At 33.0% G+C, this 72,089-nt stretch overlaps 3 protein-coding genes across 4 annotated transcripts; all 3 read right to left on the bottom strand.

The window, feature by feature from the left end:
* Nucleotides 1-3,899: 3,899 nt before the first annotated feature.
* Nucleotides 3,900-11,260, bottom strand: LOC148272300 (hexosaminidase D-like). The gene is made up of 4 exons (XM_088240227.1): nucleotides 10,864-11,260; nucleotides 8,484-8,675; nucleotides 5,815-5,927; nucleotides 3,900-5,042 (listed from the first exon to the last, which is right to left on the bottom strand). Exons 1-4 carry the CDS (start codon nucleotides 11,194-11,196, stop codon nucleotides 4,001-4,003), a joined length of 1,680 nt encoding a protein of 559 aa, XP_088096353.1. The 5' UTR covers nucleotides 11,197-11,260; the 3' UTR covers nucleotides 3,900-4,000.
* A 14,534-nt stretch (nucleotides 11,261-25,794) lies between these two features.
* On the bottom strand, nucleotides 25,795-53,217 carry LOC148272299 (succinyl-CoA:acetate/propanoyl-CoA:succinate CoA transferase). The gene is made up of 9 exons (XM_088240232.1): nucleotides 52,874-53,217; nucleotides 36,205-36,367; nucleotides 34,571-34,709; nucleotides 33,810-33,900; nucleotides 31,583-31,771; nucleotides 31,000-31,215; nucleotides 30,250-30,369; nucleotides 28,448-28,594; nucleotides 25,795-27,520 (listed from the first exon to the last, which is right to left on the bottom strand). Exons 1-9 carry the CDS (start codon nucleotides 53,064-53,066, stop codon nucleotides 27,336-27,338), a joined length of 1,443 nt encoding a protein of 480 aa, XP_088096358.1. The 5' UTR covers nucleotides 53,067-53,217; the 3' UTR covers nucleotides 25,795-27,335.
* Nucleotides 53,218-55,699: 2,482 nt separating this feature from the next.
* LOC148272298 (uncharacterized) lies at nucleotides 55,700-67,726 on the bottom strand. Of its 2 annotated transcripts, XR_015824881.1 has the most exons (7): nucleotides 67,253-67,726; nucleotides 66,675-66,737; nucleotides 66,362-66,451; nucleotides 61,462-65,392; nucleotides 61,279-61,345; nucleotides 60,155-61,199; nucleotides 55,700-59,264 (listed from the first exon to the last, which is right to left on the bottom strand). XR_015824881.1 is itself a non-coding variant. In XM_088240226.1 (4 exons), exons 1-4 carry the CDS (start codon nucleotides 61,520-61,522, stop codon nucleotides 58,953-58,955), a joined length of 1,485 nt encoding a protein of 494 aa, XP_088096352.1. In that variant the 5' UTR covers nucleotides 61,523-61,690; the 3' UTR covers nucleotides 55,700-58,952. The 2 variants fall into 2 exon arrangements, 1 of the variants encoding a protein (XP_088096352.1); XM_088240226.1 differs by lacking the exons at nucleotides 66,362-66,451; nucleotides 66,675-66,737; nucleotides 67,253-67,726 and having other exon boundaries at nucleotides 61,462-61,690.
* Nucleotides 67,727-72,089: the final 4,363 nt, after the last annotated feature.

The raw sequence follows: 72,089 nt of genomic DNA, 5'->3' as shown, positions 1-72,089 counted from the left end.
ATGAAAAAAAATATGTTTCTTTATAAAAAAAAAAATATTTTTACATTATAAATTTAAGTTGTTTCTATTCACTCATATCAAACACACACTCACCCTGTCCTAAACCTACCATTCCATAAACCTACCCTCACAACTATATACAATCACACACATATTCACATACCTACCAAAACCACACTCCACTTTTTTACACACGCATCCTCACACAAAAAAAACTCGCAAACATGCACTTCTATGAATTAATATCTAACTGAACTGGATTCTTATAATTGTATTTATGTGGAAAACTGATTAGGCTTTATTTTATGTTTTTTTTATGATGTTGTGTATATTTTTTTGTATTGCTGTTGTTTTTATGAATAAACAAAAAATAAAAACTAAATTAAATTACACTAGCCTAGACACTTCAGAGATGTCAGAAGCAAAACGAAAAAGTAGGTTGGTATAAAAATGTTTTTTTGTACTTCGAATCAGCGTCGACGCATCGCCACCGCGCGGCATTCGGAACATGTAACGTCACGTCGGTTACATAAAAATATCGATTGAACTAATCAAGAAGAACCGTGATTTTCCACGATCCGGTCCATCACCTACGGTTTATGACTGTATATATTATATACAGTACATAAAGACAACACCCAAGGTTTCCACCAAATAACTGGTTAATCGACTATACATAACATGCATATTATGTTATATGCATTGAAAATTATTTTCTCTTATTTTTGTGGTTTTAACCAAACTGGCTATTGAATCAGGTTGTCTGAATAATATTTCGTAAGTTTCAAGCAACGCGTTTTCATTATATGCACTATCTTATTTTTACGCCGCATAAGGACAGCAAGTTTATAGTATGTGGACAGCCCTCCAAACCATAACGGTTGCTAAACATTTTTTTATTTAAATAACGAATTTGACAGCAAGATTTGCAAAAAACGTTTATATTTGGGAGTAGTGAAAGAGGGAAAATATAGAGCAGGTGTAGGAGTTTTTCTCGACGTTAAGCTACCTAAACCACAAAAAAATCTTAGTCTGCCTATCATATTTTTTATCATTCTGCCATAAACGATACTTACAGGGGTCAGGGGTGCTATTATGGAACTTATCGCGTGAGTAGGGTGGAAATAAATTAGGGAATTTTTATTTTTTGCATCCGAATAAACTTTGCTCCGTATATGGCCACAATGATGAGTAAACGTCAAATGATGTATAAAACTGTTTAAACAAACTAATGCGGTTTGGTCAATTTAACCTAATTACTTGTTTTGGGTAATATTTAAGGTCACAATAATGTTCTAAATGAAAATCATCATGTTTGATTTCACGTGTTCATAATTATACGACGTTTAATTAACAGTGTGGTCATATATGAAGCAAAATGTAAACGCATACGAAAAATAAAAGCCCCAAATTATCACTCCCTAGACTCAAGAGAATTAAGATTCAGAATAGCGCCCCGACGCTGGTATTATAAACGCATTTAAAGCGCGGTATAGCGCGTATTCACGTACTGAAAACGCGCTTTACCGCTATAAACGCATTCATTTTTTTTTTATTTATTTATTTATTTTTTTTATTTGAAAATTTATTTATAAACCCTTACGGATTATTACATTCATATGACATAAAATAATATATACATTTTTCATTTATACTCTGTTGTTCAAGATAATATTTTTTACATCTTTTGAAAAGTTTGTCTGAGTCTTTTGTTTAGTTTTGTCTGGTAGTTTATTATATAATTTCAGTCCCTGGTTCATTAGTCTTGATTGTCCTTGTCTTGTTTTAAAAAGTTGTGTATGGTATTTGTCTGATATTCTCGTATTATGTCCATGTTGACTACAATTTTTTACTAGTTTTAGTTCTTCGTCTACAATTACATTAGTGGCTAATTTATGGATAAATTTTAATGATTCTAGTTGAAAGAGTTCAGTTATATTTAATTGCTTAGTTTGTTTAAAAAGTTCTCTAGTTGCAGTTAAATAGGGAAGGTCATACACTAACTTTAATATTTTATTTTGTTGTCTTTGTAGTCTGTTTATGTCATTTTGATATCCTGCTCCCCATAATAGTTGCGTATAACATATTTTAGTTTTTACATAGGCTTCATACATTAGAATTTTTTCCGTTTTTGGAATAAAATTTTTGATTTTTAAAAAAAGACTCGATAATGTCGCCACTTTGCTAATTAAATTGTTGATATGAATTGTCCATGTTAGTTGTCTGTCTATTGTTAGTCCTAAGTATTTAACATGTTCAATTCATAAACCAGCCCAGCAGCTCAATAACAAATAACTATCGACGTGCTCATAAGCGACGTGATAACAATTTCTCACCACGGCTGTGTATCGTATTCGCGATCACAATGCAACATCCGTGAACACCTAATATTAAATGTCAAAATATTTACGTTTCGTGACGTATAATCCTGCTGCGCAATCACATATTTTAAATTCACCGGTGTAAATATCGTGGGTATACTGGCAAAAAGCTTTAACTGTCAAATCCTTGATTTGAGAAATCAAGCATTTAAGTTTTGTTCCAATTTTACTCTTTTATATCTTATTCAAATATAGTACGATGTTAAGTGCTCATTTAAGAAAATGTTTTTAATTTTCCCGGTCCTTAATTTTATATTAAGTAAAAATTTAGTCATTTAAAGCTTTTAGCCTGAATAAAATACCAGTATACGAATTAACCTAAAATTTATTTCTAAAACTTTAGATACCTATATGAAATTTAATCTAATTTAGTGTATTTTGCCAGATTGTAGAGAGTTAAAAACTTTACAAAACTGCATCATTAAGTCAAATCCGCATATTTTCGAGTTGACGTTTTTTGCCAGTATACCCACGATATGGAAAATATTCCAAAACAGCTATTTTTATTTATTTATTCTCATGCTATTTATTGCATTTAGACGGTGGTTGGCAAGCCAAATGTCAAGAAAAGCAGTCGCCATAGTAATTGTGATTTAATTTTCACTTTTTTCTAATTGATACTTCTTACTATTTTGCACATGCAATATATTGTATTATTTGTTTATAGTAATCGCCGATTTTTCGCCAATGAACTGTATTTATTTACGAGGAAAACAAAAAACAAACCGACACGAGCGTAGACTTAAAGATTACACGCCCGTTGACTTATGACTGCGATAACTTAAGCATGCTCATTATTTTTCATTGTGATCGCTCAAATGCTAACCATATTTTTAAGCACGTTATTTATATACGGATAGTTGATTTGACAAATATGTTTTACATTATAATTAGGGGGGGGTTTGCTAATTAGTTAATGTATATTACAAATGACTAAATAATTTTAGTCTCGTGCTACATGCCTTATACCCGTATGCAGAGACAAACCTTAAGGTGGGGAAAGTACATTCTATTGTCTTCACCTTCGGGTTATTCTCTGCATTTGAAATTAGAATGTACTTGCCTTACCTTAAGTTTTGTCTCTGCATACGGGCATTAGAGTTAGCACTATCCGCCTCACAAAAAATTCGCGAAAATTCTTACCTTTTTGGAAGAGAAATTAAAAATTGGTGAAATTGTCAGACATATTGGATTTGACGAAAGCTCTGTGAGGGCTTTCATAAAAAATATGTTGACTCACATGCTCCACAAATGCGTATGTTATGTTTGTGTTCTTTTGTTGTGCGTTTTGTATTATAAATAATATACATGTACACAAATTTATTATAAACTTAAATACGTAGTTTTTAAAACTGTCTGAACATTTCGTTAATTATCTCTGTTTATTAAGTCTTCTTTGTTTATTCTCAAATGTAAAAATATTTTTTAAGTATATTGTTAAGTATATTGTTAAGTGTTCTCGGCACGGGCAACTCCAGTGAGGTCACATTATTTTTATTATTAATCATAGTCTATAATGGAAAAAAATATGATTCAATAAATAAATGAAATAACACATAAGTACAAAATATTTTATTGGATTTAATGCTAACCTACCGCCTACAATGAATGACCCCCTACTACAATTGTACTTTACTGTATTGATTAGATTTGTAAGTTAAGCGTCCGTATGGCCTCCGCGGCCACACTTTCCTTCTAGAAGGATCGTGATACGCGTCTATCACTCGGTTGAAGATGGCTTTCAGCGGATCCACCTTAAGTTCCAAGAACTCATCGGAAGCGCTTTCGTCGAAGTATAATGGAAATGTATTCCAAATGCACCTTGTGATGAGATCAATGTTTTCCATCTGCATCTCCGCAATACTGACTAAACTCTTGTCATCAGGGAGCATGTTGTGATCAATATTATACTGCGTATAACCATTTTCCTTCGCGAGGCTTTGTCTGTTGTATATTTCGCCGTCGGTTTCAATTGTTTTCAATGTCGTTATACACCTGTAAATGATACTTCCAGGGAACTTGCAATACTCTACGTCTTTTTGCATTTTAATTAAGTAAGCATCCCGAGGAGTCGAAATGTTTTTCGAGGAATCGTTGGCGCAACCAATTAACAACGTCCAAGATTTGAAGACGTCCAATTCGAGAGCATCAATAGTGCTGGAAGGTCTTCTAGTCAAGTATTTGTTGATCAATATCAAATTGAGTAAGAGGCTCGGAATGGAAACTGGAAGGACCTCGCATAAACCGCTGAAGTGTGAATATCTGGACCATCCTGTCAACATAATCCCACGGAACTTGAATGGCTCGTTCGTTTCCGACGTGTGGGTTGTGGAAAATCGGAGCCACCAAAGGTTGTTCTCGTAATGCCGCGTCAAGTTTGGTAAAGTCTCCGCTGATCCGAAGGCTCCTTTGAACGCGGACGCTATCCAGATATTCTTGAAGAGTTTGGTGTATTGGTACCAGAGAGCCGTCTGTATGTGTTTGGTCCGTTCGTCCGTGTAATCCCACACGACCAACTCTACCCATTTCTCCAGATTTAGTCTCCAGAATCGAGCCATGTTGAACTCGCGCAGCATATCGTCCCATATTAGGACGGATGTGTTGGAGCTTAAGGACTTGATATATGACGCTATTGCTTTCACGTGGTTAGCGAAGATGGTTCTGCAAAATTAAAATCACACAAAATATATACTGACGCTGAAAAGCGTTACGATACCATATTATCATGTAACCGATGACTGAAATACGCTACATTTGATTTACAAATGCAGTGCCCCATCCACCACTGGGTATGGAAAGTAGAATGACGACCTAATCCACCCGGCCCGGTAGTTTTCCGGGTACACCCTACAAAAGGTGACACGTTTTGTATGCGTTTGTAGGATGTACCCGGTAAAATTACTGGGCCGGTTGGATTGACGTGGCAAGTGTGAAAAGGGCCATTGTGTTTTCTTTTACGTTACATGTATTATTATATTTCATTACAAGCCTTTAAACGAGACGTAAATGAGTATTCTAGACACGGATTTTCGAATAAAGCTGATCGCGATATTAGCAGTGTACGGCAATTATTGACTAATTTGTTGTAAAATAATGAAGGAGAATACATTATTGACTAATTTGTATTAATTTTTTTTTGTCTCCTCTTTTGTTAACACCCAATACACCCGTCTTTGTCATATTGTTAACTCAAGACAAGATTGGGACATTTCTGGTTTAAGTTTACAACTATTTAAACGAGCACTAAATAAATAGTCCAGATCTTGTCTCGATATCCCTTATGTTTGTCAATGCTTCTTTTCTTCTTTTTTAATGTTTTTAAAAGTTCTTATATTGTTATATATTCCTATGAATTGATAAAATGGACAATGTCCGTTGGCAAAAAAAAAGTAAAACTTTTTCAACTAAATAAAAAAATAAGTATTATTCTTACGCTCCATCCATTTTCTTCTTGCTACAATGGGGACACTTATTGATATGGTAGACTTCATCACAGCCAATATGCATCCATTTTACCACAGCCACTTTAGAATGAAATTCCATCACCTAAAAAAGTTATTTTTTCTTCAGACTTCCTACACAGAAACGCTGGTAGTAAATTATATCTGGGGATTTAAGCTGGCAGATTTTGGTCAAAATGAATAAAGCTTCTGGGCCCCGATTACAATGGGAAGATAAATACGTCATACCTTCACCTTGTCTCTCTAGCGATTACGAAGATACACTACCGATCCTTCACCTTCAAGTTTTGGGTAGGTACATCGATATGAAACAAGGGGAAGCGTACGTCACGGTACACATATCTACGCACTAAAATGACATAGCTTCAGTTTGACGTCATAGTTGAAGATAAAATTCTCCCGACCGATTACGAAGATACACTACCGATCCCCCCGCCATTAAGTTTTGATGTAATTATATCGGTTTGTACCGACGGGTTTAGAACCTCTCGATACGTTTATCTACGCATTAAAAGTGATTAAAAATTTGTTCCACCGAGCAATTCGTCCTTTGATTACGATTGATTGAAATGTTCAATCATTGTGAGTTTGGCTTTTTTTTTCTTAAAAGCCTATTAAAAATATGAAATAGAAATAAGTCAATTTTGAAGTCGAATTAAATTCTGAGATAACTGTCAGTTTTCTAAACTAGCGGCTAGATGCAAAAAATAATGTCACTAGATTCTGGCGTTAGAAAGTTGCCACTGTAAAAATAAATGTAGTTATTATATTGTTTCTATCTGTTTTACTATCTTACTGGGAGAACGTATCCAGAGTCGGCCTTATAATTAATCGCTCAGTAAATAAATACCAACTATCGTTAAGCATATTGTCTTGGCAATAATTGCCAAAAGTCATATAAAAATCTTGTTGAGGCGAACATTTTTTGCTTGAATTGGGATTTATTGTAGTTTCTAATCGCTTTGATGTGGGCACTTTCTATCACAGAATCCTATTTTAAATATAAATAAGAAATATTTTTAATGTTAATGAAGTAAGGAACGCGGACTAATTTTTGCGGTCAATTATTGGTTTGTTCTTATCGTATGATGTGAAAGCAGTAATTGTAAATTAAAAAATCCTTTAAAAATTTGAAAAAGCGGCCACAAGATCTTTAAAACTAAACATTATAAAATGAGTTAGGTACCTGAAGAAATAGGACACGGTATTACTTGAAATATTTATGTCGATTAAAAAAATACGTCTGATACATTTTTATCTAAAACATAATATTAACATATTACAACAGATATAAAGAACATTTTAGAGAAGGTGATATAGATGTCGGCCTTATAGTGTAATGGTCAGTGCGTGTGCCTACTATGCAAAAGGTCTAGGGTTCGATTCCCGACATGGTTGATTTGAAATATTTATTTTAAAAGAGTGTTTTCACGTTAAAATATTTCATAGACCCTGGACTGGTACCTAAAGCGTAGGACTGATCATCTAACCTTCATGTTACAAAAAAATAATCAAGATACGCTGCGATTGGTTTACCAATGCAGTGCCCTATGCACCATAAGGTGCGGAAAGGAAATGATGATGAATATAGAAGTCTAGGCATCTACGGGGTTTATGTCCTGTTATTGACTGGTTTAGGTGACCACTTTACACACTGTGTAACATTAAATAGAGTATGAATGAAAAATGTATATATTATTTTATGTAAAATGAATGTAATAATCCGTAAGGGTTTATAAATAAATTTTCAAATAAATAAAAAAAAACATTCTTCACAAATTTGCGTATTTTATTTCTTCAATTCTTCTATTTGTTAATGTTTGTGAAGTTGAATTGAATGAAGAAATTTTTAAAAAAATACATTTTCACGCGTTGCCTAGTATGTAGGTGAAATAATTAAATTAGATGAATCTCACCCACAAAATAAAAGTATCAGCTTTTTTTCACACCCAACCTTGTTTCTTATTTTTAATTTATTTTATTTATTTGACACTTTATATACATTTACAATATATATACATATAAGGGCGGGCATATTGCCTTAAGGCAATTTCTTTCTACCCACCCAAACCGTTCAAAAAATTACAAGTACATGGACATATTGAATCTTATAATTTTATACCTAATTAAAAACAAAGATTAACAAATAAAAAATATTAAAAATTACACTACACCATGAATATTAATACAAACATTCTGCAATCGTCCTAAGGTAACAAGTAATTCAGAGTTAGCATCTGGAAAACATACACCCGCATAGTCAAGGAGTGGAAGAAGTAAGCTCTGGACTAATGTTTGCTTAACATTAATTGGCAAGAAATTCTGTAATCTTTTAAGTGAGTGCAAACTGCTATAAAGTTTACGACTAACTTCGTTAACCTAATCATGCCACCCTAAATGCCAATGAATGAAAATACCTAAGTTTTTGACTGAAGTCGTGAATGGAATTTCCGTACCATCTATTTTTTTGTGAAACGAAAAGAGGAAGTGCGTTTGTGTGGAAGGAAGAAAGGGGAAGAAGTTTCTTCAGCGACTTGTTAATTTTTATAACTCCACAAGAGTTGGATTCTAGCCATTGTTTACAAACATTCGAACATGCTTGAATTACTGCTAAAATAACAATGTAAAATTCCGACAGAACCTGTTGTATCATCTCCTTGAGTAATTCCGTGGACTGGTTTTTAGAAGGGCAGATCGAGTCGGGATATTCGTCTATCTCTCTCAGGTGGCGGTGCTCTTCCAACTTCAGCGCGAACTGAAGATGGCCGAACGTCTGGAGTAGAGGAATCACGTCCATCCCGATGTCCCTCGCGGCTGACAGGTAATGCAAAAGCTGCAAATATTATTTTCTCATTTATTTTCATCTATAGATGGGCGTTTCGTTTTACAAATAAAACTGCTATTTAAAACGAGTTCTAAATAACAGTTTAAACCACGTTAGCAAAAAAAAATACACAATAACTTTTATTCATTATTCCCTTTCCATGGTGCATAGGGCACTGCATCGGTACACCAATCGCATCGTATCTTGATCATTTTTGTTACATGAAGGTAAGATGATCAGTCTTAAGCTTCAGGTACCAGTCCAGGGACTATGAAATATTCTAGTGTGAAAACACCATTTAAAATAAATATTCCAACACCATTTTAAATAAATATTTCATATCAACCATGTCGAGAATCGAACCCGAGACCTCTTGCATGGTAGGCAAACTCGCTGACCATTACACCACGAGGCCGACAAACACGAAAACAGTTAACAGTTACCATTTCACAAATTAAACCTCTTGTTGAAACGTTTTCTAAAAGACAGTTTACATCGGCGTTAGCAAAAAAATATATACAAGCAGCTACTGAATCGGTTTTACAAAAATAAATGAAACTGATTCTTGTAACGAAAAACTAGTCTAGATATATCCATTTCATCCGTTTCATTCGTTTCATTCGTTTCATTATTTTCATTCGTTTCATTCGTTTTATTCGTTTTATTCGTTTTATTAGTTTTATTCGTTTTATTCGTTTTATTCGTTTTATTTATTTTATCTATTCATTTTTTCCATTATAAACCAAGATTAATAATAAAATAATGTGACCTCACCGATAACCACATTATCCGTGCAGAGGATACTTAACAATATACTTTTAAAAAATATTTTTACATGTGAGAATATACAAAGAAAAACAGAGATACTTAGCAATATACAAAGATACTAAAGTTTTAAACACTACGTACTTAAATTCACATTTAATTTATGCACACTATATTATTTTTATTATAGAACACAAACTATACATGTGTGGAGCATTTGTTTCTTAAATAAGAGTTTAATGCATTGGTGTGTACGATGGTGTATAAGGCACTGCATTGTTACACTAAATGCAGCTTATATCATCATCTGTTACATGAAGATAGGTGATCAGCCTTACCTTACAAATTCAGGAGCCAGTCCAGGAATATGAAATATTACAGTGTAGAACTGCCCTTCTAATCAATATTTAATGTCGACCTTTCCAGGAATCAAACCCGGGACCTAAAACGTGGTAAGCATCGGAGTGGTGTTTTTAAAAAAAATATTTTACCGGTCGAAAAATACAAAAATTTATAAGAAAAGTTATATGAAAAAAAACGTCTACTTTTCCCACTGTTCAATTATTTTTTAAAAAATAAGGTTTTAAATATAAAATTGCCATATAAAAATATTTGTTTGCTTCAAATACATAAAGACAAAATAAATAGTAGTGTTTCTAGGTCACAAAACGTAAGTACGCGACTAAAAATAAACAAATACTTGGTACTAGACTGAATTAAGGTTACTGACTGACTACGACCTTGTCGTGAATCGAACCCGAGACATTTTACACGGTAAGCGAACACTCCAACGAGCTTTACTACGAGGCGGACTTATCTATTTATTTCCTCTATCAGGATTTTTACCTGGTTCTATTTCACACACGTTAACCCTCCCTCCCCGGCGATGTGTAGCCAGTACACATTGCGTCTAATAACTATAATATCTTTGTAAATATAATAAATATTGGGTTTAGATTTTCAGTATTTCTCCATTACACATTTACGCATCGACTGAAATAATTTGTAATTGAATAATAAGTACTTGTTAGGCACTAAAAAAGCATTTTATCGGAAATAGGGGATAAATTACAAATATCATCAAAAGTATACTCTCAGTCAGTCACGTAGTCCAGTACTATATAGCTACTTAGTAGATCTCGGGAAGTTGGCGCGGGTGCACGTTTCGCCCGAGTCGTTAGCGATACCCAATGGTTTTTTCATGTTTTCAGCAGTTAGATTTGAAATATTATCATCTTTGAATTGAATTATGGTTAATTAAAGCCATTCCCGATAAATATTTCATTTTTCACTTTTTAAATCTCTTATTTTATTAATGTGTAGTGACTACACAGCACCGTAACTCGCGGGTGTTTTTAGGACAGTAGGGAAAGGTTAATGTGTTCTTCATCCGCCTGAATACACAAAATAAAAATAACAATCAAAGCCTTACTTCAGTTTTGTTGTATGCATTCAGCGCTGATATTCCTTCTAGACTTCCTTCAAAGGGAAACATGTCTTCGTATTCGAGCAAGATCCCCGTGGCTCCGGCAGACTTTATGAGAGGTAATAATTCTTCGAGATATTTCAATTTCGGTGGCGCGCCTTTCAAATCCAGGTGAACTATTTTGTGCTGAAGATTGTCATCCGCATTTGAAGTCGCCCGAAAAGTCGTTTTTTTCAACGCGGATGTTGCCTGGGCTTTTGGTTCCGGTCTAGTTATCAAATAGTACTTGAGCGTACGAAATTTTCCAGTACTTTCGTTGCTGGTTTTTGAGATTTTCATATAAAACAAAAACGCAAAAACCAAGAAAATTAAAATGACACATTTTACAAGCACGTGGCGCAACCCCCGCATTTTGACAATAGAACACACTGCGCTGAAACAAAATTGTGGTAAAAATTTAAATAGTGAATTAGTCAAATCTCGCGTTTGAAAATTAAGTACTCCAACTATCCGAACTCCGACTATCTGAATCGCTGATTATTCGAATTGCTTTTAAAATTTCAGTTTCAATTTCAGGCAATTTATTAGAAAAATTGCGTACAAACTAGGAATCACAAGAAATAACTATACCGACATGGAACTTTTCTTGAATACATCCAGTCTCTCACAACGTCGATTTAATGCAGATATAATTTGCATGATTTCCCGACCATTCTCCAACAAATATATCTTAATGTTCCTTTACGTAGACTCAGAAATAATTAAATTCTGTTCCTCGGTCATCATAAGACTAATTATGGTTTCAATGCGCCTCTACCCAGATTGCTTAGATTTGTAAATGAAAATCAAGATTTTAATTATTTTGATTGTAAATTGAGTTTTTTTTACAAATAAACTGAAAAAAAAATTCCCAATAAATTGACTGTATATTTATAGAAATCGCCTGGATTCCATAATGCCTGTCTAATGTATTAACTTGTCATTGTTTTCCATTATTGTATTGCTTCTTTTATTTGTTGCTGTATTATTATTGTTTTTCGTTTTATGATTTGTTTAAATTGGACGTTGTTCGTAAATTTTTAGATATATAAATAAATAAATAAATAAAATAAAAAATATCGAAACCTACTGCGATTCGCAAAATAACGATTTGGCTGCCCGGAAACGGATGATGACAGTCCAACAGCTTACTTTTAACGAAATGTTCAACAAGCAATGACTTTCGTTTACAATACGGTACGTACAGACTGTACTGGTGGTTTAATTTAAGCTGGCGCGTTCAGAAAACTCACACTAACGCATTTTAAATCTACAGGATGTTGATTAAAAAAACGTTGTATTAAATTTTAACCAAATGTAACATCTTTTTTAAAAATTCGGTGTTGGAATAGAGGGTTGGGTATGTGAAAAAAAAATACAATGTGTTAAGAAAATGTAATATTAATTTACTAAAATACTTTGTTTCATTATTTAATATTTTTCAAATCATTTTTCAAAATGTCGCATTTTACTAGTTATAGTCCTTCCAAGAACATGAGGCAATTTAAATTTGAAAATTGTATTTTTTTATGGTCAATTACTATAGAAATAGAATGAGAAGCTGTGTAGATTGTGTTAAGTATATAAATAACAAGCTTTATTGTTTATCAATAAGTGTGTTTACATATTTTTCCGATATAATTTGTACTAAGCATTTTAATTACACTCTATTAATTATTATTGGAATGAACATAAAATGTTAAATAAAAAACATGCTTGTTTAAAAATAAATACCCGTAAATATATGAAATTTTCTTAAGTACATCAAGATCTTTTAAATCAGTGTTCAGTACATTAAAAATGTTTTTGTGTAAGTTTTGCGAAAGCGCCATCACTGCATAATCGACCTATTCATGGTTTGATTAAATTAAAATACCTACATATTTATAAACCAGTGTTTTTAATCCATAACTTAATACTCGTACGTATTATTATATTTTTACTATGAAGAATCGCAGTGAAATTCAGACAAACGCAGAAGAATCCTGTGTATATTGTATATCATTAGCATTAGCAACTAATAAAGCAATATTTTCTATGTCACGCTCATAAGCGCGTCTGAGCGCGAGAGAAAGAGATTATTTTCATAATGCGTATGGCGTGCGGTGTCATACCATGGGCTTATTCACGGATACTACACAATGCGTATGTGTAAGTATAGCGCACTCGCCAGCTTATAAAAATCCACCAATACTAATTAATATACAGCACTTGCAACTACGCTTAACATGTAAAAGTGTTGCGTTTTCATTTAATTAATTAAAAGCTTATTTTTTATTTTCAATCATTCATTTTCATTTTCAACATACAAAACAGTAATGAATTAAAAGAGACCCTTTTTCTAAAAAAATCAAATTATCTAATTTTTTTATTATCTGAATGGCGTCCGGTCCCAATTGCCTCGGATAGTTGGAGTTCTACTGTACTTACTTACTTGCCTAAATAATACATTTTTTAAAGTATTACATTACAAATATTATCAATATTCCCTGAATAGGTTAAAAGTAGGATGAAGTATATTCTATTACGTATATTGTATCGTGTGCTGAAAATTTAAAAGAGAAGAATAGCTATATAATAGATATATAATATATAATAGATACAAGGTGTTCATGTAACCCTGTCACATCCGAAAACACGATGATCAGTATATTTCACTTAAAGATTCTTCTCATCGTTTCTTCGAATCCCTTAAAATAAATATGTGTATATTTATGTTTTTCCTTTTTTTTTTTTAAATGTTATTACTATTTTATTTTATTTTTACTTCGAGCATGTTTTTCATTATTTATTTCAATTCTTAATTTTTAATTACTCCTACAAATTTTCTTTATCTTTAATATTATTTCCATTTGAAAATACTCACTACAAACTTTAAAATATCTTTTTTTCACTTAAATTTTAATTTTTAAACAACTTTCATTTATGTTTTTCTTTTTCCTTCTCTTTTTTATACTTTCATAATTAACCTTACATATAATTTCTTTATAATATGGAAACTTCACTGGTCCATTAGAATTAAGTGTAAAATAGTGTAAAATATTAAACTTTGTAACTGTACTGTATGTTTCCTGAATAAAAGAAAATAAAAAATAAATTAAAATAAAAAAATAAAATAAGGAAGAAGACATATTGGCATGGAAAATATGAATATTACATTTTTTTCTAAAAACAAGCTATAGGATTTAAATATTAACAACTAACATATTACAACAGAGATAAAGAACATTTCAGAGAAGGTAATATAGAAGTCTAGGCATCTACAGGGCTTCTACCTGTCAATGGCTGGTTTAAGTGGCCACTTTACACACTGTGTAACATTCACCATTCTGTCCATATTCGAACATCTATATTCCTTCAATTCTTTCATCTGTTGGTGTTTGTGAAGTTAAAGAGCTGAAATGAAAATGAAAATCGGTGTCTTAACGAAGAGACGGGTACGTCTCGAAACCGGTAGACATATGAAAGTCGGTAAGTCGTTATATACAAATATTTAATAACCTTTAGTAAAGTATTTTATTTTTTATATTTTTTAAAAGATTATTGAAGGCATACTTTAACCTAGAATCTTAGAAAAATACCACAAAATTTATGGGATTTAAAATGCTTCTTTATATTTCTTTAAAAAAAAACTTTAATAAACATCCTGTTCGATTCATTATCTTCAAACAATTAAAACAAATTTTACTTAAATACTTTTAAGTCTGGCGTAATCTGCCAGTCGAAAAGTTTTTGTGATATTAAAACTTTAAATATGTTGTTTAATCATAAATGATTATTTAATTTAAATAAACATTACTTTTTAATAGCGTGATTTTGAGAAAAAAGGGTGTTTTAAAATAGCAAAATCATATTATTTGCTTTCTTTTTAATCGGCTAGAGTTTTAATCAGTAAAAAATGATTATGGTGTTGACCACCGACCAATAAATTGGTTCTGACATAATGAAAAATAATTAAGCAAATAACATTGAGCACAAGGCCTCATTAAGAAAAAAGTATCAGGAGAAAGGGGTACCTACTTGATTAAGAATTTCATAAAACTTATGTGTTTATAAATTTCATAACAGCCTACGTAATAAATTGCCACGTGGAATTCGAACTCTGTTTTCAAAAATGCTCTGTAAAAACACACAATACGGACGTTTTTAAAATAACTTACAACCACTCCCGAAACTTAATTAAATTGCTGTTTTATTTTATGACGTATTTCTTTTATCAAATTTCATCAAATATTATGAACAGTTGAACTTAAAATATAAAGAAGATCTAAAAAAATACTGTTTCTTTATTCAAAGAAAGGTAGTGTGATATATAGATAGGTGGCTAGGTACTTCTGTTCTTGTACAGTGCGGCTCAAAAATGTCTCAGTAGGGAAGTTCAGTGTTTTTTTTAATACTTGTTTATTTGATTATCAAACTAAGTCCCTTTTTTAAAACCATATTTTTATGTGTCGAATTACCGATTCTTTAAAGTTTTGTCATTTTAAAATTTAAAAGTTGCCTTCGGTGAGTTTTGCTGATGGGTGAATTGGCTTCCCGTTAACCGGAAATCTATCACAAAACTCTGTCGTTGGTTGATTCGAATGAACGGGTGACGTCGCTCAAAGCGATTCATTATTATTATTTTTTTCATACATTTTCAAGAAACTCGCCGCACAATAGGAAATATGACGTTTTTTTTAACATTTTTAAAGTAATAAAGGTCTATGATATACTGCCCAGTAAAAAAAACTTGCTAATTATTAGTAGCATAAAAAATACTTTTGAATTTGTAATTTTGAATTCCCGCAAAAACGGTCATTTCATTGACCACGCCCCTAATACGTCACGATGTATGTTTATTTGTTCCTGTCATTGAAATTTGTGCAGAAGAATATCACGAATCTTGACGTCATATCAACCAAGGCCGAACACGTCGCGTTTTTCTACGAACGTATTTTTATTGAATTTCTTTTTTACATTTATCTATGAAAACATTTCTCCACAATATTCATATTGATTTTGAAAATACAATTAATTTTTCTAAATCCATTTCATATATTTTAATCGGGGTTCGTAGTATGTGATATATCCCTATTTACAAGTTCATTATAAGTTCATGGGTCGGTTCTGATTGTGTAGGTGTAAACTGTGTCTCGGTCCCTAATAAATTCAATTCAATTCATTTATTAAAAATAACACATACATTGAAAACTAAAATTTAAGACGTACATATTATAAAAATACAAAAATTACATAAAGAGACTCTTGTCAAAACAGTAGGAGAATCCTGCTCCGGAAAACCCCTTCGGGTACATGAAACAGATCAACATCCACAGCGACGTTGTTCAGCATAGCGGTAGCCCTTCGAAAAGGCATAACCATCGGCAAGTTGGTCCTGTATATCGAAATATGAAACAATCTACGCTGACGCTGTCTTAGGTAATCATTAGGAACATACAAACCAATGCTCATCATAATCTCAGAATATTATCGATCTTACCGCGCAACAATCGTAAAAAAATGTAGTCAAATGCACATTTCTTCTAGTCTCTACAATGTTATTAATAAATAAAATATATAACTAATTGATATAGGCATTATTGATAACCTTAGCATGTAATATATTATGGAAACTTTATTGCTCTTTTAGATTTATGTCTCATTTAGCATACTATAAAACTTTGTAATTGTACTGTATGTTTCCTGTATAAAAAAAAATATATAAAAAAACAAAATACTGTTTATACCTAAACAAAAAAACCACGAGTTTACCCATGAAGTACCCTATGCACCATTAGGTGCGGATAAGTGATTGATGATGATAATTGAAATGATGTATTATGCTGATTGGTCATGAGGCGCACAAACGGACTAACCATGACGCATATTAATTCGTGTCCAGGTGCTTGAAGAATACAGTTATGTGGGTGAAATAAAACCAGCACCCATAGTTTTCGACTCGATGGCTACTCTCAGGTGAAAAGCCTAAAGAAGGAAATTGAGTGGAGATTAAGAGAATACGCGGTGTCAGTATTTTTCTGTCACCCTCTCGTAAACGCCTCCCCGATACTGTGCGAAAAAGACTACTGCACGTCGGACTGATTATGCCTGACAAAAATTGACAAAATCGACGATTCGTTGTCCCATTTTCCGCACCCCAAAACTGAATCAATTTCGTTTGTTATTTTCTGCATTGGCACGTTTTCCTTTTTCTAAATGACTTGTCGTGTTTGTATATCGTATGTCCGAAGACGGCAGATAAAACTGGGCGCTTCTACGGGTTTTTGGATGGTTCTAGATCCCATAAGAAACAATTTTTTAAATAAACAAAACAACAGAGACACGCCAATGGTAAATATCTGTATTGCGTAAAATAATCACCGTTGTAGTGCTATAAGAAAATACGAGAATACGTCTGTATGAAGAAAAGTGAGACGTTTCCTCTTAAGTCCTCGCTTGGTACTGTAGTGATTGGCGCGTTTCCCTATCGTGCTTGAGGTCTTGGCAGAGCCATCTTTTCCGTAAGGGTACGCGGGATACGAGCCGGTCTGATGGGGGCTTTGAAATTCTAAAAGGGCCCCTTTCTAAAAGCCCCAAACTCACGATAAATAGTGTTTGTTACTGTTTGTGTGATTGCAATTTGATCACTAGGAAAAATGAAAATATCCGAAATCCTTCCATAATTTGTTCAACTCAAGCAGCAGAGTTAAATTCGACCTCATGGGCTTTTTCCAGTAATACAAACATAAACCTTGCACTGAACTTACAAAATTCATTGATTAAATTATTAATTGAAAAAAAATTGTACTGTCAGCGACACGATATTCCAATATCCTTATTGTATAAATCGATAAATATTTTATCCGTTAGAGCTTTATTGTGGTCCAAGCTGGTTTCTCAGCATGCGTCTCTTTCTGAATACAGAAATAAGTTGGAGCATGTATATGATACTCGGTTCACTAGTGTAGATGGACTAGCTCTCCGTAAATTCAATAATAAATACGGGAAAATAACACTATAGTACAATATACCAAAAATGTATAATCTGCTCCCATTAAATATTAAAAATCAAAAAAACTTATCTGGCTCAAGAGAAAGACTCTGCTGAGAATCTGGCTTTTAGAACGTGGTTTTTTATATTAAGGTTTTTTATGTTTTTCTTTTTATTTGGACAGTTTTTCATTTTCCAAGGGGCATGTTTTTCTTTTTTCCATAGTAATAAGAGTTTTTACATGTTTATAGAATTTAAGAGATAATATTATGTATCAAAATTAGAGCTTAACTATAAGCATCTGCTGACGAACTGCATTTTATGCAGTTCAGTAGGACTTGATAATTTATGTTAATTTTTGTATGCTTTTGATAAATAAATTTTAAAAAATAAAAAAAATAAAAATTGCGAGTTCTCAAATTGAAATTGAAAATAAAATACATAGGAAGACCCCTTGATCTTAAAAACCGGTTTCGGCTATGTGAAGGGAGCGCTTTCGCTGCATTTATTCACTGTCTTACCTGAAACGTAATATTGATCACCTTACCTTTTTTTATGTTTTTAAAGGAATAACCCGCTAAGCCTCTATTTTGAGGCTTGTCAGCAGGTGGGATAGAGGGGATATGGAAGAAGGTAATGAAAAATACACCACAACACCCAGACCAATTGAGAAAAAAATCTTTCTTGAATTTTTTCTTGCAACTGGCGGGAATCGAACCCGCGACGCCAGTTTCACAGATAGCCGTCTAACCAACTGCGCCACGGCGCCTGTCTTCCCACCTTCTTTGTAACAACATTGATCCCGATACGCTGCAATAGAGAACTTATATGAAATTATAATGAAAAGGTGAACTATTAATTAAATCAAAATAATTTGTATTTTTACCTTGTTTTATTATTTTTATGCCAACTTTAACCACACACGATACCAACAGCATTATCGATTCAAGCCGATTTTTGTTTGGCTTCTTTAATACATAGATATGTATAAGCTTAAGACTATCAGTACCTTTTTTATTTTACCTTTTCAGTTAACTCTGTCCGTGTCCGGGTGGATAAAGAATATGATCATATATGTTCAGGAGAGCGGTTTGAGTTGTAAAACTGTTTCAAATGTATCTCTCGAAGTAAAAACACAATTTATTGCTGTTTTTTGGATTCATAGTATTTTGATAAGAATATTTAAGATAAAAACATTTTAAGTATGGACTATCAAATAACTATGGGCCTTTAATTTTTTTTTGTGCTAACCGCCTGGCCCGCGTTCTAATTCCTCCTCAGACTTTATTATAAAAAGTAATGTAGAATATTGAATAAAAAACAATGTATATATAAAACTTTATTTAGGAAAAAACATTAAATTACATGCCATTCACTCTTACGTGGCTGTGATGTCACAGTAGTCGACCTAGGATACAATACTTTATATATCTCTCTAATTTTTTTAATGACGAAGTCGAATTTTTGTAATCTTCAAATGGACATTTTCACACCGGATTGGGAAAGTAAAATTTATATAACTATGCTGGATGTTAATACAAAAAATATTAATCCTTGCAACGCGGAGAATAAATGTCCGCTTAATTCAGCAACACATCTGTATAAGAGAGAGCACTAAGATATAACTCATTATAAGGAAGACAGAGACGTTGTTCTGCGGCGGGTGTTGTGTAAAACAGAAACAGATTCAGTCGGTTTATGACAGTGATGGGCGACACACGCGCGTAATATGAGAGGCGTATTTATGATTTTACATTTATTTTGCTATAACAGGGGTAAATTATACGTATATTTGCATAAATTATGGAAAAATAATTATTAAACCGTATGTCTTCATGTTTTTTTTTCTTTAAATGTCTGAACTTTAGAATACACCGTCTTTTACTAGCGGTAACACGATATTACATCACCGCGCGCAAAGGGTTTATTTACCAGTATTTTAAGAGTTAATTAAAACATGAATTATTAATGAAAATAACAGATTAATATTAATTTAATGACATGATATTAATAGCAATAAAACAGTATGTGGAAAAAAAAGAGTAAAATAATTCAATCAACGGCGAAACAAATGACAAAATAGTTTAGTATGGTTGATTATGATCATAAAACTTAATATTGTGCAAAATCCCTCGATGCGTCAGCGTCACAGGTAGTTTGTTATAAAAATTGTGGAATTTATTCGGTATCCACTGCTTTAATACCAGCAAACCGTTGAATTTTGTTGAAAGCCTAAGTATTATTAGTGCACTACCGGTGTTTTAGAACAAGCTATTTCAGTCGTGGTATACCAGAGGACTCCAATGTTTTTAGCATTAATAGAATCTGAATTTATGAACAAAATAACATTTATAACTCGGCGCTAAAATTCGGCGCTATGATTTTTTAAAGTTTTGTAATTCTGAAACAACTCCGCGTGTGACGTCAGAGGTTGTTCCCTGTTAGTTCTTTCCATTGGTTCATTTACGGTAAACCAACCGGATATCCTTCCCAACTCTCGCATCATTGGTTGGTTCATATGAACCAGTGACGTCAATCAAAGTAGTGCGTTTTTATTTAAATATTTTTTATTATCTATTTCGTACATTTTCAAGAAACTTTGAAGTACAACTCGATGTTCAAATTTTTACCGCGCGCAAAAAAACATTTTTGTATCCAATTTCCCCTAGGGCTGAAGTTTCTCGTTTTGCAAAAAATGCGACTTCCAGCCTTTTAGCTTTAAGGTACAGATATAATAAACGCATACTAGAAACTCCATAAGCTACAAACAAGATAACAAGCAAACAAACAAACCATCACGCCGTTTCTCCGTAGGGGTAGGCAGAGAAGATAGAACGCCATATCACTCTATCTTGGCATACAGACCTCGCTTCCTCTACATTCATACATCTTCTCATGCACGCACGCCGATTATTCCTACTTTTGACATGTCCATCTTAAAGTATTTGATGGACTTGATCGTGCCACGTCTTTCTCGGTCTTCCTCGTTTTCTGCATCCATCGACATGTCCAAATCAGCGCAGCACCCCTTTCTTGATTCTGTCGATAATGCATGTCTCAGCCTTACACACTTCACGGATCTCGACATTTGTGCACCGATCATACATCGTTTTACCACACATTTGCCTGAGGGATCGCATTTCGACAGCATTCAACCTACTTTCATCATCATTTTTCCAAATCCATACTTCGCTCCAATACATTAGAGTTGGCACTAGAACTCCGTTGTAAAGAACTAGTTTAGCCTCCTGCGATAAACATTTGTTTGTCGAAGCTTATATTCTTATTCTAAGATTAAACATATAAAAACTGGTTACATACGTTTGTTACTTTAATATTAATGAATTGATGGCCGTACAAAAACAACACAATTTTCCTCTGTAAATACCATCCAATGATATATACCGGTTTTACGGGGAAAATATTGTTCAAAAAATACTCGAAATGTCACAATGAAGGTGAAGACATTACAAAATAACAAAAAAATGTAAATGCTTATAAAATATCGAAGGCATTAGTAAATCCTATTCATATTTAACAATAAGTTTTTTGTGAATTTACAAAGAAGAAAAAAATAAACAAATTTGGAATGAATAAGTCAAAATAAGTACAATACCAGAATAATACTATGTTTATCAACCCAAAAAAACAAACCAACCATATTACAAAACACAGGTTTTTATTATTTATTATTAATCATGCTTTTTATTGCATTTAGCCGGCGGTCGGCAAACCAAATGTCAAAAAAAGCAGTCGCCATAGTAATTGTAATTTAATTTTCACTTTTTTGTATTAGATACTCCTTAATTTTTTGCAAATGCAATATATTGTTTTATTTTTTATTGTAAAGTAAACGCCGATTTTTCACCATATTTATTTACGAGGAGAACAAAAACAAACCGACACGAGCGTTGACTTAGAGATTACAAACGCGTTGACTTATGACTGCGATAATTTAAGCATTTTCATTATTGTTCGTTTGATACCCTATCATCGCTCTAATTTTCTTGCCTCCTCTTTCACAGTAGTAGCCGCTCGATTGTGGAATAATCTACCCACTAATGTTAGAGACGCCCCTTCTTTATTTACATTTAAGTCAAGATTGAAATGTCACTATCTAAATATTTTAATTGTTCCTTTATCCTTTTTCTTTCCTTCCCACCCCCTCTCCTCTCTTCATAAAGTGTTAATTTTTCATATATTTTTATTTTGTTTTTAATTTTTTGATAAAATTGTAAGATTCAATATGTCCATGCATTTGTAATTTTCTCAAACAGAACGGTTTGGGTAGGTAGGAAGAAATTGCCTTAAGGCAATATGCCCGCCCTTGTATATGTATATAAAGTGTTAAATAAAATAAATAAATCGCGAATACCATAAACAACCATGGTGAGAAATAGTTATCACGTCGCTTATTAGCACGTCGATAGTTATTTTGAGCTACTGGTGTAAAATAACTCGATCGTATACCTATCTATTATATGAGAATGCATTATATGATTATTATTTAATGCATTTGTGATTAGTTATTACTGTCATTGTGTCAATAAGAGATGCTGCGAATAGTGATTTGGCCGAATACCGAATATTCGGCCACGCTTTAGGCCGAAGCACAAAATATGTGTGAATTTCGCGCGTGACAGGTCTCATTGCAATGCATGCAATGGCTATTAAGCCCCGTCGCCCTCGCTTATAATTTAGTTTAATTTTCCAATGTCGAGACACGCGTTAATTGTTAATTATTACATCGCATTGTGTTACTAATAGCCCTTATTAGTAATAATTAGTTATTATTTGTTTATTGTACCTACATCATGGTACCATCAAATAAATAATTGTCTATTTGAGAATATTATAAGATTTTTTTGCTGTGTGACAAGATCTCGCGAATTTATGAGGAAAAGTGCAATCGTTTGCTAACGACAAATGTTGAAAAAAATATTTTCATTTATCACAAATAATTTGTAACATGTGCATTTTTTTCGTGATTTGGTATTTAAATATATATACAGGGTGTTCTTTAAATCCTGTCACATCCGAAACCACGATGATCAGTATGAGCAAGATGACATATTGGCACATTAAAATAACTTTTTAGAACAAATAAAATTTACAAAAATAAAATATCAAATAAAACAACAGGTTGCCTACTTCTGCTGGGGAGAAACGAGAAGGGGGGAGAGGGGGAATCTGATTGATTAAAATGGTCGGTAACGAATATTCAGTGTATAATTTTTTATACAGGGTGTTCTTTAAACCCTGTCACATCCGAAACCACGATAATCAGTATGGGCAAGAAGATATATTGGCACATTGAAATAATTTTTTAGAACGAATAATTTATTTTTTTTAAAATATTCAAAAAAACAAATGGTTGCTAACTTCTGCAGTAGACAAACGAGGAGGGGGGAGTCTCTGACACACCGTTAACCACGTGGCCGCGACCCCCTCGCTTCTCCCCTGCAGAAGTAAGCAACCATCTGTTATTTTTAATATTTTATTTTTACCAATTTTCTTCGTTCTAAATATTTTTTTAAATATGCCAATATGTCTTCTTGCCCATACTGATCATCGTGGTTTCGGATGTGACAGAGTTTAAAAAACACCTGTGCAAAAAAATTATACACCGAATATTCGTAGCATCTCTACTGTCAATACATATTTGCCGTTTGGTAATTTTTTAGTAGTTTTGACTATTTTGAAGTATTAGTTCCAAAAAATAACTTCTGTGCTGGTATTCCGAACGCGTTTACAGCGCGCTATAAATAACGCGAATTTAGTACGTAAAAACGCGCTATATCGCGCTATAATCGGGTTCGGAATACCAGCCCAGTAGCTCAATCACAAATAACTATCGACGTGCTAATAAGCGGCGTGATAACATTTTTTTACCATGGTTGTTTATTACATTCGCGATCACAATGGAACATTCGTGAACACCTAATATTCAATGTCAAAATATTTACGTTTCGCGATTACCTGCTGCGCAATCACATGCCTATTTGAATTTCACCGGTGTAAATATGGAAAATATTCCAAAACTGCTATTTTTATTTATTTATTTATTATTTATTTTCTATTTATTGTATTTAGCCGGCGGTTTGCAAGCCAAATGTCAAAAAAAGCAGTGGCCATAGTAATTGTAATTTAATTTTCACCTTTTTGTATTAGATACTCCTCACTATTTTGCAAATGCAATAAAATGTAAACACCGATTTTTTGCCAGTGAACTGTATTTATTTATGAGGAAAACAAAAAACAAACCAGCACGAGTGTTGACTTAGAGATTACACACGCGTTGACTTATGACTGCGATAACTTAAGCATGTTCATTATTGTTCATTGTGATCGCTTAAATGCTTAGCATGTTTTTAAGCACATCGCTGGGGATCAGTTTTGCTTAGTTTGCGTATTGTCACCCATTTGGTTGTGTAAAATTACTAGGTAGGTACTCCTTTACAAACTTTAATATTATTATCATGATTGCAGGTAAGATTTTTCCTATAGTAAGTTTTTTGTTGGTTTTTCATTTATTTTTGTAAATATATGGTTTTGTAATATTGGTTTTAAAGGTGATTCTACACTGCAGTATTCAATAAGGAAGTTCATTGCTACGGGAAATTGGATAACAAGATATGTTTTCTTAAGTGCGGTAAAAATTAGAACGTTTAATTGTATGGCGAAGTTTCACAAAAATGTATGAAATATAAATGTATATTTTAATAAAAATGAAATACTTTGAACGACGTCACTAGTTCTCTGAAATCAACCAGTGATAGAGTATCGTGATGGCTTTCCGTTTACCGGGAAACTAACTCACCAATCAGGATAACTCGCCGAAGTAAACTTGCGATATCACAGGCGGAGTAATTTAAAAAAGACAAAACTTAAAAAAAACAGCGCTGATAATACAACACATAAAATTATTTAAAACATTTTTTGGTTTAGTTTGAGATAGTCTATTAACAAATAAAAAATATAATTAAACCCCTGAACTTCCTCATTGTCCCTGGACTGGCAGCTGTAGCGTAATCACCTTACCTTCCATCTAGTAAAATATGTAGCATAATAATTAATGTATATATAGATGGTGAAACTATTAAGAAAGTGGATGAAATGAAGCATTTGGGTAAAATATTAGACTTAAAATTAACTATAAATGCAAACTTTAAGCACGTTATTAAAAAAATATACTTTCTCGGTAGATTGAGAAATAAATTATATAGAAATACTGCGGAACTCATGAGTTATATATACATATATATATATAAAAGTTTAGTTTTAAATATATATAAAACTATAATCATTCCACATATAGATTAATTGCTCAACAGTATTATTTTTAGCCAATGCCGGAAATTTAAATAAATTGAAAATACTTCAAAATAGAGCCATGAGAATAGTGTTCAAAAAAAGTAGGTGTAATAAAATAGAAAAATTGCGAGAAGATCTTAATTGGATAGCAATAAAAAAGAGACTGATGTTTATAATATACTTGTTTTTATATTTCAATTTTTTAACAATCGAATGCCCAAATACTTCAATAATAAGATAGTGCTAGATAAAAAAAAATTCATTATCATTATATTACTGAAACTATTTGGATGAAATTAAAATAAGTGTAAATATTAGCTTATATACCATGTTGTATTGTAATATAAGCAAACTTAAGAAATATTTTTTTAGAAAATAAATTGATCCATATACATTGCTATTAGAGCACTAATACTGTGCCCTATGCACCACTGGGTGCGGGTAGAGGATGATGATGATGAAATGTTGTGCGCCGACTACATGGCGAGTTTTTGTTTATGTTATCTTCATATTCCAGCCCTCAACTCATAGGAAGTATGGCAATCTCGGCCCGGACTGTTCAATCTCTCGTAAAAAATAAATAAGAGGTCAAGAAATAAAACAATGAAAAATACTTGTAAATGTTTTATTGCATTTTGTAAATTACATACACAACAATGCTTCAAGTATTTAAATACAATGAGGGTATTTATTTTATATCCTCTATATTACAACCAATATATTCAATTATAATCTTATATAATGCAAAATTTAATTATGTATCAAACATTTTTCTCAGGCTGTTCTTCAAAACTTGGAACATTTGTACAAGTATTGTCAGTATGTAATTCTATGGAGCGTTCTAGAGCGTTCTATGTAAATAATTAAAATCACAACAGTTCTAGGAACCAAACGAGCTTCTTTTTTTAAATATTTTAACTGTATAATATTACATAATTGAAAAGTTAAACAATTAAATTATTTTAATTAACAATCAAATTTCAAACAGAAATTTGAGCAAATGTACTGAATGGGTAACGCCCAGCATTTGTTAAAATATTTATTCTCAAATTCTGGCGTTATTTTTTCATTTTAGAAATTGATAAAATATTTTCTCAAAATATTATTGATTCTGAGAAAATCTACCACACGGGGCTGAGAACAACTATAAAATGTCCAATCCAAAAATTATTTCAATATTTATTAATTTAATAAAACATTTACTTGAAAAAAATATTCAGAGCATTATACTATCGGTTTATGCATAGAAATATAAAGGTTAAATTATAAAAATGAATCAAATAACATATTTATTTTTTAAATAAATAAATTTAAAAAATCAAATTGAATCAACAATATTACCAGTAGTAAAACACATTTATCTAGCATGCAAATACATACCTAAACCATAATGTATTTTTTAAATTACCAAACATATGATTTTTAGCATAGCAGACCATTGATTTTTTCTAGTTTTTTCGATAAAGGACGCCCACAATTTGTGTCAGTGGTATTTGAATGAGAAAGTTTAATGCTTTCCGAAACAATTTTTATTATTTTTTTAATTATTCGACACAATGATTTAAGGGTTTTGATTTTTACATGCAAACCATAAACAACGATTTGTATTTTTAAAGCCATAACTTTTTGAGAACCTTCCTCCTTTTCCACTATACATATATATATTTATATATATATATATATAATACAATAAAGGAAATATGAACAGATTAATTGAATTTTGGTTGATCCTTACAGGAAAAATTGACTTTATATTAGTCATGTTATATAATCATTAGACCGCCGAGACACATTAATAACATATATAGAAGTTCCACTGTATATTATAACAGAGATGTAAAGCCGTTTTCAGAAGGGAATATGGAATTGAATTTCTTGGATTTTCAAGGAACTCAGATGTACAGTTGTTTCGGATCACATTACAGAGTCCATCATCAGGTTTGATGTATGATGCCGATTAGGGTTTAATGATGATGGTGTAGTAGAGCGGGGTTCGAACCCTGACCTCGCATCTGCGAGGAGACGACAACCGTATTCGTACTAATATTTTATGCAACAATTTAAAAATACAATTTCTGGTGGCACTAAACTTCCTCATTACAACTTGCGTATATGCCTAGTTTGATTCCTAAGATGCGTTGCGCTTATCGGCCTAAGGCGAGGGCATAACTTTGAGGCGTTCGAAGGCGGCCTTCTCCAGAGCCTCGCGATGGTCGGGATGGGCGATGTTGATGAGAGCATGGGCACGCTGACGCAGTGAGCGGCCAAACAGCATGGCAATACCGTACTCGGTTGCCACGTAGTGCACGTGGGCTCGGGTTGTCACGACTCCCGCACCTGAAATAAAAATAAATAATAATTAGCAGATATTTAAACTGAATCGGATATTAGCGCTTGAATTTGAGAGACTGGACCCCATATTCTTTGATTTTCCAATAGTAAAGATACAGCTGTCAAATTTCGAGGTTATAATAATTGATAATGAGCAAATCACTATGGAAAATTACAGTATTGCCTAACAAGTGCAAATCACTGAAGTATCAAAATGAGTGCTCAGTTCTAGGTACGTTCCGTGCACTACGTGATATGGTGTACAAAGCATCTTCAGCAGCAAGGCCCATTTTTGGAGGAATGGCTATGTAAACAAGCAAAATTGTTGCATTTGGGGAGACAGCGATTCACATGAGATCGATCGGTTGCAAAAGTCACTGTTTAAAGTGGATTTTGGTCCGGCAAAGTCATTGACATAACGAAGCTGGCACCGACATAACTGTCAACGGCGAGAGGTAAGATCGATGATAACCAATTTTTGTGACTTAAATTGGAAGATACGTATTTTAACAATATGTAGTTCCAACAAGACGATTGGTTATCTCGCGTATCGGCAATGTACAAATAACATAATGTACAAAAAGTAAAATAAATAAATATGCAAAACTGAAGAAAGACATAAGTTTTTATAAACAGTTTCGAGAAAGGGGTGCATGCTTTCATTGATCCGAGCGTAAGACATTTGTTAGCTAGATTATCTGGAATGGATAGTTCTTTTAGATATTCCAGAGTAGAGTGTGCAGCGGCTTATACATAAGCCAACAGAGTTTGTATTTTACTCTCTGTGAAAAACATAGTCAGTGTAATTCCATAAGTATACATATATTTTAAACTCCGTTAAAACAATATCAGTCTGAGGATGCCGCGAGAGCAATGAAACCGGTTATCAATCTATATATACACTTAAATATTTATTTTATAAATTGCACTTGCCCGGTTTGAGTGTCGGCACTATCTTAGATTCCCCACGGCTGGTGGAAGAGGGAAGTGCAATGATCGGTTTCCCCAGACCGTCAAATCCTTCCGCAGCTCCTCGGATGAAGTCTACCTGACCACCAAATCCGGAGTACATGCGGGTACCTGAAAATGCATTTCTCAATAAATCACATACATATTGTTGGTAAAAAAATTAAATGCGCAGAGGCAAAGTGTATGCCGTTCAAGAGGGGTAAGAAAAAGTAATAAAAAATTATAATTAGAGACACTGGTTGTCATTAAAATAATCTTAAAATATATTAAATAAGTAAAGCTTCAACCATTGTTTAGAATTTTAGATGGTTGATCCAGGAAGCTCTTACACCAGTTGGAGTAAACAAAAGAAAGCAACGTAAAGCTTTTATGCATATTTATTACATGTAATTTTTTGACCAGCACGTTTTTGATTGGCTGGATATTTTTATTTTTTTTAGATAGGAGTTGCATTTATTATTTTCCTTGCTTATCATCGGCCTCGTGGTGTAATGGTCAGCGCATTTGCCTATCGTGAGAGGTCTCGGGTAGATTCCCGACATGGTTGATATGAAATATTTTATCATCGGCCACGTGGTGTAATGGTCAACGCGTTTGCCTATCATGTGAAAGGTCTCGGGTTTGATTCCCGGCATGGTTGATGTGAAATATTTATTTTTAAAGAGTGTTTTCACACCAGAATATTTCATAGTCCCTGGACTGGTACCTGAAGCGTAAGACTGATCACTTTACCTTCATGTAACAAAAAAAAGGACCAAGATATGTTGCGATTGGTGTGTCAGTGCAGTGCCCTATGCATCATTAGGTGCGGAAAGGGAATGATGATGATGATCATGTACAGGGTTTATATTTCTTAAAGTGGATTTTTTGCTCTTTCAGGGTTGGGATCAGGGGGGATATTCAATAGTGGGCCAATCAGGAACTTCTTAGCATTTGCTCTTGTGAAGAACCACTGTAAACTCTTTAGGAATAACCGGCCTGTTGACAGTCATCAACAGGCCTTCCGTTCCACTAGAAGAGTGTTCGGTATTTTGTGTCCTACTTTGGTTTATTTTACCAATGTCCAGCACTAACTTGGGAATGTAAGATACTACTAAGACACACATTTTGTAAATCCGAATCATGTTTCCAATAATCATGTGTTCATCGTACCATGACATTTCTTAGGCATCCAGGAGTTTACTAACTGAGATGGATATGTTTTCATCATCACTATGGCTGCATCGTCTGCGTGGCATGGGATGTTAACGACCTTATATCCCTTAGTAGATTCACCACTTTCTTCATTTTTGAAAGCGTTTTTTAAAATATATTTATTCTGCTTGTGTAAGAAAGGGTTTTCAGCGCATATATTGTTGTGCTATATTTAGTTATAAAGGTGCTAAACTTGCTTTGTTTCTTTGTTGTTCTCAATATATGTTTTTTTTTCATGTTAATATTATTTATGTCCCGGATTGAATTGTTGTAACTCCTGGGAATGTAATTCAATGGATTATACTTGTAAAATACTTTGTGTTATTTGATTTATAATTATTTTTTTTTTTAAATTTAGATTTATAAAAAAAATATTTTAAAAAGCCCGCCAAAGTGCAAATATTTTTGTAATTGAAGTTTTAATAAATAAACAAATCATTCTAAGTTAGTGTAAGTTCTGGGGATGAGGTAGTTTGGAAACCAGTCAACATATAACTAGAATTTTAAGTAATTTATACATAGAAAGAAAACTATTTTTTTTTTTATATTCAAAATATAAGTAAAAGTCTTACCAATAGAATCAGAGCTGACTTGCCCTGTGAGGTCAACCTCAATGCAGGAATTGATGGCCGTCATGCGAGGATTCTTAGCGATCACTCCTACGTTATTCACATAGTTAACTTCCAACATTTCTGTAATCAAAACAATGGAGATTAAATTATTATTTATTGTTTTTCAGTGTGTGAAAAACATACAATTCTTAGTACTGAATTAAAATTGTCTTTTATGGTATAATAATAATATTTGTACATGTTTTATAATTTTATTAACAAATGAAATTTTTGTTTTAGGAGATTCAAAATCTTAGATCTCATTATTTAAGCTAGGCTCTGAATTAAATTCTTGCAAAAGGATAGAAAATTATATCAATTAACAAAAAAAAAACAGAAAATTTATTCACCAATAGATTTATTTTTGAAAAAAGCTTTTGTAAGTCATTTTATGACCATGAATCCACTTTTCTTTCTTTTAGCTAAAAATTGTTACTTTTCACCTTATTTCATCGTCAAAAATAGACTGGCCATTTTCGAAACATTGAATGACAGTTGTAAAAATTTGATTTATTTTCTTTAAACAGAAATCTGTTTTATCAAGTATTTTTTTCTTCTTTTATGAGAAAGGTTTGTTTTTTTTAGTATGTATTTGTAATAATAATTTTATGTTGAAAAAAATTAAAGTTACATTTTTTATGACTATGACATTTTATGACATTTTTTATGGACGGGTGACTTTCGCCTTTGTTTTCAGTCAATCAGTCTTACCAATGAAGGGATTGTTGTCAACAAAGTCGTAGAGAGCTTTGGTTCCAATGAGGAAGGATCCGACCATGCGTCCTCGGTGGATAGTCTTCTTGTTGTTGGTAATACAACCCTTGTTGACCAGGTCGATGACGCCTCCGCTGAACATCTCCGAGTGGACGCCCAGGTCCTTGTGGTTCTTCAGGGAAGCCAGAACTGCGTCGGGGATGTTGCCGATACCTGAGGAAACACAGATATGAGTTATTGGACTTCACAGAAAATATTTTCTACATGAGCACATGACGATTCAACGAAATCAAGCAATTAAATTTATTAATAAATCATTATTATACAGCGTGGGGTGGAGTTAGGCAAATGCCAGAAGTCTCATTGTATTTCCACTGTCATCCCGTTTTTAGTTGTTATCATTATTTGGATTAGAGTGCATTAAGGTTTCACCATGCGAGCGTTTTACAAAAATAATCATTAGAAAGGCCTTTTTTTTTTACACTGGCATTTCGCGCGCCACTTTTGTCCCTTCTACTATCATCATCATCAAATTTTGGATTCAACAATTGGAATCTGGTCCGAAAGGGTAAATAATTACCCATCTGAAGAGTTGCTCCATCTTCAATCAGGTTCTCTCCGATGACCTTTCCTATCTTCAGTTCCACATCGCTGGGGGGCTTCCCGCCATGCTCCGGAAGGGGAGTGTCTACCTTCACAGCGTAGTCCAAGTGAGAGACGTGGATTATACCATCGCCAAAGGTACGCGGCATGTTGGGATTTACTTGACCTGCAAACAATTTTCATACTAAATAAATACACTTGACACAGAGACACTCTAGTCGGATGTATGCTTACTTTGCACTTTTTTAATCAGTGGCTGCCTATGGCATAATTGGCTGGGGAGGTTGCTCGACACTTATCATGAACCCTATTCAAGAGGCGAAAAATAATTTAGTTCTGCTTCAGTGCCCTCTGACATACCTGTCTCGAGCCATTAATCAATTATTCAAGGTACTCGATATCAGACAAATTTTTATCAAAGAATCATTTTAAAAATTCTGGGCTACGGAAAGAGGTCCCAACAGAATGCCCATACGAGGTTTTTGTGTAACCTAAATGACTCAATACCGAGAACCCGTAAGACGTTTGCTCAAAGAGAGTTTTCTTATATATCTCTAAGGAGTGTTTTAACGTCTTAGATAAACATATTTAATTCTCCAAAACAAAGGCCATATTTAAAATGAACGTCCACAACTGGATTTTATAGAAGGGAAAACACCACTTGGAACGTACGCGTTACCACGTGTGTGCGCTGGTTCGTCACCCGCGTCTGCCGCAGTCAGGCTTCCCGGCGTAAACGGAATGCCATCCTCCCAGACAGAGTCAAAGACAAAGTTAGAAGATAGGGGCACAACTGCGCCGACCGCAAGTCAACCTCAATAGCCCTGAAAAGGACTTTCCACCCGGTCCAAGTGGTGAAAAGAGGCGAAGGCAGTCAGCTGGCAGAGCGGAGCGAAGAGCGAAGAGCGAAGTACAGCAGGGCGAACAGGGCGGAGAACTTAATGAAACACTTGTTAACTGTCCAGAGTTAGGAACTCAACTGATTTATTCCTCAAAATTACACACATTATAAAGCTCCATGAGTCAGCCGTCCCACCTGCGAAGGCCGGCTCGGAGTGGTGGGGTGGCTTACCTCCACCACTCGCCACATGCCGCCGGCCGCGGGTCTCATAAATACGGGCGCCTATTTCGCCGGCAGCCGCGACGAGCGCAGCATGACAATACAATATAAGAGCCCTTTTCAGGGCCTTACAAAACAAGATTAAAACGATATGAAATACAAGAATACAGACATAAATAAACGGTGTTTTCTGGCTATATTTCTCCGGTATTACTGAGGCCTGGCGCGAAAGCGAATCATTTATCTTTATTGGGAGCCTAGCGCTCAGTCTTACAAACACCGGGGCTCCTAGCTGCATTTATCAATTATTTATTTATCTACATATTTCACTTGTAATTTGTCCAATTCAATTCACTTATTTTACGTTATTCGCGTGTCCGGAACACCACTGTATAAGCTTACTGCCGGAAAGAATAAGCATTCAAAATGTTTTTTTTATACTGTCATTCTTAATATTAATTTATTATTATTATAACACGGGCACAGCCTAACAAGCCATAATAAGTTCATGAATAAAGGTAAAATTTAACTTTATTTGAAATTAATCAAATGAATTTGATTGATTAAAATGGTCTGTTTTGCATATGTTTTGCAGTTTTCTTGAATACGTCTCGATTCTTTGGTTTCCAAATCATATAAAACACAAAGAATAATTTGAAAGAATCTAATGGATATCCATAAGGCACTTTAACTAGAGATGCAAATTAAACGATCGAAACTAAATGTCTTCTTGCAAAAATGTAATTTACTTAGCAATATTTTGAGTTTGCCCAAATTTATATAAACAAGGACTAGATTTCACCCACAAGAGAGTTATTAAGACTAACATATTACAACAGAGATGGAGAACATTTTAGAGGGGAGTCTTATGACCTGAAATTGGCTGATTTTAAGTGGCCACTTTACACACTGAAACATTTATCATTCTGTCTTTGTTTGAAAATCCATATTCCTTCGATAAATAACATGTAGACTTTAGTAAACCAAAATATGTAAATTTTATAAATAAAACAATTTTATATTTAAATTTATTTCAACAGAGAGGGAAAACATTTTTGAGAAGGGAATATGGAAGTCTAGGCATTTACAGGGCTTATGACCTGTTGAGGGAAAACAATTTTAATTGAAATATTTAGTTCCTTACCAATAATAACTTTAGAATTCATCATTCCAGCTCTGACGCAGTCCACAGATGTTCCCAAACTGCAGTAGCCGTGCGCATCTGGAGGAGAAACCTACAACAGTCAAACAATCTTAAAAAATATGTAACTATACAATGACAATCTATTATATCGTAGCCTCAATTTGAATACAAGGAGATTGGTTGGTTGGAAGAAATATTGGTTGGTTGGAAGAAATTGCCCGCCAATGTACAAATAACATTATGTACAAAAAGTTAAATAAATAAATAAATAATAAAAATTTCGCAAATCAGTAATTTTTTATGAAATTTATGTGTTTTTTTTTAACCAATATTTTGCATTTACAAATATTTTTAGATTTTATTAAATTCAAATATTTTATTATTTTTTCAAATATTTTATTATTTTTGCAAATATTTTTTTGGACAGCATGCGCGGTACGTCCATATATTGGATGGAACCAACGATTCCCTAAAAATTAGACTTAGATTATTTTTTTAAATTTAATAAAATCACCTATACATTAACTAATCTTTTAAATAACTAAAATAATTATTTTGTTTTTGGTTTGTTGTTTTAATCGTAGTGACCTGAGATGGGTTTGATGTTCGTTCATTAATAAATTCAAAAAAAAATTGCGACAACCCCCCACACAACCTACCAACTGCGCAGTTATGCGCGGACTGGTATAAAATATAATACGCTGCGCTCTGTCTGATTCTGGAATATGAAACTGTACGAGAAATAAATAAAAATGGTATACCTGAATGAGAGCAATGTCGGGCTTAAGGATTTTTCTGTAGAAAAGTTGAGGAATATCTTGTAGGAAGATTGGTATACAATCTCCTCTCCCTTCTGATACTGCTTTGCGGACATTTCCACCCATAAACATGGACAAAGATCTGGAAACCGAAACTCCAAATTTGTAATATATATATTGACGGATATTTGATTTTTCGATTTACCATTTTTCAAAGTTAGTGTCAATTACAATGAGCTTCCAACAAGAATGTTTGTTAATTTATTTGAACCTTTTGTCATTTTCAATTATTTATACTAAACTTTTGTTTTAAAGCACTTAAATAAGTCACGGATTAAATGTCAATTTAGTTGATTTTTAATAATTAGGTAAGCAGTTCTTTATTTAATTATTAAAGGTACTTGATATCCGACAAATTTATATCAAGAAAGTATTGTCAATTTTCTGGTCAGGCGACTACGGAAGGAGGTCCCAACAGAATGCCCGTACGAGGTTTTCGCATAACCTAAACTACTTAATACCAAGAACACGTACGATGTTTGCTCGGAGACACTTTTCACATATAGTTCCGAGAGTGTTTAACGTCTTGGATGAACATACTCCAAAACAACGTCTATATTTAAGATGAAGATCCATAATTGGATTTTATCGAGGGGTAGAGACCACTGTATAAGATTGCTTCGGGAATAAATTTATAATATCGATGCTGTCTTCATTATTATTCATATATGTATATCATCTTTGAATAAACTTAATAGTGGTGCTTAATTATTTGTAAATATATATTTTAACTATTGCTAATCGAAGCATAAAATTATTTATTATTATTTTTATTAAATTACATATTCTACCATATAGATGTGTTACTTTATTGTATTATTTTGTTTTTTTTTTTTTTACTATCAACTAATTACCGAATTGAATTATAAAATTACTATAAATTATAAATAACATATTGCCATAAATAATTTTTCTGCATTACATTTCTTGACATGTATAAATTTTTATTATTTATATTTTTTTAATTATTATTTTGTATATTGTTTTGATTATTTTGTATATTGTTTAATATGTTTATAGTATATGTTTTTGATTTATATTTAGAAGAGGCCCGACTTAACACGAATTTTTTTAACAAGTCGGGACATAAAAAAATTGTAATTGTGCTATGATAAAATTGTGTATTTTGTGCATTAAAATAAAAATAATAAATTAGAATACACAAGTTTTATCGATTAGGTATCGGTCGAAGTATCTGTAAGGCTCGGTCTTCCTCGCTTTCTGCATTCATCAACATTCGAATCATAAATCTTTTAGCCGTTCTTTCGCTGTCCATTCGCTCTACACGTCCAGACCAAGCAGCACTCCTTTCTTGATTTTGTCGACAGTGCTTATGCTGCTTATCTCAGCCTTATTTAATGCATCTCGACATTTGTGCACCTATTGTGAATAGTTTTACATTACATTCGCCTGAGAGATAACATTTTGACAGCATTCAGTCCACTTTAATACTTGGTTTTCCAATTCCATCGCAAGGATCGGCACCAAGATTCCATTGTGAACGGATTTCGCCTCATGCGACAAGCATTTAATTGCCAAGGTTGATTTCAGTGTGAATTATTATAATATTTAGTTACCTAAAGATCCCTTCGCAGTCAGGTTCCGTGTAGACGGCTTTGCCCTCTGTGTGCATGTGGCACACGGTGATGCACTGGAGACACGCCCCCTTACCCTGGGCGGTCATGGCCTCCAGCAGGTGCACGGGAGTAGCCGCCGCGCCCTGCACAAACACCGTTTGCCCTGGAAACAAACAAACAGATAAGTATAACTATTATTAATAGAGACTTAAACAAATTCTACTAAATGTTATTTAATATTTGTATATAAACACTTACCGACTTTTCTATGTCTACCGGTTTCGAGGCGTACCCGTCTCTTCGTCAGGACACCAATTATAACTGAAGAGACGGTTACCTCTCAAAACCGGTAGACATAGAAAAGCCGGTAAGTGGTTATATACAAATACAAGGTGTCCAGTGGCAAATTGAAATAATGTTCGATTTGGAAGTGCGGGAGAGACGCGGGGGTGTTTTGTTATCGTGAGCGTTGCAGATTTGTCAGGCACTATGGAGCGTTGGACAGCAGAGCAGCGTGCTTACGCTATTGAGGCGTACCTAACCAATGGCTTTTCGCCCATACCGCGCGGCGTAAGTTTTGTGCTCACTTCGACATACGCCGCATTCGTGATACGCCATCGACTAAATTAATTGAGAACTGGGTAGCACAGTTTACAGCTTCAGCAATAAACAAACCGGAGCCCGGTCCAAGACCGACGGTATCAACCGAAGAAAACGTGCAATGCGTCAGCGATTCTGTACTCGAAAATCCGCAACTTTCGATCTGTAAAAGCTCTACGGTTTTGGGCATCCCAGTAGCTCAATTACAAATATCTATCGACGTGCTAATAAGCGACATGATATTCGCGATCACAATGGAACATCCGTGAACACCTAATATTAAATATCAAAATATTTACGTTTCGGGAAGCATAATTCTGCTGCGCAATCACATATTTGAATTTCACCGGTGTAAATATGGAAAATATTCCAAAACTGCTATTTTTATTTATTTATTTATTATTTATCATGCTATTTATTGTATTTAGTCGGCGCGGCGGTTGGCAAGCCAAATGTCAAGAAAAGCAGTCGCCATAGTAATTGTAATTTAATTTTCACTTTTTTGTATTAGATACTCCTTACTATTTTGCAAACGCAATATATATATATATTTTTTTTATAGTAAACGCCGATTTTAGGCCAGTGTTTATTACGAGGAAAACAAAAAACAAACTGACACGAGCGTTGACTTAGAGATTACACACGCGTTGACTTATGGCCGCGATTAACTTAAGCATTTTCATTATTGTTCATTGTGATCGCTGAAATGCTTAACATATTTTAAAGCACGACGATAGTTATTTGTGATTGAGCTACAGGTCGACTTTGCGAACGATTCTAAAGAAGAAATTAAAGTTCCACCCTTGCAACATTGAAATCGTGCAGAAGTTATAAGATAATGATAATGAATCAAGAAAATCGTATGCCGAACAGATATTGGAGAGATTTTTGACTGATTATCGAATGGGGAACATCTTCTTTAGCGATGAAGCACATTTTCATATCGACAGTTGTCAAAAAACAGAACTGTCGCTACTGGCTTCCATACAATCCGAGAGAAATGCATGAGATGCCACTGCACATTAAAAAAGTCACTGTTTGGTGTGCCGTTTCAGCGAGATGCATTATTGGGCCTCACTTTTTTTTTAAACGAGAGGCGCACCCGTAACCGTCAATTCTGAAAGACACTGCGAAATGATTGACACTTTTTTTAGACAACACGTTGAAGATGGTTCTTTCTTCAATCGAAACACGCGGCTTCAACAAGATGGCGCAACTGCCCACACAGTCTGCCCGTCAATGAATGCAGCTGGGGCATTATCTCAGAAAAAATGATCTCCAGATTTGTCGACATCGCCTGGCCTGCAAGATCTCCTGATCTTAGTCCATGTGATTTTTTTGTGGGACTATCTCAAAAGTTTCGTTTACAAAAATCAGCCTGCCAGTATCGCACAGATAAAAGACAATATCCGATCTGAAATGAACGTAATTTTCAGTGCACTATGTAGGCGTGTTTTTGAAAATATGCGGAATAGGTTGGAGTGTGTATAAAAAAATGGTCGACATTAAAAAATAAAGCACACTTTTGTCTTCTCTCTTCATAGAAATAAATAATTTTGGTTTATTTTAATATTTTTTTTAAATTCGGAAATCTGCCGCTGGACACTTGTATAGTTTTAAATAGCAGGGGCAAAACTAGCCGTTCACAATTTAGTCAAAAGTAGGCTAAATGCTGTCGAAATGCGATCTCTCGAACGAACGTAATATAAAACTGTGTACGATAGGTGCACAAATGTCGAGATCTGTACAATAATGTTAGACTGAGACGAGCCTTATCGACAACGTCAAGAAGTGCCGCGTTGGTTTGGACACGCGGAGCGAATGGACAATGAAAAAACTACTATAAAGATTCACGATGCTATTGTTGATGGATGCAAAAAATGAGAAAGACCGAAAAAGATATTGCATGACCAAATTCAACAGGTAGATGAACATGTCAAAATAAGATGTATGAATGTAGAGGAAGTGAAATCTGTACCCAAAGGCAGACTAAAGTGGCGTTCTATTCTATCTGCCTACCTCCACGGGGAAACGGCATGCTGGAGGTAAAACGTATTTTTATTTCAATCAATACTAAACTACGCTATTTCCAAAGTACCTATGCGTTTATAATTCATGTCTTCACTTGGTTGAAGGTCTTTTCAAAAAGGTTCCATTAGTAAGGTATGCAAATGTTATGAACGTAGTTTTGAATTACTATTTCAAGGAGATCGCAAATCGGTATTTATTTTTATTTATTTAGAAAAAGCACAGAAGAACTGGGCCCCTTTAATGATGGGAAGTTAACAGAGTTATCTTCGACAATCTATAAAGAAAAATCGATATTTGTGTACGAAAATGAGTATATTTGCATGAACATTTAAAGTGTCTTCATCGGTAACCTATAATTGAACATGTTAAAAAGAAAAAATGTATGCATATTCTGTTTTTCATACAAAAAATTCATTTTACTTTGTAGATAAAATTGAATATAAACGTTAACTTCCCATTGTAATCGAGGCCACCTAAAATTAAATTTTCTGTATGAAAAGCAGAATATGCATATTTTTTTTAATTTCTAACATGTTTAATTATGGGTCACTCTATACTCATTTTCGTACACAAATATCGATTTTTCTTTATAGACAGTCGAAGATAACTCTGTTAACTTCCCATTGTTATCGGGGCCCTGGGCTTGAGAAAAATCTCATTTATTCTAATGTGCCAATATGTCTTCTTACTCATATTGATTATCGTGGTTTCGGGTGTGACAGGGTTTAATGAACATCCTGTATATACAAACAATACAAACAAAACAAACAAAAAAAAAGCCTTTTGCAAACGGTAAATTTTGGAGTACCCCAAGGATCCATTTTGGGTCCAATATTATATATTTTATACATTAATGATTTGTCACTGTACAATTTCAAGGGAAAAATTATTATGTATGCCGACGACATTGGACTATTCTATAAAAATCAAACAGACGTATTAACAAACAATGACATAAACAAAGACCTAACTATGTTGACTAAATGGACAAACACAAACTTACTTACACTTAATGAAAAAAAATGCAATATTATCCATTTTGAAACTAGAAAAAAATGTCAAAAAAGTAGATGCTTACATAAATAATGAACGACTTACTGAAATTGAACATGTTAAATACTTAGGACTAACAATAGACAGACAATTAACATGGACAATTCATATCAACAACTTAATTAGCAAAGTGGCGACATTGTCGAGTCTTTTTTTAAAAATCAAAAACTTTGTTCCAAAAACGGAAAAAATTCTAATGTATGAAGCCTATGTAAAAACTAAAATATGTTATACGCAACTATTATGGGGAGCAGGATATCAAAATGACATAAACAGACTACAAAGACAACAAAATAAAATATTAAAGTTAGTATATGACCTTCCCTATTTAACTGCAACTAGAGAACTTTTTAAACAAACTAAGCAATTAAATATAACTGAACTCTTTCAACTAGAATCATTAAAATTTATCCATAAATTAGCCACTAATGTAATTGTAGACGAAGAACTAAAACTAATAAAAAATTGTAGTCAACATGGACATAACACGAGAATATCAGACAAATACCATATACAACTTTCTAAAACAAGACAAGGACAATCAAGACTAATGAACCAGGGACTGAAATTATACAATAAACTACCAGACAAAACTAAACAAAAGACTCAGACAAACTTTACAAAATATGTAAAAAATATTATTTTGAACAACAGAGTATAAATGAAAAATGTATATATTATTTTATGTAAAATGAATGTTATAATCCGTAAGGGTTTATAAATAAATTTTCAAATAAAAAAAAATGTACTGTAATATTTTTTTAATACAAAAATTGAGTACCTACTCTTACTTTCTGGATACGCCTCGTTCATACAAAATTTACGAAATTTTAGCTCTTCTCAGTACTTTTATGTCTTATGGTTCCTTTCATTATAAGACGTAATAACCTTAGTCATTGTTAATTTATGACATTTGAGATTTTTAAAGTTTTTTTTTTCAATTGCTATTTCACCGGTAATCACATAAGAAACCCCTTTACGTGAGGCAAGCACCTTGGCCTCTACACCATGGGACGGACAAATAAAATATACTACTTAAAAAAAACATTAAAAAAACGTGATTTTTGAAATTTATTTTTTTAATTAATTGATAAAAGCACTTAAACATAAGTACCTATCACATAAAGTATTATCTCGAGATATTTAAAAATAATTTGAATGCCATTTTAAATGGATTATGTGTTTCATTTATAAGTACTTGATGAGATGTCATAAATTACTCAAAAATAGGTACAAGATTGTTTGATAAAATAATGACTTTTTAAATGACAACACATTTTTTTCTTTATAAATTACACAGGAACCTCTTTTTACAAGGCTTTGAAACAGCGAGTTAAAAAAAATAGATAAAAAAATAATTAAACATTAACTTTAAACGACCAAAAACTACGATAGAGAAATAGGACCTTTTTTACATTTTTAAAGCAATATATGTAGGTCTATAAAATACTCTCCAGTAATTTTTTTCTTCTAATTATTAATAGCATAAAAGATATTTTTTAATTTATAATTTTAATTTCCAGCAAAAAATATTATTCCTTGAGCCACGCCCCTAATACGTCACGATTCATGTTTATTTGTTCCTAGCCATTAAATTTTGTTTGGAACATTATCACGGATCTTGACATTTCAACAACCAACAACACGTCGCGTTTTTCGTATTTTTATTGAATTTCTTTTTTACATTTATGTATGAAAACATTTTTCATTTTAAAAATACAATTAATTAGTCTAAATCCATTTCATATATTTTAATCGGTATTCGTAGTATGTGATATTTTCATATTACACTTTATAAATCATTCGCTCGTAGCTTTCTTGAATTTAATTGAATTATATGGTCTTCAAATTATAATATTCATATAATGCGAATTGAATCAGTTCAAAATATTTTTTTTAATTCTTTAATATTTAGAAATGGATTATATGCTTATATAATTAACTATTGTGATCGTCTAGAAAACATCGTCTAGATCACATTTTCAGTTTCGGCTTCAGAAAGGTTTTGGCTGGTTTAATATTCTTGCTCAAAATAATATCTAACCATAGAATTAAGAATAGTCCAGAAACCGCATACTCAGATCAAACAGAAGGCGAATAAACTACTAATAAATGAGTAGGTTAACGTTTACCCATTAGTTTCTTTGTAGACGTCGCTCAGTACGCAACTCCTGATTTGAATTCAACTATGCCGTGTTGTGTCCTTTTAAAGTGTAGAAATACTGCTACGATCTTCAAGAAACAGGATGGTATCACATTTCATGTGTAATTAGCAAACGAATGTTTAAGTAGCAAATGCATTACTTAAAAAATGAATTATTTTTCCATCTGGCAGATTGTCGAAGAAACAAAATGAACATTTCGTTAGTGTTGCCAGGGTAGTTAATTTTTTTACCTTACATTGCTCATCTAATGCAAGAACTAATGAAAATTAGACCTCGGATAAAACAACGCCGTGGGGGACATTTGAACGACATTATCTTTAAAACATCAAATATTATTTAACATGATGTAAAAATATCCGTTTTATGTAAAATAAAATTTGTTTTATATTTTAAGTTCAAAGTTCATAAATTACTCTTATTAAATGACCCTTTATTTATCTACTCTGTTGTGTCAATCAATGTTTCCGCGCGCACAATAAAATTTTAGAGAAATTAACAGATTTTTTTTTTTACCTTACATTTGTGTTATGATAATTTTTTCCCATCAAGCAACATTACGCGGCGACATCACGAATGCGCGCGGCGAAAGTAGGGCATAGTAGGGGGATTATTGGACACAGTCCGATGTATTCAAATATGATTCTACGCTCCTTCTGGACTATTCTTAATTCTATGTATCTAACTATATAGAGATACCGATGTCAATCTAGTTCACACTTTTTTAAGTGATATTAAATACTTATGTTTTAAATTATAATTACCATAAGTATGCTAGCTGATATATTTATAAGAAAAACATAATAAAAATGTTTAGTTGAACTAATTACTATATCTGTTTTGTAATTTAATAACAAACAAGTTACTAAAGTTTGGAGTCTGATATTATCTAATTAAATTATGATAACAACACAGCATATTATTGAGTATGGGCAATGTCCGCAGGTCAGCGTTTCCTACATGTTAATTTATATAAATACAGGAATTTATTAAACAATAAAAAAGATTTAAAAACACTGAAGAGAAAGCATAAAATTAGCATATAGCTCATTTAATACATTATTTAAAAAATACAATAATTCGGTACGCATTTTTTTGTTTAATTTTCATAAATAAGTAAATCAATGTCTCCATATTAAGTTCTCCAAAACGAAAGCCATTTTCAGAAAGAGTGTACAAGTCTGAATTTTGTCTAAGGGAAGAGACCATTGCAAGAGACTGCTGCGAGGTATTGCATAGATTTATACATGGTGTTCATTAAACCCTGTCACATCCGAAACCACGATGATCAGTATGAGCAAGAAGACATATTGGCACATTAAAATATTTTTTTAAAACGACTTGACATAAAATCGGAAAAAAAGTGGTTGGAATCGTCGCGCGTCGTGGAAAACATTGCTACATTTTATAGTTCATTTTGTCATCCAGTGCCAGAAATTGAAGAACATTCAGATCATATTAAAGGTAGGTGTCCATTCCATGTTCCTATCCTTTCTCAAATATTTCCCAAGCACAACACTGAATGAAATTCGTTTTTCATTTACAGTCCGGCTTTTCGTTAACATTTTGGTTACCAAATTTCAAAAAATTAAATTTCAAAAAAGCAAATGGTTGCTTACTTCTGCAGGGAGAAACAATGAGGGGGGAGGGGAGTCTGATGCGCCGACACTGCGCGGCAGCGCTCCCCTCACTTCTCCCCTGCAGAAGTAAGCAACCATTTGTTCTTTTAAATATTTTATTTTCAAAAGTTTTATTTTTTCATAATATTTTTTTAAAATATGCTAATATTTCTTCTTGCCCGTACTGATCATCGTGGTTTCGGATGTGACAGGGTTTAAAGAACACCCTGTATACTACTAAGCGTGTTGTACAGACGTCTATTGAAATAGATGTATGTTTGTGTAATAATAATTATTTTTTATTTTTGCTATTACGAGTATTTAATTATGTACATGCTTCCACTTTCCATTATTTTGTATCCCAACTCAACCAACGCAGGGCCCTTATGGCCGGTTGCATCGACAAAAGTTAAGTTAAAGTCAGGGCTAAAGTCAAATAAAAGTTACTTTTATGTCAAAATGCGTTGCATCAAAAAAAGTTAACTAAATATTAACAAAAAAGTTACTTTTATTTGACCGGCCGCCAGGGGACCGTTTAAAGTTAAATGCGATCTGCCATCTGTCAAAAAAGCGTCGTGAGTGTTGAAATCTATTGATCGATCTGTGAAAAGTTGCACAAAATGTTTTTTGTGCAACTTTTCACAGATCCGACATTTCGTCTTCCGATGACGAATTTACCATCGAGTATATTCTAAACCGAAAAAATAAAATGTTCAAACCACGAACGGACCATTTTTTGTGGGCAGAGTCCGACTTTATCGCAAGATTTCGAATGTCAAAAAAGTGAAGAACTAATAATTATTTGAATTTTTAATTGTTAATTATTTTTCAAAACACAGGACTTGATCATCAGCGGCGTGGAGTAAAATAAATCTAAATCATCACTGTATTGAAATGCTGTTTATTTATTTTTAAATAGAGTTAGATTGAGCTTAGCTAACCCTTTCTGGGCCGAAAAATATCATTTTTTTGCTCTATTTCTAGAGTAAAAAGTTCTTCATTTTGTTTTAGCTTTTGCTCTATTAATTTTAAATCTAGTTCAAAAAGGACGATACGATGTCCCTTTTGTTCTTTTCTACTCCGAATGCGCAGTGTTGCTTCGCCCTTTCGCACACGCTGAAAATTGGAACGAAATTTAAACGTTTGTGCCCAAAGACGCGTCGCGGGGCATGTGTATTGCTACATGTAAATAAACATGTACGTGCTTGCGCAAAAATCCCAACAATTTTTAGGGTGAAACTTGAACCTTTACAGTGGCAACATTCTTAACTTTAACTTAACTAAAATAATGTTGATGCAACGGAATTTTTCAGTTACCAGATTTTGAGCCTTAACTAAGTTTAAATATTTAACTTTAAACTAAATTTAAACCAACTTTGATGCAACCGGCCCTTAGCCTCATAGAGTTTGGGATACGTTATTATTATTTTTTTGTATATATTTATTTATGTATTTGTATGCATCAATAAAAAAATATATAAAAATTATAAGTATACATAAATATTATGTGTCAACGCGGAAGAAGAATACAGCTGTGTGAAATGGACCTAGATATACTCTTGGGTAAAAATCCTGAAAAAGAAAAACGAATCCTCTTCAGTCCAATACATGGCAGATTATCAAGAGTCTACTGTGCTTAGTTTTATCAATGGTTGTTAGAGATAAGTACTATTTTCAAGGTGATTTGAATAACTAAAGTGCATTAATTTGTATTAAGTATGATGTGTAGTCTATAGCAGTGGTGGTCAACTCGATCAGACCCGAGATCTACTCTTCAGTTTCCTGAGCCCGTGCGATCTACCAATGATTTAATCGGAGTTTTGTCATAAACGTTGCCATGCATTTAATTGTTTTTTTTTTATTACGCATGCATTACAATCGGATAAACGAGATTTCGATGGGGTAGCAAAATCACGGTTGTAGCTGGATTTTGCCAACCTTGAGGAATCCAACGTATGAGCGTATGTCAAGCGAAAACGGTGCTTCTTTGAAGTATAGAAAAGCGAAAACGGTGGAAATATGGTTTAACCATCTTTGCAAATTTGTGGGACATTTCTTAAGTGTGATTATTTTTATTTTATTTTTAAAAATAAACAGCACTTAGTGTCATTTACATATTAGTTGCAAATACAATAATATACATACGTGTAAATAAAATTGTAAGTAAAAGATGGCATTTAAAACAAATTAATACTTAACAGTTATTAACATATTACAACAGAGATGAAGAATATTTAAGAGAAGGTAATATTGAAGTCTAGGCATCTACAGGGCTTATGACCTGTCAATGGCTGGTTTAAGTGGCCACTTTACACACTGTGTAACATTCACCATTCTGCCCACATCTATATTCCTTCAATTCTTTTATCTGTTTATGTTTGTGAAGTTAAAGAGCTGAAACCTTTATTTATGCGGGTGAGATTCATCTAATTGAATTATTTTCCATGAAGAAGTATAGAAATTGAAAAATAACATTTTCAGGCGTTGCCTGGTATGTAAGTGAATACCCAATAAAATAATTTTTCTATTACCGGGTATTCGATATAATGGACCTCTTTTTTTCTAAGACAAAATATCTTCTTTTTCATATTTATCCATGTAAATCTTTAAGCATAGTCGCTAAATTATTTTAATTGTACAGATACGACAAGCACTGGGTACTAGGATTCGCACAGAATTTTTAGAAATTTAGACAATTTTCTTCATTTCAAGGGTGCCTAAAAAAAGGTATCCGATAAATGCACACTTCTCTCTATACTTATATATAAAACATAAAATGCATAAAAACACAGGGCGTTCATTAAACCCTGTCACATCCGAAACCACGATGATCAGTATGAGCAAGAAGACATATTGGCACATTAAAATATTAAAAAAAAAAAACAAAATTAATTATAAAAAAAAGCAAATGGTTGCTTACTTCTGCAGGGGAGAAACGAGGCGGGGGGAGGGGGAATCTGATACTGCGCCACGCTCCCCTCACCTCTCCCCTGCAGAAGTAAGCAACCATTTGATTTTTGAAATATTTTGTTTTGAAAAAAATTATTTGTTCTAAATATTTTTTTAATATGCTAATATGTCTTCTTACCCATACCGATCATCGTGGTTTCGGATGTGACAGGGTTTAAAGAACACCTGTATATACGAATATAAAAAATATATAAAGATAAATTTTATAATAATTTTTAAAAAAACATTTCGTTATCCAAGTTACTTGCTCTTCAAAGAATTCAGAGTACTTAATATTATTCAACAGTATATATTGAGAACGGTAGTGGTTACACACATAAATAGAGACATTTACCCAAGCGTCAACCACAACTATAATACAAGATACTCTAATAGGGATCTGATACTAAGTGAAGGGGTCAACACTGTTCTGGCATCGAGACAACACTATTACGTAGGCAAAAAGATCCATAACTTTTTGCCAGAATCGTGGAAAGACGGGAGTGTTGTCAAGTTACGGAAGGTTTTGACCTCGCTCTTTCATGACATTGGTCGTAGGGAGTCAGAAAAGTTGATGCATGCCACGGATTGGAGATTCTTACTGGATGTCGAAAATAAAATATAAAAAATAAGGAATATTTAAAAAAATATATATTTATAGATGACAACCATGAAGTTTCGCATAAATAAATTGTCTATGTTTTTATGAATGTATGTATGTGTATGCGCATGGGTGTATGTACGTGTGTGTGTATGTACATGTGTATATATATATATATGTGTGTATATATGTGTATGACTGTATGTATATGTATCAAAATGTGTATACGAATAAGTTTATATTTTGTTTGTCTGTGTTCTATATTAATTTGTTAACTATTATAATGTATTAAAATGTAATTGCCTAGCTTGGAACGGGGTATGTACCCTTGTTAGCTGGGCAAAGTGAACATGGAATTGTATTTTGATAAAGAGTGTAAATGAATAAATAAATAAATATTTTGTTCATATACATAAAATCAAGAAAATAATTTATAAAAAATATTTAACGGATAACTGATCAGATGAATTCGAACAACGGCTACTTGGCTACCGCTGGTCTATACTCGTAGACTGATCTCATAATATTATACTAAGTTCTAGTAACTTGCAACATGGCATGCCTATTGGCATACATTCATATTATACTAAGGTAATAAATAATTAGTTATTATTAACTCCTATTTATATACATGTAAGTAATTTCTATTGGTAATAGCGGGTGTAGTTTTTGGCGTGATAGAACTTTTGATTGCTAACACTGTCTCTTGTTAAACTAATTATGACAGTTAATTTACTGTTTTACATATCGCTAGTCCAAAGCAACAGTGAAATAAAGCCGAAATTTCCAATTTTGAGACACACGCAGACATGTCAATAAATCAAATCAGCGCTGTCCAAGTACTTTTATGGGCCTGCCACAAACTCGAGTGGCATGGGAAGTAGCGAGGAAATGAGACGAGTAGTGTGACAACATTACTCGTCATGCCGCACGTCATGCTCCTCGCCGTGCCCACCACTCCCTATTTTGTCGGGTTTTTTAGCGCGAGTAAAAGGACCGGCAATTTGAGCGCGAGTGGCTGGCCACATAATCGCGCGGTCGCAGTGCGCATCGAGCGCTCACACGAGACGCACGAGTCATTTTTGAATGATGTATATTTCTTTGTATGACATTGATATAATTACGTATACTAAAAATGCATAGCGCGCACGCTGTCACAGTTTCATCGTCCATTGTATAGCAAACACAAATGAAAAGTGCGGAGCGTCGCGATTATTTGCGCGAGTAGAGCCGTGTGTGTGCAGAGAGGGCAACATCGGACGAGTGGGCGGCAGCGCGAGGAGCATAGTGATGAACAGCGCAAGGAGCTATTAGGCCGCGGGGCATTTTTACTTCAGCAAACATTTTAGGGGCCAAAACAGAAAATTATAAAGTTATTTAATTTCTATTTTATAAAAATAAATATTCACTTACACGTACTTATGTTATTAAATGGGAGCATTGTAGTTGTTGAACAACACAGCATTTGTTGTAGCGAGTCTAATTATATTTTCAAGCGTGGAGTTCTTCAATTCGGGATTTAAAAAAATATTGTTTACTATTTATTGAACCTTATTTTTTACTTAAATATAACATGACAATAAAATACTTAAAAATTGGTATTAGGGAGATTTTAGTTAGGTAATTAATTAGTTTGTCGTTTATTAATGAGAATTTTCCCGGTGGAATATTGAGATAGAAGTAGCTTGTATCGGTTGTCGGTCCTGGAAAAAATATGACGATCTGTTAGTCTATGGCGATGTAGCATCGTTATTCTGTTCTGATTCTTTTTGACATCCCACCTTACCGCCTACTCTTTTTCAAATAATGTTGCTCATATATATATTTTTTATTGTACATTTTTTAATTCGAGACGAAAAATAAGTATCCTTTTTTACTTCTCGCCTGTCCGGCTATCCCTATGCAAAAAAATATGTCAATCGGTTGTTTCGTTGAGATGTGAAGGAAACACAAACAAACACACTTTCACATTTGCATTTTTTTGCATCACAACAGGCCAAGAAGCCCAAATTACATATTAGTATGGAACCAAGTAAATAAAAGAGCGATGTAGAGAATTTTCGGTAAAATAAAAACACAAACAAAATAAAAGAAAATGTATGAAAAAAATAACAAAAATGATTTTAATAAAAACGAACTACTTTGCATGACGTTACTATTTCTTTCCCGAATCAGCCAATGATAAGAGAGTTATGATAGATTTCCAGTTTACGTGAAGTCAACTGATGAATCAGCAAAACTCATCGAGAAGAAAGGGAAGAGAAATTAAGACGTCACGGTCGAGGTAATTCCAAAAACCATAGCGCTGATAATACGATGGATAAAAAAAATAAAAAAATATTTTTGGCATAATTTGGAATAATAAAAAATATTTTAAAACCACTGAATTTCCTTATTAATTGTTAAAATTTCTCCTGCACAATTAACTCAAATAAATACATTGCATTCATTCCGCTCGATCGTGGGGGAAAATCGTAATGTTTTTTTAGGGAAAATTGTATTTATAAAATATAAAACGACGAATTTAGGATTGAATTTACCGTATGCATACACATACACTGTATGATATAATATTACGCTATAATAAGTTAGCTTATCAGAAAAGGGAAAGTAATCTAATGTAGAGATTGTCCGCATAAACTCAAGTATCGATTTGTTATACTCAAGTACCCGAAACATTAATCATTTGCCCCTCAATTTTACAAGTACCATTATGCAGCTAAGATCAGAAATCGGTCGTTTAATTCAGGGCCCCGATTACAATGGGGAGTTAACAGAGTTATCTTCGACTGTCTATAAAGAAAAACCGATATTTGTGTACGAAAATGATACATTTTTTCTTTTAAACATGTTCAATTATAGGTTACCGATAAAGATACTTTAAATGTTCGTGCAAATATACTCATTTTCGTACACAAATATCAATTGAACATAGTTATACAGAAAGCAGCTAGCCATAGAAAAATGAAACTGAGATAATAGCCATTTCGTGAAAAGAGTGAATTATAAAATCTACACAATAGTTGGAATGTTTTTGACTTTAACAAACAATGAATACATAAGTTTTTTTTTAAATATTACAAACAAGAATCTTATTATGTATTTGACCAATTTAAAAGATTTTTCAAGTACCATAAGATTTTTCTAGTTTTGTGGGTGTTTTCTGCAAATTGAGAAATATCGTTTTTGTGATCGACACCTTTTTCCGAATGTGATTAATACAGTTTTTTGTATGAAAGCGGTCTGGCTGTTTTTAGCAGAACATACCTTACTGCACCCGATAACATCAATATCTCATTTTTCCAAAATTGTGGACTGGCTGCTTTCTGCATAACTAAGTTCAATTGTTATTTATAGACAATCGAAGATAACTCTGTTATCTTCCCATTGAAATCGGGGCCCTGGTATTGGTATGTCATACGGAGTGCCATGTTAAATTGCATTTTGTCGTTTTGAAAATGGAAAAAACACGCAGAATCTTTTTTTACGGAATGAGAGAGTTCAGTCGTTTTTATATATTTTTTATTTATTAATAGACTATCCGAGCCGAATTTATTTTTGAATTTTTATGTATCGTATTATCAGCGCGATGATTTTTAAAGTTTCGTATTTCTAAAATTACTCCGCGAGTGACGCCTCAAGTTCTCTTCCGCTTCTTCTCGGTCAGTTCTGCCGATTGGTCCGTTGACGGTAAGTAAACCAGAAATCTTCCAGAACTCTATTTTCAATTGTTGACTGATATGAACTAGTGATGTCGTTCAATGTAGTTCGTTTTTAATAAAATATTTTTTGATATTTTTTTCGTACATTCTCGAGAAACTTTGCCGAATAATTTAATGCTCTAATTTTTACCGCGCGAAAGAAATTTTTTTCTGTACCTATCCAATTCGTGGGGTTGAAAGTTCCTCATTGTGATGAGGTCACGCAGATGTTGAGTGCAGAACGCGGAACTCTGTTGGAAAGTACCAATAATTTTAGTAAAATTGGCAACAGAGTTCTATTTTAAGCAAACTCAGTTAGATCGGGCGCATTGGATTATTTTTAACTCGTTCGTATAACATAATCTCTGATTATTTTCGTCGCGATACAACCGAAGCGTGAAGCGAATTAAACTCTAAATTATGTAAATAAAGGTGTGTTAATTGTGGGCAAATATGAACATTACGATATAATAATAGCTGAAATAAATAAGATAAAAATGACTGGGCCATTTAATAAGAAGTTTAATGTTCCGAAAACAGACGACACGAGACGATACACGAGAAATCTACCATCAAAATTGTAATATCGCAGGAGGCTAAACTAGCAGTTCACAATGGAGTTCTAGTATGTCTCTTATGTATGGGAGCGAAGTATAGAATTGGAAAAATGATGATGAAATTAGGTTAAATGCTGTCGAAATGCGATTCCTCAGGCGAATTTGTGGCAAAACGATGTATGATTGGTGCACAAATGTCGAGATCCGTGAACTGCGTAAGGCTGGGATATGCATTATCGACAGAATCAAGAAAGGGGTGCTGCGTTGGTTTGGACATGTAGAGCGAATAGACAACGAAAGAACGGCTAAAAGGATCAACGATGCGAATGTTGATGGATGCAGACAACGAGGAAGGCCGAGAAAGACATGGCACGATCAAGTCCATCAAATACTTGAAGATGGACATGTCAAAAGTAGGAATAATCGGCGTGCGTGCATGAGAAGATGTATGAATGTAGAGGAAGCGAGGTCTGTATGCAAATATAGAGTGATATGGCGTTTTATCCTTTCTGCCTACCCCTACGGCGAAACGGCGTGATGGTTTGTTTGTTTTTTTATGAAATATAATGAATATATATGTATCATCATCATAAATAATAAGAACAGTTTATTAACAAACATTACAATTTCTTATAGTATAGTAAAAAAATTATCTGTATGTGTAGTCTACCTAACTAGGTACAACCTGTTTTAAGGCAGACATTTATACTACACTACAACACTAGCAAGGGACCATAATCCGATTAAATATCATTGTACTTTCACTAATATTACATTTTTGTATGGAAAATTCTAGATAGCAATGTTGACAAACATCGGTAAATGTCTGACAGTCTTATTGTAATCGAAGGCCTTTAATAAGTACCTACTAACTGATAAAACGAAGAAACAAAACAATGAATAAGGGTTGTTTCTAATTTATATGGTGAAATCGAACAAATTCGACGTGAGGATAATCAATCAAACGAATGACTATTTTTTTGGAATGTGACAGCTGCGACCTTTGACACTCTTCGTTCATTCTGCTTGCCTACCGCAAACGGCGCGGCGCACGCATATAAAATGTTTGAGATTCGCTGGCATTATATAAATAAATAAAATGTCAAATAAAAATCATTGCAGGCAGGTTAAATTACCAAATTACTTCAAGAACGATCGTGACATTTGATAAAAAGGATAGAAATAAGGAGAGTCGAAGCTAAACACCAGATTTAAAATCAAAATCGTTTTACTATTTGCTATCATAAATTAATCGTAACGAACTTCCCATCGGAATTGTTGACCAGCTAAATATACAATGTATGTACAAAGTCCACATAAATGCAATCAATTGGGCTAAATGTATGTCACGTAGTCAACGGCAGACGGGACTTATTTATGAATTATTTTGATTTACCCGATTGAAGGCATTTCTTGAAGGCTTCCTCGGCTGTCACCCACTCCGGCTCTCTCGGAAGAGGCTGTGCAGGTTCATTGGTGTAGGTATAAAAATTCCTATTAGATCGTCCACTTATCACTGATGCTACACTTCCAAATTGGTTCAAAATAACGTTAGAGAGCTTAGGCAATCTTTTAACGACAGCAGCCATCGTGAAAGTTGCGACTGGCACGAAGTCTCGCCTCGAGATAAATACTTCGCAAACAAAACGATATCCTTCTCGAGATAGCCTAATCCCAATCCTAATCGGACCAGCACAGAACACTATGCGCAAACACACCCAGAGACACACCAGCGCGAATAAACCGACGCCAGAATTATTTGACAACTACTACTGTCAATTGTCAATTATTTACGAACTAACTGTCAAGAGCGCTGTAGAAAATACAGAATTCAAAAGTTGGTAGATAGTTAGGCACTATTGCCCAAAGATGTCGCTTAATTAATTTTCTTTAATTAAAAAAATATATCTTAGTTTTTTCCATATTATTTTATCTTTATATCACTGAGATAATTCATAAAAACGTGGGCACCGATTACAATGGGAAGTTAACAGAGCTATCTTCAATTGTCTATAAAGTAAAATCGAATTTTCTTTATGAGAATCTGTATATTATGCAGATTGACTATTTTTTCGAAACATGTACAATTGAATTGTAGGTCACCGACAAAAATACTTCAATTTTTTATGCCAATATACCTACACGTTATTTTATTATTTTTTTTAGTTTTTTTTTTTAAAATATACGTAAGAGGTAAAATAGAGTATTAAAAAAATAAAGGATAATTAAATAGCAATGAAATACATATTAACAGTAAAAATAGTAAACAAAAAAAATCGACAAAGGCATGGCCTGTTCGTGGGTATACAAAAAATGTTTATGAATTTTTGCTCCTATAAAAAATAGACAGTTATAATATTTTTGTGTAACATAAGAAAGAGAAAAGAAAATACTCTCTAAAAGATAATAAGGTATTTTCTTTTTTTATAGTTATTAAAATTGATAAGGGAAATAAAAAAATTTTGGAACATAAAAATCCATTTCACTTTACAGACAGTTGAAGATAAGTATGTTAACTTCCCATTGTAATCGGGGCCCTGGGAAAATAATATCTTATATGTTTTAAACTATTATAATTCTGTTTTAAAAACAATGAGAAATGTTCTTCATCATAATACATCCATAATTTTTGTTTTGTGCAGATATTGTAATTAATTTTATCACAGCTGAATTGAATGAATAATAAGTTTATTTTTAATTCTTATTAAAGATACACTGCACATTTAGTTTTTTATATAACCGGAAAATAGTAAACCAATACATTAATATTGTTTTTCATAATCAAAACTTTTGTGAATTGTATATAGATTGTCTTGAAGAATTTATGTAACTACATGAACATAATTTATTTTAAAAAAAACTATTTCTACAGATGCTTTGCTATCCACCTGTTTATAGTTCTTTGTTAAAAATACAATTTTCTTATGCATATTCATTTAATTAATGTAAACACCATATATATTTATTCCATTATAATGCTCAAAAGATATTTTTTAACTAAAAATATGTTTGCCTGAAAAAAACAAAGCGCAAGGGGTGAAATTAAACCTAAAACCGTTATGGTAATTTAATTTATAAACCATATTGATATGCAACTCATTGATCAAAAAGGGATCATTACAAAAATCATCAAAATAGGACGTGCGAATTGAAGAATTATTTTTTCCAGAAGTACTTTGAATAAATAATGTTAGTTTATAGAGAATGCGCATCTTGAACATATACCTTTTAATATTTCACCGTTTTTGCTTGTGTATGTAATTTTTAATACTATTTAAATGTTATTTGTGTTTTTTTCTTTTTATATACTTTTTTTGGCTTGTATACATAATTTCAATTTTTTCAACGTTTTTGATAAAAAAAATTAACCTGTATTGGGTGTGCGCATATTTTGTTAATTAAAAAAAATGATTTTATTTTGTACTAGTTCAGTATGTATATATACATCCATGTAATTTTTAAACTTTTTCAATTTTCTTTCCCAGATTGCATAATGTAAACATTATTTTGAATTTATTTCCATGCCTAGTATTCTGTTTATTCTGTTATTTTCAAGTATTTTTCATACCCTTTTTAATTTGTAGTATATCATAATTTTAATTTTTCTGCTTTTGTTAAATAATATTATAGTTTAAAATTTAAAAACGTCTCTAAAAAAATATTATCTGTATGTCCCTAAATGAGTTTTTTTTTAAAAAAACTCCTTGGGAATATTGTATATAATTATGTATAATATGTTTTCAATATAATAAAAAAATAAAAAAAAAATATTTTAGGCGCTTTTTATTTTATTGACATAAAATCTTTGTTATAGACTGAGAGAAATTCTGTGTTTCTATTGTTTTATTAGACAATAAGGTCTAGGGGCATGCCGGATATCTGGTGTCCAACCAAACCACGATCACTTTTTTAAAGATATCCCAGGTTGCTTATTTATTCTTTTATCAAAATTAATATAATTATATCTCAAAAACTAGAGCTGCTACAAAAACAAATTAGGTATTTTTAAAACAAGCACATCGAAAATATCCAAAATCAGTTCTTATTTTTAAGGCACCAAAATGTTTAAAATAAAAAGAATGTACAAAAACAATACATTCAGTGGTCATGTACTAGAAATGTGATTTTATTACAAAGATTTTACAACACGTTTTTGCTCTCCTGACTCAAGAAACAATGAAATTTAAATAAAAAACAACCCACTAAAAAAAAAAAAATCGTATTTGGTATATTTTTATTCAATTACAGACATAAATAGTAATGAACTAGCAACTTACAGAGTATAACACAGAAGTATACATTCATAACTAAAAATAACAATTCAAGTACTTATCACTAGCAAAAATAATAATCGGTGGTTACATTTAAACATATTACTAAATCTCAAATTCATTCGTTTCGGGGATCCTGCCTATAGTCATTTTCTATCACTAGGTGATCTCCTCGTTATGACAAAGGAGAAGCAACTTTGCACAGGCAAGAATATTGGGTAGCCTCCTCCCAAGCCAAGGGAAGACATCTTTTCCAATTGAAACCAAATATAACAGAAAAGTCTTAGTTTTCTAAAGTAATTCTGAACTAATTTGAGACATCTTCCATTTGCAGAATACGCATTGGGCTCTGTTGGAATGGTTCTCACCTGTTCAGGACTCTGCCATGTGCGAATGTCAGCATGAGGAGGAAGATCTTAATCATGTTTTTTTTTTGATGCCCCATAAATGATTGTTATCCTGAGTTCCTATCCGACCTCTCTAATATCAACGTCCCATTCCCTATTCATATTCTTACTCTCCCGTACCCAATAAATATGTATTTAAAATTTTATGTAAATATGTAGTAATAAATGGTAATAAGTTGTAAATAAGTTATATATGTATAGTGTATTTTATAAGTACTTTTCTAAGTACACAGGTCTGAATGGCACTCATCTTTGATTCCTATTTTCTAATAGCGAGTTATTTACTACTTGTTTAAAATGGCTCCCGAAATCGAAATATTTGCAATTGTAAGAATGCAAATATTTCCTTTAAAAAAAAAGATTTTGGTAATTCAAGATATGCATATTTTATTTTAGGTCATTCAAAATACGAAACCTTTGTAGAAAATTTATCCAATGTTGCATGGAAAAGAATAATGTTTCTGTAATTTTTTGCTTATGTAAAAAATTAAATGATTAAACAATGTTTTAAGACCTGAGTAATAACGCACCACAGATGTAGAGACGGCATTTCGCTCTATTGCATAGAACAAAAGCGTTGCAAATTGTTGGTTTAACAGACGTGTAACTGACAGTTTCGCCACTGCCCTTGCAATCCTCAACCCGAGCACCTACGGCCTATTGCTTTTGTTGTAAACAATATCTAACTGTTTTGTTACTCGTGATTGATCATTCTAAAATGATTTTTATCTGTATAGGCGGCTTTACAGCGGTAGCGCCTTATTACTCCGAGGAAATGACCCTATAACAGTAAATTGCTAGGACACAGAGCACCCAGAATTTAGAAAAATCACCGGTTACCCAACCCAGAACCCTCCATACTGGGAGCAAGAGTCTTAGTCATTACACTACAGAGCCACGAAGGTGATAAACAGAAATATGGCATTGATTATACTTATGAATGCATGGTAACATCTGGGGATATAAGCTAGTTTTTAATTACGTACTAATTGTATTTTGAATTAAGATTATAAATGTATGTACATATAATTATGTAGGTAAATCATAAATATCTCAGGGCCCCGATGGGAAGTTAACAGAGTTATCTTCGACTGTCTATAAGGAAAAATCGATATTAGTTTATAAAAATGAGTATATTTGCATAAACATTTAAAGTATCTTCATCGGTAACCTATAATTGAACATGTATAAAAGAAAAAAATGTATGCATATTCTGCTTTTCATACAGAAAACTTAATTTGCCCTTTGTAGATAAAATTAAAGATAAATGTTGACTTCCCATTGAAATCAGGACCCAGGTATCAACTATGGAAAATGAATACACTTTTGAAGAACACATAGACATAGTAAAGTTGGCAAGTGATTATATACATATATTTACTAACATTAATTCTAAAAGACCAAAAAAATCCATCTGCAAACGGTGCTGTAAATTCACAAATGATTTTTTAAAAATACAAGTCTTAATGAAAAAAAAAATAAAGATAATATGATGTTTAATAATCTATTTCCATAATTTGTACAAATAATTGAAAAAGTTATTTTTCATTACATTTTTTCTAAATAAGAGATGTATAAAGTCTTGTATTGTATGTAGACTTATGTGACAAAGCCACACAAGGGCAAATTGAATACATTTTTAATTTTTAAAAAAACATTAACCCCTTCCGCATACAGTCATATTTGGCTTAAAGTATAAAAGTAAATATGTATTTTTTTCTCTTTTCTCAAAGCTATAGTATAAGCCCAAATAAGTGCATGATGTGCCAAATATGGCCAGGTTATAATTTAGGTTTTTAACGCATGTAAGGCTAATATGCATGCGAGACATAATATGGCCTGATTTATTTTACTTCACAATTTTTTTCCAAATTTTTTATTATCATTTTTCCTAGATCATTCTAGTCTCTTCCATAACACATATTTTTTTCAAACCGAAAAAAAACCCATACTGTCGGGGGTTTCAAAAAATAAAAATAAATAAAATGCAAAAGTTCTTCTGGCAGAAGTAATTCATAGTAATAAATATTTTTTTCATAAAAAGTAATCAATCACAGTTGTTTGATTCAGTCTATTTCTATGGGAGTATTTACCACCTCAATTATGCAAACATCCTCGTCTACCTCAGTTTCTTTATTGTAATTTAATATAGTTTCATCTTCATCATCATCTAAATTCCAAGTCACATACTCTCTCAAAGTGACAGATGGAATGGTCGAAAGTTGCTTCTTTTCGGTTCTTACATAGGTGCCATGTTTCTTTGAATTTTTTCCCTTATTTTTGGAAGCATTAAAGCTATATTTTTCAGCTGTTTTTACATCTGTATCTCCAAAACTAAAATCATTACACGACTGATTCATTATGGATTGAAGAGATTGCTGTGTCGAACTGTTAGCGTATTTGATTCCGTTATGGTTCGTCGGTGTTATTGAATCTTGCCAAAGTGAATTTGGATTGGATCGATTTGTCCCTTTGTCAGTATTCAAACATTGAAGTAGCATCTTGACACTGGTATTTTTATCAATATGACTTTTTCTACGTTCGTGTTTGCCAATAGTTGTTGATCGTGATTCATGCCCGGAATTTAAAATTTGCGGAGCTATTGCCCTGGGCGATGCGGACAGGATGTTCGCTGTAGCGTTTCGTTCAGTTCGCTTATCTGAGATAATTTTTTTAATGTAAAAGTCTCCTTTTACAACTTGGTTACTCAAAATAATAGGTTTCACAATTCGTGATTTATTTGAGTCAGTGTTTGTTTCCTTGTCACAAGTGCTTGAATTACTGGTAATTTTTGGAGTTAACATGCTGGAGAGGAATGGTAATCGTCGGAATTGTTGCTTTTTTTACACTTTGAAATGTCTTCGAGATCCGTGAGACTTTTTCTCTTTAAACTGAGTATTTCTTGATCTGTGTGGATGTCTGCTGAAACAGTAATATTTCCACTCGCAGATTCTGGCGCACAAACAGAATCATCAGACAATAATTCTACATCTAAAGGTGAAATATTGATACATTGTTCTGAATTGAGAATACTTGAATCGCTAGACTCAAATGTTTCTGTTCTGAATTTGACACTTCCCATGCAATTAGTAGCACTCTTGTCACTATTCTGAAATGTAAAAAGAAAATCAAAATATTATCTTTGAAAATTTCCGAGGATTCCCAATAATCTATGAGTTTCCAGTGTTATATCAGGAGTTTAGTGTTATTACATATGAAGGATACACGGAAAAAAACGGGCTCATTGTAGTTTTTCCATTTTCAAGATATTAATGTATTTTTTTCCTCCTGAATGAATAGAATGTAATATTAAAAACTAACAAAATGTGGCTCCTTGTCTAATAAATCGTACGAAAAAAAAGTTGGGTCACGGCTGGCATAACAACTGTAAAAAAATCAATAATTGCTGGAATGGGGTAGTTTTAGTATGTTTAAAAAAATATTTTTGATTTACATTCATTAAAAAACCTGTTTCATTAAATATGAACCGAGTGTCCCACAAATAAAGCTTTTATTCTCTTTTTTACCCGTTCATGCCATGTACCTTTCTTATGTAATATATTAGATAGGAATATTCTTCTATATCATGTAAAGGTCGCCTTTTTGCATGAATCATCTTTTGTATTGAAAATGCTGATGAATGGTCTATATCCCTCTTAGTAATTTGAGAAATTAAGATTTTTCATAGCTACTGTCATTTAGTAAAAAAAAAGTATTTTTATATAACATTCAAGTTTTTAAAAGAAAATTCTTGATGGAAGTTCATTATAATTTAATATCGGAATAAAAGATACTTCATTCCACAAATTTGGAAAAATCAGTGACCGGTTTCTGGTTTTTCCAAATTTGCGGATTAAAGTATCACTCGTCTTAATATATATGTTAATAATATTTAGTTTATCAAAATTTGTAAAAGCTAAGATGGCTAAAATCACTACTGAGTTGTCTTCTCAGATAATTCAATAACATTTGTCATTTTTAAAAATTTCACAAACCTACCTGTTCATTCAAAATCTTTTTATACTCGACAATATAATATCTGTCAGTCGCAGGGTGAATTTTCGGGATCATTTTTTTGCTAACAGTCTTCGCAATAAGGAGATTTTTATTTACAATCGATACTCGTACAATCTTTAAATGTTTTACAGCAATGTGATTGAGTACTACTTCGTAGTTTGATGGTAAGATTCGCAAAATTCCTTCAAGTTCGATTCCATTACCTTCGGTCTCTATAAGATGTTTGAGAATAATTTCTTTTATATCTGAGAAGTTACTTTTGTAATTCTTGTCTGTTTTAATAGGTTTCATGCCGTTGTTGTTATTAGTTTCTTCAGCGTGGTTGTCGCTAGAATCGTTAGACTCCGAAACTTGCAAAATATCTGATGAAGGAGCGGAAACCCCGCAGGAAAACATGTTTTGGAAAGAATTCATTTGAACATGTTTGATGATAGAGGTCTCATTATTTCCAGTAGCGCAATCGCTGCTTGAAGAATGTTCGAAATTCAGTATCAAGTTAGAGCTTCCTTCCTCGCAGTTTATACAAGATGGTGTGATATTTTCAGATGAATTCTGAACAACTGTTTCTGTTATTTTCGAATTCTCGACATCTTGGGATGCTTCCAACACTTGAGCACACAATGGAGAAGCGTCATTTTCTGAAACTCCCGTATGACATTCATTCTCTTCCGTAGAGTTACCATTTTTAACTTCCATGCTTTGAGAAATACAAACATTTGTCGAATTTAGTGTGTTTTCTTGTAGCATTACAGTGTCTTGAAATATTTCACCAATATCCATAACTTTTGTTGCGTCATTTTCGTGGGGGATGACATCAAGGGGTGTTTCAGTGGGTTGTATGACTTGTTGTTTCCCCACCTGTCTTTTGATCAAAGCAACTTCTCCTTGTAATAATTCGTGCTTCTTTTTCAAATGATCAATGTGCAGAAGTAAATTGGTGCCTTGTAACTTAAGAGCCACTTTAAGTTCTACACATGTCAATCTTAATTGAGATATCATCAACTTGATGGAATTTTGACCCAGATTTCTGCAATAAAAGGAATCATTTAAATATTTGGAAGAACACGATAATTTAAAACGAAATTTAATATTTTCAAACAACTTACTCTGTCATAAAGTCAACAGAATACCCGTCATCATTCAAATCCATGTTGAAGTCATCGTCTGATCCGTCTGAAAAAAATATATACATCATGTTACGAGTAATAATGATATCTATTGTGTATGAGATAAAGCTGCATCGATTAATAACCCAGACAATATAACAGGTAATCATACTGAGAACTTACCGGTACTTAAATTATTGCATTGTTGGTCAAACCCGGCGGTACTGTGAGACATGGTATTCATTTTTATATTTTCCTAGTTTACCTTAATACAAAATACTTAATTGATTCAATAACATTGATATTAATCGTTCACTTATTTGAAGTTGAACCTCAGATCCTATTTTCAATAAAAAATAACCTTGTATCATCACTTTTCGTTTTACACCACACCGCAGACAACGCAGACTGCAATAAGTGGAAACCACAGATTACAGATATCTTTAGATAGGAAACTATGGTACTATATCTAAGCACTTTGGGCGTCGATCGCAGCGCTGTTTAGTGTGGCATACAAGAAGCTTTGACGATGGCGCGAAAATTCAAATCACCGCGTTGCATCGTATATTGATATTTATTGTACAATATCAATACAAAATTGCTTAATTAAATACAAGTATTAGCACGCAATTTAATTTTTCTGTCCTGTATTTAAAAAAACAATTTTATATTGATATTGCACATTAAATTTATTATGGAATAGGAATACATAAATAAAAAATTTTAAAAACATTTTTAATAGTTTTATTTTACTGTTAAAATAAATCGCTCAATTCTATTATATACGTCAGAAAGAATCGAGAAAGAAAACTGACACTTGTAAAATAATATTATATACATGTGTGGTTAGTATATTGGATTATCAAAAATAACAATTGAGTATTATTTAAAAATTGTGCAGCATTGTGATCAGCATTGGATCCCTGCTATTCCTGGATGAAAAATATTTTCTTCGTGCAGATTAAGAGCCATGGCATCAACAATCACCATTCTGAAACAAAAGAATATTATTAATGGTGGATAATTTATTTTATTTCACATTGACATTTCTAGGCTGCTGCTTAGGAATAAAACAAGAAGGAAGCACTTATATGCTTATTAAGTAATGAAATGAAGTGCTTATATGGCAGGTAAGAAGAAAAGGGTATGCATGTATCTACTTTATTGTCTGCGCTTCTTATTCTTAAGTCTTTTATTATAAGACTTTCTAGCTTGTAATTTGAGAGGATCAACAATGCAAGACTCTAATTTTTTTCGCCCAGTTAATAGAAAGTTCATTTGTTTACACCAAGAAAAAATACATAATCGTAATACTAAGTTAACAATAAAATCGAAAAGATGGCCTCTATGTGCTGGACAAGATAAACATGCTGGATTTAATTTAGATAGTACTATTTCCTTCAAACTCGACATAACATGAAACTTATGGCAAATAATCGGTAAATTATTTTTGCAGTGATTGACAATGGTATTAAAAACTTTATAGATTTTGATTGTTGGGTGGATTAAAGTATTTGGACCACATGCCCTAGAAGTTATTAAACTATGCCCCGGTAACTGTATTTTAGATTTAAGATCCAGTCTACATTCACAACAAGATCCAAATTTAGATAGAGCCCGTTTTGCCACATAACCAGCTATATATTTACAAACCGCAACATATTGACTACTTTTCTGTCTTGAAGAACTTGTTGGTAAGGAGTGACTTCGATGTCCGATGTTAAAAAAAGTTTTAATGAATCTAAAATTTCACCGTCATCATTTTCACAATTTGCTCCAATGGAGCGAGTATGAGATAAGTTTGATATGAGAAGCGACTTAAAAGCATCTATAAAATTTGAACTAGAGGGGTTAATGTTACGTGCACCCTGACTTCTTACCATGCCAAAAAAGTTTTCAATGGGGTCTTGGTTAAGGTTACGTGGAAGCACAAAAGTAAATTTATAACATGTAAGTAATTTATTACTCAAATATGATATTGCTTCCAGAGTTGTAATCCAGTTACGCACTGTAGGTGGTATTGATATTTTTTGGTTTTAGGAATCTACAAATTTTACTGATTTTAAGATGGAAATAGCTTCCTGCCAAAATTTCCAGTAGGGAGATGTTAATCTGACTCCACAACGGTATTTACAAATAATACTATCAGCATTGAGAGAACTGCCATTTAAACTGTCGATAAGTTTATTTATAAATAAGACAAGATCAGCAGTCTGCGATGCCCCATCGTCAATATCATCCACAGTATCTGCCAAAGATTTCATGGTAGTTCCTACTGTCCTGCTGAACACCAACCTTGACCTTCATTTTTCTAAGTTTATCAGGGAAAATATGACAATCTGTTAATTTGTGCATTTGGAAAAAGTCTTCCCCTCTTGCTTGATCGTATGTGTATGATTGTACAATATGGGACCACTTTGCTATTTTTGATACAGAATTTTGAATAAAATGTACATCTTTTACTAGCATATTATTTCTAAATCCCTTCAAAAGATGTGGCACATCAAACATTTGTACGATTTCATGGCCTTCAATTTCAAACCCGTGAACTTTATATTCAGTACCACCCCGAAGGTACAATTCACGGGTTTCCTGTTTCAGGATATTTATTTTATTTACAGCAGAGTTGTGCAGTGACATATACATAAGCCAACAGAGTTTGTATTCCACCCTCTGTGGAAAACGTAGCCAGTGTAGTTCCCGAAGTAGTGGAGTGATATGACTGAACTTAGAGATTCCGAAAATAAGTCTCGCTGCGGTATTCAATACAGATTGTAGGCGAGTCATTTTGTTCATTGGTAGACCTGCATAGATACCATTACAATAATCGCCTCTAGACACTACAAACGCATTTTTTAATTGACGGGCGGCATCAAACCTTTATTGATGTCGGTGAGTTTCATCTAGATAAATTATTTCACCTCCTAGGTAATGCCTAAAAACACTTTAATTTTTTTATGCAAGTTTTTTAATCAACAATATTTTAAGAGTATGTCTAAATGTTTGTAGGGAGTTATTTAGATTGAAACTTAAAGATAACTGGTAAATGTACTAAGAAGTTATGTTATTTCTTGGTAGTTGTAATAATATAATAAAAAATAAAAAAAGTTTTTGTGCAACTGTCTCACAAATTGATATTTCTTCCAAGAAAAATATTCCGTTTCACTAATAGCTAGTTCACGCATAATGGATTGAGCGAGATGGACAACAGTTGCCGAAATTACAAACAGCTGTGGTAAATTACATATTTTTTACATTTATATATGTATATATTTAATCTTACTTTGTTACTCTAACAAACAATTTAACTCTGCAAAGCGTCCTTTTTATTGTGAATAAATTTACAAAATATATCATTCAAAATGATAACGGATAGTGAAAGTGATATAGAAATAATAGTACCTCACCGAGAAACTTGGAGACTTAGCAGCTCAACCTATTCCGAAAGTGAATTAGACAATAACGATCAACTTCTAAGTGATGTGATGATAGTTTATATGACTCTTAAGGAAGAAATCGAAGAAACTTTTTCTGAAGTATTCTTGGATCAATATCGAGCTGATATACCTCATTTACCACAATTACGTTTTGTTTGTAGAATAGTTTGTAGAATAGAGTTTGTATAATAATAATTACGTTTTTTTTGTAGAGTAATAATTAATACCTAATGAACAGCTAAAACATTTTAATTTCCCATTACTGTGGGTACCCATTATAATAAATTAACAAATTATTTTTTTAATATTCAAACATCCTAATTGACAAACATCAGGTTCCATGGTAAATTATTTTTATGTTTTATGGCTCTTTACTTATTTGTTTATATTCTTAATTAAGGGGTTTTCCGGTGATATTGGGACCTCACTAGATAGGAGTTATTATATTAAAGTTAAAATATTCAATTAGTTATTCAACGAAGTACATCAATATTTTCGTAATCACTGGGTCGGGTATAATAGCGGGGAAAGCACAGAATACAATTATTTTCCTCAAATATCATATAAGTGATTGAAAAATCTAAATATTAACATTGACTACTGGACTACATTACTCTGCTGGAGTGCACTCAGACCAGAAATACGCAGTGGGCCTGATATGTCATCAGCGTTGATATCTAAAAACATTATTAATTAGTAATATGTGACAATGTGTCAATGAGTCGGACAAGTAACTGTATGTATACATTTTAAGTTCTTCGAAAATACAAACAGCTTTAATATGCCGATTTGCTGGAGAAAATTATGGGTCAGAAATTTGTTTCAACTGAGAGGGTCACTTTCATGGTCATGTCATACGATATAAATGTGCTATAAACTTTTTAATAATTAAAAAAGGAATGGCCCACGCTCAGACGCTGTAGTCTTTGTCGATCACAAAAACGGCATTTGTAAATTTGCAGAAAACACCCACAAAACTAGAAAAATCTTATGGTACTATAAAAATCATTTAAACTTGTCAAATACATAATAAGATTCTTGTTTGTAATATTTAAAAAAACTTATGTATTCATTGTTATCATTTGTTAGTCAAAAACATTCCAACTGTTGTGTAGATTTTATAATTCACCCTTTTCACAAAATGGCTATTATCTCAGTTTCACTTTTCTATGGCTGGCTGCTTTCTGTATAACTACGTTCAAATATCATCACTTTTGACTTAGTTTGGTTCATCGCCAATTGGCTCTCCAGGCATACATCATACATTCTAGAGACTATTTGTTGCAAATCCTCGTTGCTGCTTGCTAACAGAACTGCATCATCAACATACAACAAGCAGCTGACTGAAAAATTATCAGTTTTTGCTCCAATACCCATACATTCTATCTCTTTCATACAGTTGTCCATGTATAGATTAAACAACCATAGTGACATTACACATCCCTGTTTCATGCCTTTTGAGATCGCAAACCAAGATGTAAATCTCCCATTAACTCTTACACACGCTGAACTCTCCTGAATTTATATGTATTTTTTCTTATTTTTTTCTTTTTAACAAAGAAACAAAGATGTTTCTCTTTCTCTTATATATAAATATGTATGTCTGTAAATTTTTATTACAAAAATAAAAAAATATTACTACAAACCAGAAATAGGTTGGATGAAAGTCGTACCACTGCAACTGGCAACGCCTTCCGGGAGTGCACAGGGGAGTTCTTCAGTAACAGCTACGCCGACTGTAATTCACAATAAAAATAAAATGAACATCATACCAGATAACATAATGCAAGAATTTCAGGAAAAACCTTGAAAGATCGAGTAAGGCTTGAACGAATAGAAAAGAATAATCTGAGATGGTTAGGACGTGTAGAAAGCATTAACGATAATATAATAACTGAGATAGAACATAAGTCTGAAAGAAGGGGTGTAAGGAAATGTGAAAATTATAGAAATACATACCCGAACTCTGTTCACCAAGTAAATAATGAAAACTATTTTCTTTGGATGGTGACTTGTTAAACCCTGTAAAAAAAATACAAATTACCAACACCACATTGCAAAAGCACATCCTTACAATTGTATACACACCATGCCACCCTAGTAATTGTTTGTAAATAATGACCAAATAAAAATGTCGGAAGTTGCAGGAAAAGGCACTACGCCAACTTTGTACATACATTATAACCCGATTAATCAACTGTAAAAACAATATAAACTCCGATTGAGACAAAAAATATGGAACGATATAGCAAAACTGTAAGACAAATCACAAACACCACATTCCAAAAGCAGACTTGCAATTGTATAGACACAAGACAGATAAATAAGGTGCAATTACAGTGGAAAGCTAACCTAAGTCGTACATATATTTTTCTTGCAGAAATACTAATAACTTTAATTGTAAAATGGGTCCAGATTAATAAAAGTATGCTTTCCCTATGAGTTATAAATTTGCAGGGCAGGCAAACGGGACGAATAAACGTGCAACATGAGACAAATTCTTGAAATAATTATGTATGAAATATCATGTAATTTACCTGGCAATCCAATGGTAGGCACAGAGCACAATAAAAGCTGGATGTCATTGTATTGGCTAAAGTTGAATGCGTTGAAGTGTTTAATGCATACAAAACAACGTCGATTAATCTTGTCATCGGATAAATTCATAAATTTGGGACTTTGAACACGATTGATCCGTTCTTTAAATAAATGTGGATATCGTTTCGGAAAACGATGTAGTTTTTTCGTAGAATTACGATTCGGTACGCAACAACTCGGTATTTCGAAGAAAAAGTGCAAAAACACAGAGAGCAGTGTGACAGCGATTTCGAATGGAAACGGATAAATTGGCGGTTCGTCTAGAAGGACGCCGGCCGGCACGGCGTGGCTGGGCACACGCCGCCGACAGTTGCGCCACAAACTGTATTGATTTACTAGCAAGTGGCTTGTGCGACATCGGAAGAATGACTAGAAAGTCTTGTATTGGCTGAAAACTGCCTGGTGGAAACAAACTGAAAAATGAAAACTGACACAGACGTCAAAAGTAAAAAAAAAACATGTTCGAAAAAGTTATAATCGGAGGCGTGGATTTTATTTCTCTGTGGTAACACAGTTTATACTTTATACCAACGGCTTCCAACCTGGGAGGCGCGCCTCCAAGTGGAAGCGCGGACTATGCACTATGCCTGGGCAGCCAGAGGAGGCGAAGCGCGGAGGCGCCATAAAAAAAAAAATTTAGAATAGTATGATTTTGGATGAATCTTAGCGGAGAGTATGAATCTTTGTATTGCAAAAAAATGCAGGTACTTCTACCATTTGTAACGTCTTATCTATGCGAAACGGGTTATTCGACACTGGCTGCAATGAAAACCAAATGTCAAGCCAGGCTAGAAGTCGAAAAGAAGATACAAGTGGTACTCTCCACATTTTCCCTAAGATTTGATATACTTTGTGCCAATAAACAATAACAACCCTCACATTCAATTTTTAGATTTTGTTCCAGCCTCTAAAATAAATACACATGAACGTATATAATAATTGCATAGTATATAAATAATTGTAATAATCAGTTTTTTTGTTGTAATAAAGTTTTTGTTATTTAAAACGTGTCTACATCATTACAACAATTAAAAAAATAAAAGATTGGGAGGCGCGGATTTTTTTTTTTTCGGGGAGGCTTAGTAGCATAAAGGTTGGAAGCATAGCATTAAGAATAGTCCCGAAGGAGCGTAGAATCATATTTGAATACATCGGAGTGTCCAATAATTCCCTCACTAGGCTTCACTTCACCGCGCGCATTCGTGAGGTCACAGCGTAATGTTGCTTGATGGGAAAAAAAATCATAACACAAATGTAAGGTAAAAAAAAAGCAATCTGTTTATTTCTCAAAAATTTTATTGTGCACGCGGAAACATTGATTGACGCAACAAAGTAAATAATCAAAGGGTCATTTAATAAAAGTAATTGAATTTATGAACTTTGAACTTAAAACATAAAACAAATTTTATTTGACATAAAACGGATATTTTTATATCATGTTAAAGAATATTTAGTGTTTAAAAGATAATGTCGTTCAAATGTCCCCCCCCGGCATCCGCCTCATTTATAAGTAGTTTAATAGCCTTCTGTTTGATGTGCGTATGCGGTTTCTGGACTATTCTTAATTCTATGGTTGGAAGCCGCTTCTTTATACGATACCTATTAGATCTAAACGTCTTAACATTCAAAGCGCCTCTGGTGGTAGAATCCGGTTAAAAAGGCTAAAGCGGACCCTATGCGTTCTATTGTAAGCCCGTGTTTCTCATACATCTGCAAATATATTCCGCCATTTTTCGTCTGACAAACCATCGCTCGCTCACGTTTTTCTGTTTTAAAGGTGGTAAATTGCTTTTAATTACGAAAAATTCTGATGTATACAAATGGTTAATAAGTGCTGTGCTACCAATTGCTAAAAAATATACAAATCTGGTCCAAAAGTTTACACTTTCGTATTTTCCGCTAACCCGACTTTATGTTTAAAATGCTTTGAAGTTATGCATTACACCAACTAAATACTCCGTTGTAGTAAAAATATATATTCAAACATCGTTTTACTAAAAATAAACACTGAATATTAGTTTCCTTAACACAACCTCTTATGATTATGGATTATTTATGTGTAAATGATATTTTTCATTTTACACGCTTTATAATTATTGGTTGGTTGGAAGAAATTGCCATTTGGCAATAAGTCCGCTAATGTACAAATAACATTATGTACAAAAAGTTAAATAAATAAAAATAATTGTATCGGATTATTATACGTGTTGGTTATGTTTATTTGTAATATGTAAATATGTTTGGTTTGGATAAATGATGGGTAAATAATCCTCAAAACAAAATTTTAAAATGCTCCCATTCTGTAAAGGATAGTTTTTTTTTACAATACATAATAAAAATTTCTACCTAGCTTTGTGAATTACAGGTTTAGTTATTTATTATTCGAAATATATGCATAATTAAATACATAAGTCCTCAGTTACCTTTGTGTCAGAATTTTTGAAAAACCAATAGATAAGCATAACCTAAAAAATTTTAGCGTTAACAAACGTCAAAAAAATGGCCCTCATCGTTTCAGTGCCCAGACCCTGAGTCTAGGAGGAGTTGGTTTATGATTGTTTTATTTTTCTTTTACTGTTATATTTTATTTTACATTTCAGAAATCGTCAAAGTGAAATAAAACATTAGCGTAACGGCGGCATTATCAAGTGTTGTATCTGTAACCAACCCATTACAGGGGGGGGGGGGTGGCGGTTCCGTTCAATCGGCCCACCCGGCGTAAATGGGGGGCCTGAGCCCAGCGCACCGAGAAAGCACTGACCGAGTAAACCTCAGTAGCCCTGAAAATGGCTTTCCAACGCGTCCTGTTGGTGCAAAGAGGCGAGCGCAGTCAGGGCAGTCACGGCGGAAGGCAGCAGTGAATAACGAAGTCCAGCGGAAAGCGGAGGGCAGGAGCGGAGAGTAAAACACAGTAGTACTGTCTTGAGCGAACTGACGTTTAATAAGTGTACCCATTATAAGGCCCTCGTGGTGCACTGCCCGACGCCCGAGCGCGCGGCCGCCGTTGTGTACGAGAGCCACCGTCGGGGAGTGGGGGTATGGACGACCACTCGCCCAGCCTCCCCCACTCGCTCTGTTCCGACGGCCGGCCACGTAAATAGCGGCGTCCACCCGCGCGCGAGCTTGGTCGACAGTACGCCGCGCGGCGAGCAACATACAGATATGAATACATAAAAACACAATATTAACATTTAACTTTATTTCTAAACCATATTTGCCCTCGGTGTAGTCAAGGCCGAATCCGAAAGTGAAACTTCTCGTCTTTATTGAGGATTCAGCACTTGACTTTATCACATACACCGAGGCCCTATACTTATTTAAAATACATGATACATTTTATTTAATACATAATACTAGAATAAGAATACATTTATAAATTCGCCCGCGCGTCCGGAACAGTATCCAACTATGAGCCAGATATCGATATCCAAAATACAAAAATCTCAAACGGTTGAAAAGAATATCTCAACAATGCGCCACAAATGACTTATTGTGTAATCTGTCTATACCTTCGAATCAAACCTGATTTTTATATGCGATGTAAATATGAGGGTGATATAGAAGGCAAAACCATTGATTTTATTGAAATAAAAAAAACACGTTTTCGTTCCATAATATTGCTTAAATTTTATTTGTACTTCCCTTTAAACGTGGATCGTACAAAGATGTTTCAAGGAAAAAATATTTTCCCAGAGCTGATTTCCTTTTACTTTTTCCAGTGTAGACAGAATGTCAAAACGCAGCGGACTAAATCTGCCAACTGCCAAATGAGCTGTGTCTATTTCTATGTAGATATTATTGTATTGTATTGTTTTAACGTTCCAATAATTTCAATAGCACGAATTGTGAAATTTAAGATAAAGCGTTTTCGTTTATTTTGTGTGAATACATATTTTTTTACGAAAACAAAAAGTCAGTATACTTAGAGATAATGTAGAACTATTACTAGTTAGAATACCCATTTATTAATTTTGTATCTCCGAATGCCTTGGGTTGGAATTTATTGAGATTAAGAAAGATAATTATACAAAATCAATTTTTTCCTAACCGAAATACTAAAATTTCATAAAAAACATGAATATTAAAATTTGAAAAAGAATGAATTTTTAAAAAGGTGATTTGTAAGTAATAACAACCCTGGGCCCCGATTACAATGGGAAATTCAAAAATTGTCTTTAATTTTATCTAAAAAGTAAAATTAAGTTTTCTGTATGAAAAGCAGAATATGTGTACATCTTTTTATCTAAACACGTTCAATTATAGGTTACCGACGAAGATACTTTAAATGTTCACATAAATATACTCATTTTCGTACACAAATATTGGTTTTTCTTTATAGACAGCTGAAGATAACTCCGCATTGTAATTGGGGCCTTGGGTGTTTTCCGTGAGTGTTTTTTCTTGTATAAGCTAAGCGAATGTGAAGCAGTGCAAAAAGATGCGTCATACAGTATTGAATTCATTGTGAAGCGCCATAGACCGTTAGTCCTTTTTACTTTACAACGCGTTTTGTAAGGCATGACGGAACAACGCTCGCTGCCCCCCTTTTGCTCTCCGTAGGGTTCATGGAAACATTTGGAACATCGTTTGAACCAATAATAAATTGTATGAAGCATCCTTTCCACTTATATATACCTCAATAGTAACAATCGAAAAAAATGCGTTTTTAGATATGTAGGTACACGTCATTCTATTTTATTTTTTTTTATTATTGTTCCAGACATACCCTGGAAAAACGTATTAGGATAATTCCATATGGGTAATATCCATGCTTTA

This window comes from Micrasema longulum, unplaced genomic scaffold, assembly GCF_059751315.1.
Source record: "Micrasema longulum isolate JH-2025_06_02 unplaced genomic scaffold, ASM5975131v1 h1tg002388l, whole genome shotgun sequence".
Classification (NCBI taxonomy): Eukaryota; Metazoa; Arthropoda; class Insecta; order Trichoptera; family Brachycentridae; genus Micrasema; species Micrasema longulum.
Note: the sequence above shows the minus strand (reverse complement) of the source record. Positions and strands in the feature narration are given on the sequence as shown.

Excerpts from the sequence above, each read along its gene's own strand:
- LOC148272298 (XM_088240226.1), bottom strand. The coding sequence starts at position 61,522 with ATGAATACCATGTCTCACAGTACCGCCGGGTTTGACCAACAATGCAAT. Across the intron at positions 61,346-61,461 it reads ATGCAATAATTTAAGTACCG|ACGGATCAGACGATGACTTC; the intron begins GTAAGTTCTCAG and ends TATTTTTTTCAG. Across the intron at positions 61,200-61,278 it reads TCTGTTGACTTTATGACAGA|AAATCTGGGTCAAAATTCCA; the intron begins GTAAGTTGTTTG and ends CTTTTATTGCAG.
- LOC148272299 (XM_088240232.1), bottom strand. The coding sequence starts at position 53,066 with ATGGCTGCTGTCGTTAAAAGATTGCCTAAGCTCTCTAACGTTATTTTG. Across the intron at positions 31,216-31,582 it reads TGGAGCAACTCTTCAGATGG|GTATCGGCAACATCCCCGAC; the intron begins GTAATTATTTAC and ends GTGTTTCCTCAG. Across the intron at positions 27,521-28,447 it reads AGTGCCGACACTCAAACCGG|GTGCGGGAGTCGTGACAACC; the intron begins GCAAGTGCAATT and ends TTTTTATTTCAG.
- LOC148272300 (XM_088240227.1), bottom strand. The coding sequence starts at position 11,196 with ATGAAAATCTCAAAAACCAGCAACGAAAGTACTGGAAAATTTCGTACG. Across the intron at positions 8,676-10,863 it reads ATGCATACAACAAAACTGAA|CTTTTGCATTACCTGTCAGC; the intron begins GTAAGGCTTTGA and ends TAATATTTGCAG. Across the intron at positions 5,928-8,483 it reads TCAAGGAGATGATACAACAG|GTGATGGAATTTCATTCTAA; the intron begins GTTCTGTCGGAA and ends TAACTTTTTTAG.